At 44.3% G+C, this 72,089-nt stretch overlaps 1 long non-coding RNA gene across 1 annotated transcript; it reads left to right on the top strand.

Moving 5' to 3' along the window:
• The first annotated feature begins 18,728 nt into the window (after window positions 1-18,728).
• On the top strand, window positions 18,729-69,284 carry LOC135249536 (uncharacterized). Its single transcript, XR_010328724.1, has 4 exons — window positions 18,729-19,603; window positions 21,225-21,408; window positions 48,634-48,699; window positions 69,182-69,284. It is a non-coding gene; the product is annotated as an uncharacterized LOC135249536 (long non-coding RNA).
• Window positions 69,285-72,089: the final 2,805 nt, after the last annotated feature.

Below are 72,089 nucleotides of genomic sequence, written 5' to 3'. Positions count from 1 at the left end.
TTCTAACGGTTATATGACTCATTGTGTTCTCTACATGGGTAGTGTGTATTCTCCCAGAACCTCTTGGGAAGGATATAAAGTCTTGCAAAGTTAAAAAAAGGCCTTTAAATTGATGTGCAGCCAACACTTTGTTTATGTGTGCTTATTATTTATTATTAAAGCATACGAGATGGCATCCTGCTAACTGTCCTGCTGAATTATTCTCCAAATTGTTTCCCAACATGGGAAAAACATGTTTTCCCAGGTCCACAAAGTATTTATTTTTAATAATAAAAAAACATGTTTTCAGCTTGTAATGATATCTTACCCCTAAGGTCACATTTTTAGGCATTGCTTCCAGATGAATTTATTTGTTTTCCCTTTTGCTGACTTCAACCGGAATGTCTTACCTAAAGATAGATTTTTTTTTTCCTCCTATTTTCCCTCCTGCTGCCATGATTGTTATGTTTGAATGCATGTGTTTACTTGTCAGTTATGAAGCATCAGGGCTGTAGCGGCTCACTGGCAGGCCTGTATCTCCGTCTCTCGGGAGGGAAAAAGAGCCCTGTTTTCAAGCAATGAGTATTTCTGTTTTGCAATTCTTTCTTTTCTTCTTCTTCTTCTTCTTTTTTTTCCTGGAGTCCTTTGATCTGGCTTTGGTTTCTTTATCATTCCATTTGGATGAGTTCATACAGCCTTTATTCACTCCTCCCCCCACCCCCCACCCCCCCCCCTCCCCGCCAACAGAACAGAGTGTACGCAGATTTTCATATGTTTCTGTACTTTTTTTTTTTCAACACCCACGTATATTTACACCCACATACCCTACATATGCCAGGGTGAATCAGAAAGTTAGGGGCGTGTAGCAGAAGGTTCTCAGCTCCATCGATATTCCAGCTGCTCTGTGCTCACACTGATCTCCTGCAGCCCGAGCCAGGAGTTCAGGAACATTCCACCAAGCTCATACATTTACCTGTCAACCTGTAATACATGCTGAACAGAAATATAGCAATGTAAAATAAAAAAATAAATATCTGGACATTGTGTTGTTGTTGTTGTTGTTGTGAAATTCAAGGTCAGGGTTTGAGTGCAGCTCGACCCATGTGTAATAAAAGCACCGTTAAATGTCGTGGCACAGGGTGGAGGTGGGCATGCTGTAGTTACATATTAGACCCGGGTCAAATACATATTTGTTTTGTATTCAAATACTTTTCTACGCTTTACTGATCTTGTCTGGGGTATTGGAACCAATTAAATACACTCAAAAAGCACAAAACCCCGCCTTCTGGTCATATTGGCCGGCTAAATTACATCAGGCAAGATCAATCGAGCGCAGAAAAGTATTTGAATCCAAAACAAATACGTGTTTGACCGAGGTCTGCTACATATACATCGCAAACTCACGTCGCTCAAATGGCTTCTGAATTCTAAAGGGGGTTATGATGGACCCAGAAGTCCCAGTGCTTTCTCATCCCTGATTCACATTCAACAGATACGTGGAATTAATGAGTGGAAAGAAGAGAGGCCCGGAATTGTCACTAATTGCCATGTTAAATGTTTTGAATGTTTGTTGGTAATGATGCCCTTGATGGTAATTGTGTGAGGAACGCTTGCTTCACACCGTTCAACTTCACACCTCATTAAAGCCCCCTAAACATGGAGCACTTCCATTTAATCACTGAGTTTAAAAGTGAATACATTTGCATGTTTTTCCTCAACCTTTTTTGGGTCCAGCTGCAAAAAAGTAATTTGTAGTAGACGAGAAAGTGCAGTATATGCACGTTTTTGCATATAGTGTATGCTTCAGGTTGCTGTATTCTTTTGTGTGAACATTTCCCCCCACATATACTGTACTGTACATATAGTGCAATCAAACAATACCAACATGCTAGATATAGATTTTAAAATAAATTTCTGTTTTTTTGTAGGCTTTAGTGTGCTAACTTCGCAGAAGCCAAATAGACTTTGAGATAAGTGTCGCACCACCTATGAATTTGAATTTGATTACAAGCACAGTCTCCCACCCTGACCCAGTGTCTGAGCACATGAAATAACATCCATCCATCTATCCATCCGTCCATTATCTAACCCGCTTATTCCTGGTCAGCGTCATGGGGGGTGATGAAGCCAGTCCCAGCATGCATTGGGCCGGAGACAGGACTACTTCCTGGACACAGGGCACACACACCACTCATACTCATTATTATATAACAACACGTTCCTTTAAATCCCAAATATAATATTATTTTGTGTGAATTCCAGGCACTGTCACTCACATTTGCAAGTTTTTATTTTTTGGTACACCAAAAATTTTATTACCCTGATTGCCTCCCACTCACAGTACAGTCTGTTTCACGGTTTCCTTTCATGTTTGGGCTTTTGTTTTTGAATCGTCCTTGTGGGCCTCACGTAAAACTGCTTTTGCTTAATTAATAAATAGTGGCCACGTTTGTGAAACACTGTGAATAGCCCTTAACAGTAAGGCCGATGTAACTTTAAACTAATCTCACGGTCGTGCTGCGCCTGTTGTGGAATTCTAGAACAGCATTTTAAACTTGTCCCGTACACGCACATTAAAAAGGTGACCGAAGGGGGATGGTAAATGGTAAATGGACTGCATTTATATAGCGCTTTTATCCAAAGCGCTTTACAATTGATGCCTCTCATTCGCCAGAACAGTTAGAGGTTAGGGGTTAGGTGTCTTGCTGAAGGACACTTCGACACGCCCAGGGCGGGGTTTGAACCGGCAACCCTCCGACTGCCAGACAATCGGTCTTACCTCCTGAGCTATATCGCCCCTATATAGCTATAGGGATATGAGGGATACTTTGAAGGCTCTGACTCCGGAGCTGTCGTGTGGGTTTTTCGAGGCCGGGACGGATCCGCCACGGAGCGGGGCCCTCCTGTCTCCTGTCTGGGACGGGCGACGCCGTCCTCCCCCTCAGACGCTCCGGCGGTGCGTCTCACCGGCCCCGGCAACCGCAGCTCGAGGGACGAGGGGGGGTTTTTTTTTCGTCGATTCCGACGTGGCCGCGTCTTTAATTTGGGCCTCCCCTCCTCGCCGCTCGCCCCGCCAGAGACCGTTTTTTGGAGCCGTCGGCCGCAGGAGGAGCTGGCGTTCCCCTTCTCTCTCCCTCCCTCTGTTCCTCTTCCTCGTTCTCCCTCTCTCTCTCTCTCTCCGCTCTGTCTTCGCGCTGGCAGTGATCGACGGCCCGCTCCTTGCTCCCTGACACGCGCTGTCAATCTCGCGGGGCGCTTCCTGTCTTTCTGCCCGAGAGTAACATGCAGACGAGACAAACAGGGTGCCACTGGGGATTCGAGCGCGGTGCTTATTAAGATGCTCCCTCAAAAAAAAAAACGGAGAAAAAAAGAGAAAACATTCAGCCAAATAGTGCTGCATTTTTTTTTTGTTGTTGTTGAGAAAAACGAACGGCTGCATTTTAAAACAAGCCTGTCCCCAAGAGTCAATCAAAGTTATTCAATCTTCAGTTCAATTATAATTGATAAATAAATAAATAAATAAATGCATAAATAACTGTACTTCAGTAAAATGACCCCTGAATTCACTGAAAAGGGACCAAACTATCACATGAGAAAAGGCTGCTTTTTGGCAGTTAGACACATGGAAGTCATTTCTATAAATGTACAGGTGAGATGGTTTGCTTATGACAGCGCTGAATGGGGACAGTGCTAATGGGGTGGGGGGCAGTGGTTGGGGGGGGTGGGGGTTGGCTGAAGCAGGTATCAGGAGAGGTGAGAGGTAAGAAATAGGACTGCCCCACACTCTCAGGAGTCAATACACAGACTAATGCACCCTGATGTTTTTGGTCTGCTCAACGAGGAATGATTAGTCAAGAGCTAAGCAGAGCACATTAAGGATGAACATTTGTACTGTGACTTATGACTTGTATGTAAAATTGTAGCACGGTGGGAAGACCATGAACAGTTCAGCACAGCTTGTACCCAGAAACTCAACATACTGTACACCTTTATTCACCTTTATAACAACGATTCAATCATGCGTGGATCTTCATCAAGTATGGACCATGCAGGAATTTTAATCGATCATGTCCCCACCCATTCCAAGTGTGGTCAACTGACGAGTGAATGGTCACTAACACGGTCATGTGAGCTTATTGTGTAAGCCATGGTGTGGGACAGCTGCAAACAGAGGGCCGATAGCCCAAAGATTTTAGCGAATTTAGTTTCTATGGTACACTTGAGCGCCACACGTAGCTTAATTTTCTCATAGTGAATAACCATCTGTCTAAATAGGTAACATACAAGTGTGCACTGGATATGGCCAATCACAAAGCAGAAAAAGAATCATGTTGTCACTGATCCCTTTCTTATGATTTTACAACACCCCCCCTCCTCCCCCAAGCCCCACATACCCGGCCCCCATCTCAAAGTTTGAAGCTAAAAAAAAGTTCACACATCTATTTTGGAAGCAGATTTTTTTTCTTTTTTCCCTTTTTTTTTCTTTTTTCTTTTGCATTGCTCTACATCAGAGATGCAGAAAAAGGTCCTTTTGTGTCTGGGCTTTGCCCTGAAGGGAGTCGTGTTGTGAGGAAGATTAATAATTACAGAGTACACAACATCGGGGAAAACAATTTCTGGATCTTTGATGTCAAACATAAGAGAGACCAAAATTACAAAGAAAAATGGTATAAAGAGGAAAGGTCCTATAGTTTTTCTTTCTTTCCTTCTTTTCTGTGTGTTGGCTATATTTCCTGTTTTTGTTACTGTCTACTGTTTGGCAGTAGATTAAAAAAAATGTAAAAGGCATTTATAATGAAGGGACCTCTTTTCCTGAAGGTGGGGGGGAGGATACCCGTATCTGTGACTAAAATATCAGGAGAACAACAGAACAAAGGCACCAATCCATGCTCTTCTTTTAATTGTAGCCATAATGTTTGTAGGTTTTTGTCCATTTGATCTCTCTCTCTTTCCCTTCCTCCCTCCCTCTCTCTCTCTCTCTCTCTCTCTCTGTCTCTCTGCTGTAGTATTTAACTGGCCCGTCCGGTTTTGTGGGTCACAGAGATTGGTCGGTTTATTTAGAGCGGAGCAGGCTTCGTGGGGGTACTTCTCACTTCTTCTGGGCCGCCTTGTCTGGATCGTGAGGTGTTCCTCTCTTTAGGGACATGTCTGAGGGTGCAGTTCATGAGCTCATGATACCACCAATCCAGTAGCACAGTATCACTGGGGATAAAGGTTCTGTGCTAACCTGGAACTTCCTCAGGTGTGACAGTGCCCCCCCCCCCCCAAAAAAAAAATAAATAAATCAAATAATACAAAAAGCACTGTCACAACTGAGGAAGCTTTATGTTAGCATAGAAACTCCTACGCTAACATATGCTATGCCTATATTACAGGCATTTTTACAGGCTTTTTTTTTCAGAGCAACTTACGACACCACATTTTACATTGTATCCATTTATACGGCTCGATAAATACTGAAGCAATGCAGTTTAAGTACCTTGCTCAAGGGTACAACGCTAGTGGCGTACCAAGGAATCAAACCTATGACCTTTCGGTTACAGGTTGGGGTGACGCTATACTTAATAATCATTTAGCAAATTTACACTAAAGATGCATTTTGCAGTTCTGAAGCAACAGCGAAGAAAAAAAAAAACACATTTCAGAAAAATAAAACTCTTCAGTGGAGAAGAAGAAGATGAAATGGCTCCCTCTCTCCCGCTGACTCGCCGCCTCCCGCCGTCCTGTCATGTGGACGTGCGTCTACGTTCGCGGCCGCCGCACGCTGTCTGCTTTGCGGGCTTGTTTTTTTTGGGGGGGGGGGGCGGGAAGAAAAAGCGTCTATTTTGGGGAGAGAAGGTGCTGCGCGCTCTCGCACTGCGTGACGTTCCCCCCCCTCCCCCCCAGAGAGAACCCGCAGACGAAAGGGGGGGGGGCAACATGTCAGCTTCCCTGTAGGAGTCCCTCCTCCGCGCTGGGGACGCTTTTTCCGAAATGCGACGGCGCTCCTTTGACTGGTGTCAGTCAGCCAGCCGCGCAGTCGCTGGGACGGGGCGAGCCGTGAGACTTTGTTTCGCACTTCAGAAGCAACACGCCGGAGTCTGACGGCCCGTTTGAAATGCGCAACGCATCCCCCCAAAAAAAGAAAAAAAAAAAGTGTTTATTCTTTATTAGAATGGTGACAGTTTAATACACTTTCTGTTTTTGTTTTTTTTTGTTGTTTTTTTTTTTGGGTGTGAGTGGCAACGGAATTGTTTACTTTACAAATAAAATGCCGCATTCTCCACTGAATATTCTATTCTTATTCTGAGGACTGTGCAGTTTTTACATTTTACATCAATATTCAGTATTCAAGCTTTAATAACACTTTCATTTTCCATTGATTTGCTAGGATTTCAAATAAATCTCCGCTGATATACATTCTATGAAGCGCAATTTGACTTGATTTTCAGTCAAACAACATAACCCAGATTTGCACTTGATTTTCTTGCAACATCAAGCTACAAGGCTGGCATAGATGAACAACAGAAGTGCAGGCTTAAACCAGTATTTCAATTGCAGTGCAATATAACACCATATATCGATCCATCCATCTACTATCTAAACACTGCTTATCCTGGGCAGGGTCACAGGGGGTGCTGGAGCCTCTCCCAGCATGCACTGGCTGAAAGTCAGGAATACACATTACAGGCATTTAGCAGACGCTGAATTTTTTTAACATTTTGTATCCAATTATGCAGCAGGATGTATACTGAAGGAATGCAGGTGAAGTACCTTGCTCAAGGGTACTACGGCAGCGTCCTAGCGGGGAATCGAACCTGCAACATTCAGGTTACCAGACCAAGACTCCTTGCCCATTATATTACACTGTCGCCCAATACACCCTGGCAAGAGGCATGAATACAGACCTTCTTGCTGTGAAGTGGCAGTGCCACCCAAGGCACCAACGTGCCACCCTATCACCATATATACTACACAACATACAGATGCGGCATTATTTACATTTCTGTGTAAATTCACCATTCACTTATAAGACCATATTCAATGTGCATCCTGACTATTAAGACAACATAGAAAGAAAAAAGTATATAAATATTGTGTGTGTGTGTGTGTACGTGAGTGTGTGTGTTTGTACATGTACATGTGCATGTGTGTGTATATACATGCATATGCGTGTACTGTGTGTGTGTACATGCACGTGTGTGTGTGTGTAGGTGTGTGTGTGTGTGTGTTTGAACATGTACATGTGCGTGTGTGCGTATTTACATGCATATGCTTGTATTGTGTGTGTGTGCACATGTGTGTGATCAGTATAAGGGCTGGCACGGTGCTGTTGCTGCTCTGCAGGGAGAAAGAGCAGTGTCTGGGGAGATGAGCAGACTGTACAGTATCAGGCTAAGCACAAAGAGTGTGTGCTGGAGCAGAATTAGAAGCAGGTGGAGCTCTGTCTAGAATAGGTCAGCCCCCCCCCTTCCTGGTGCAGGAAGAAGATCCCCGTTTATAACAAACCCTAATCAAACACGGTGGAGTAGTGAGGGAAGATATTTATAAATAACCGAGTGGGAGATTTCAAGAAGAAGAGCAAGCTTGGGCTAAAGTTAAGTCTTGGTCACAAAGTAATCTTTTTGCCAAGCGAAAGAATTTATCACAAATTCATATTGACAAAACCTTTTAGATCTTACGATGATGGCAGATGGTCGTGATTATCAATGAGGACTCACGAGTTGTTTGGAAATGACTTGTCTGGCCTCCAAATGACTCCAAGTAAACATACTCAGAGAGCTGAACCCACAAGTCAACCAAAAGGGAATTTGTTTTGAGGTCAACGACGACAACGAAATAAGAAGACACTGATTAAATTGGGCAAGGATTGAAGTCTATTATAGTCATTACGTTCCTGATGCAATAACAATTTTTTTGTAATAACCGTGTCTGTTAAATCTCAATGCAAAATTGCATTCAGAAGTTGTAAAAATGGAAGTAGTATATACCGCGTCATCCAAAACTCCATCTACAAAGGAGGGAGCAGTGGGGGGGAGGAGGGGGGGGAGTTTTGGGACTTCAGAAAAAGCGTGCATCAGCACAGCCAGCCAAAAATCCCGAGGCAATATGGAAATGGGCAGGTCGGAAAATCGTTTTTTTTTTTATATCACGCAAGTACGAAAGTCTCCTACGATGGTGATTCGCAGCACCACATGCTGAGCGCCTGCGCTTCCTGTTTACCGAAAAGGATCACGGAAAACATCTATTTGAGAGAGGAATGGAGGAGCACGACAAAACAAAAATACATGTTTGCATACTGAAAGTTGGCATAAACAGCCCCCCCCTCCTCCTCCTCCCCCCTTCCCCCCCCCACACACACTAGCCGCGCTGTTTGTTCCTGCTGACACTTTTAGTATATGTGAAGCAATGTGGAAATGCTTTGAAGAGTTTTTTTTTTTTTTTTTGGGCCTCTTGAAATCATCTGACTTGACCCCCCCCCCCACCCCCACCCCCCACCTCAAATTACTTTCTCTCCTTTCCCGACTCATCTGGCTTCGCCACAAGAATTTAAATAGGGAGTCGCTTTTGATCAGGCCAAGATAACGCGGACGCCCGGGGGCCTGTTTGTCTCCGCGCCGAAGGGGGAACATCCCCGCTGCAGATGTGTGTGAAAGGCAGGGACGCCAGTCTGTCGAGCAGAAGGTCCGACCCCGCCCTCTTCCCACCCCTTTCTCCTGGCGACGACACCGCTAAAGGGGGCGTGGCCATTGCCTTGTTGGAACTTCCCTGATTTCCCGGCTGGACAGTCCCTACCAATAGCGTGTGTTTCTCAGTATTTATAAAAAAATTAAAACAGACAGGTCAAAACTAGTATATGCTGACAGCCAACCAATGGTTGACTCAAACGCGACCAATGTGAAACCTCACTCAGTACTACTCAGTAGCATTCGTGTTTTAGCTGGCCCGCTTTCGCAGCCAAATATTCTTTTGCAGAGCTGGATGATCACTGGTGACCATAAATAGGTTTCTCCACGAACATAGCTTTGAGAAAAGAGAACACAAGAACGTAAATTGGCAAAAAGAACTCGAGCGCAGAACAAACAACCAAACAGCTGTGTTTGATTTCTAGCCACAAGATCTTTCAGCCATTCATCCGCCTGTGCTGAAGGTTGAGGGATGAACTGCTAATGTTAACCCTGATTTTGTCTTGTGAGCTTTATCTGACATGCTGCACACGTAGTGGTTGCTGCTCTACCCTCGTGTTCATCCTGTGGGTTCCATAAAAGTATTTAAGGAATGCAGGAGGCAGTAACTGCGGACTAAAACAGTAAAGTGGACAGTGTGGATGGTGCAGATAATGGTTTTTTAAATCAATTATGTTTTTTAAAATCATTGGTTCGTGAATAAACGTATGTTAGCAAATACTGTTTTAAGTTCTGAAACTGAATCAGCACATTTACAGTGCATAACTTCTGTTGAACTTTCTTTTTGCCTCAAGTTGTTTTAAATGATCCTGTAAGTGCATCCTGCAAGGCCAGCCTGTCTCTTTAATTCACATGAATCTCTGAGTAAAAATCGAGTTTTTTTTTCATGTTTTCTCCATTAAGAACCTTTTTGAATTTATCAATTTCCTGCGTGCCATTGAATTAAAATTGAATGTAAATATAAATACGCCCTCTCAAATGCATTGTGCAATGAGTCATCACAAGTGTAATCAGCTTCCCTGTGTTACCGTGGGAATCCAGATAGCTTTGCAATTGCCATACTGGCATGATTTATCATATCAGCACAGAGCTCATGTAAGATCTTTGATCCACCTTACTTACAGTTATTTTTAGACCTTAAACATACCGGATATCTGTGTGATCTGAAGAGTTATACTTTGTGATGTTAACTGTTTACTCCCCACACAAGTGTCATAAGCTGTTGTCCCTACTGGAGTCAGAATCTTTTGGTTGGTTTTTAATCTGGTTTTCTAACAGCTAAGAGTATAAATGACCCAACAGAAGTGTGTGGACATAGAAAACTGAAATAAAACCAACTGCACACTATAAATAGTCTAGCTCGAGGCATCTAGAATAGAGTATCGGGTGGATTACTGAACTAACTCATCAGGGAATGTATTCGGTTTGAAACATCAAACTTACTGTATGCCTAAATCCTGTAAGGTCTATTGATCTGATATGTGTTCAGAATGTCCAGCTTATTCTGGGGTTCCTTTTCAAATACATGTCAAATATAGGGGACATATAAGAGCTTATAAGAGCCACATATTACAGTATGCTGAAACCTACACTACAAGAGACATTCAGTCAAAAATAACATTTGTAAAGAGTTTGAAAATGTTTTAAAGACAACATGTTTTGTCATTAAAGATTCTGTTGTTTTAAAAAAAAAAATTCTAACGTGAAAAAAAAAACCTGCTGGTTCTCAGGAGGATATGCCAGAATGTTTTGCAATAAAATCATTATCTATTGATAATAATAATAATAATAATAATAATAATAATAATAATAATAATAAAACTCTAATTTTGTCTGAGACATCTTATCAAAAATGCTAGCTTGCAGTAAAACTGAAATGCCACTCATTAAATATCAAATAAAAAACCTTTCAATTCGCTTCAAAATATGAAATTTTGTATGATAACAGAATAGAATAACAGCATAACGTACAGTACATAAAATGCTACTGTATGTAAAATACACTCTTTGTCTCTCACATATTGTGATGTATACAGTATATGTGTGTGTATATGCATCCTATGTACAATAGGTACTGCACAAATAAATAAATAAATAAATAAAAACAAGAACAAAAACAACAACCACAACAACAATAATAATAATAATAATAATAATAATAATAATATACAATACTACAACTAAAAATAAAATTTTCTAGCCAAGTGACCTTGTTGCTCATCCAAACCCGCTGAGACAAAATAACAACCCCGGTTTGTAGGCCAATTGGCCTAACCCAGTTTTGTTTTGAAATCATTCCAGTGATGACCAGCCTAAGACTCGAGGAAGGTCTATTCCAAATATTAGGTCTTATTTCTCCTGTGCAATGCCATATGATGAACACAAGCGAAAGAACAAAGCACATTTCCTGTTTTTCCCCTACGGCGTCTTTGTGATAGTGTCACTGCCAAAGGCGGCGTACAAATAAAATTCTATTGAATCGAATAAGGCCAATGCCTCCCCAAGGTGCCCATAAATGTTTTTAAAACAACTCCCCACACCCAAGCCCACCCCCCACCCCCCCCCAGTATAGAATTGCCCTCAAATGCAGACTTGTCAAATGTGCCTCTCAGGTTACTGTGCCACCCAGAACCCCCAGCAAGACTTCAACTGAAGCACACACACTCCTCTAATGCACTAGTCCACAAGCAAGAGGCTGTTTTTTTTTTTTTTTACACTACAAGGTACACAGCACTGACCAAGAGTGAGCTGGAGGAGGGACATATCTACAGCTAAACATACGTATCCATAACAAAATAACTCTGTTTACACAGCTTTACGCAGCCTGTGTACATCTGTCACATTGTTTGGAGGAGCTAATTCGGCAAAAAAACTGCGGAACCCTGACTAACTTAACCCGACCCTAGCCTAAGCAGGAGGAGGTCATCTTCTGTTCTTCTAGCTCTTCCCAATTTACAGCGACGCTAGACTTTGTTTGTTCATGAGACACATGTGCCCTGTGCCTTATCCTCATTATTAACCTGGGTCTGTCACTCAATTCAAGCAGCCATTTATTTGTTCAATTTGTATCTCTCCATCCATCTCCATCACTCAATTGTTTCATATCGGACTACCTAGTAATATGCCAATTTGACCATCTATTTGCTAATGGCTCCTATTTGCAAATCGATGGCAGATGTGTGACACAGAGCAAAGGTAGATTAATAGAACGTCAGACGGAGATGACTTTGATTTTTTAAAAATTCACATAACAGTTGATTTTATTCCTTATTCCTGCATGGTTACGCATAGCTTCTTAAATTATCCAGCTATTTAATCATCTTCAGGGTCATCTAATCTAATCCATTTATTGAAATGTGAAATTTATTTTTTTCGTTCAGGCTAACTTCATTATGAAGGGAAAGGCTGATCTGCTGAAGAGATTGAAGCCCATAAGAATGTTCACAAATAGCTTACCCAGAAATATGAGCTGCGATTGATCTGATGACACCATCGTTTTGTCTTCATTAAAAGTCTAAAAATGCTATTTTATACATTGATTAAAATGTAAGATGTTGATAAGTGTTTGTGCAAGGGGGGGGAAAAATTACATTTCTTTTGTGGTGCTGGAAGTCATCTTTGATTGCAAATAGTATTTTAATGAACATGCCAGAGTCTCTGTTATCTCAGCATCTCATCTGAGAGAGGGGAGAAAACTCTCTCACACCAATGCCACACCTTTTTCTTTTTTTTTTTTTTACCAGTGTTTCCTGGATTGCTAACTTCAGAATCACCCTAGAGGACTACATTTCCCTTGTCTCAGCAGAGCATCTCTGAGGCTTTAGCAAGACCGAAAGCATCATGCCAAACAAAAGATAATATGTTTCTCCTTTTCATGGGCCTGGACGATATAGTAGAACAGAATACAAAGAACACACACACAAAAAAATAAACAATACAAAAAACAAATTCGCAAGAGTCAAATTTCTGCACAAATTATGCACTTGGGAGTTAAAAGGGAGGGAAATAAATACAGGAAATAAAGAAAATAATTGATTTATAAAACAGCAAGCTAAAACACACAGACTTAAGTATAATGGATGCTAACAGGCAGACGGGGGTCCAGGGAATTTTGAAACCTGAAACTCCGTCAAACCCTTGTGCAAAATGCCCCGCATTATTTATTTGTTTCATAACACAAGCCTTTATTTATTTTTCGAGTTTTTATCTGATGCATTTTGAATCCTCTTCGAATTCTGTCTGCTGCATTGCCAGCTTTGTGACATCACTGCATTACAGTACACGGCAGACCCAGTTTCTTGAGGGAGGGGGCCTTCGAAAGAGCACTAAGGCTACCAACTGTTGAAATCTTGCAGTTAAAAGCAGATGCATTATTTGCCCGCGAGTGTGCTGTGTTCGTACAAATGATAGAATGTCCAAACCTGCTGACCAATAGCTAGAAATAATCACCGCGTTCTCTGTGGAATCACCACACTTAGGCATTGCTGTACAACATGACATCATTATAAAATAACTACACCACATAATAAATGTAACTTTGTCATCAGGCAAAGGATTGTACGTCGCCATTTTGTCAGGAGACTTCCAAAGTTGTTTTGCCATCAAACAAGAATGTGACTCAGAGTCAGTCCTGTATGCTCATTGGCACGTGGTCTAATGGCAAAATTGTCATCTGATCATCCATTGCCCTTGGGAAGTACAGACAGTCCTGTTTGCATAGCCCGGCTAACAGCAGGAAGTCAGTTAGCGCCCTGACTATTTCGGATCTCTTTGAAGTCTTATTTTACACAAGCCCGGGGGGGGGGAGCAGCAAAAGCAGGGGCACATACTGAAAGGCTGATAACCCAAACAGCAAATCTCACGTCGGTTTTCCAGAAAGAGGTGTCGGTGCAGGGTTTTGTGTTGGGGGCTTTCTCCGTCGCTGCTCACGTTTCAAAACTAGTTTCCTAGTAACTGCCATGTTGAGGATCCAGTTGCATTACAGATACACTGCAGTATATACTGTACTGGAGTCTGCACCGTCTTACTTACAATGCTAACATTTTCAGCTCACATTTTCCGAAGCATATTTTCTTTTACAAAAGTTCTGCTTCGCTCTTGCATTACAGACACATTACACACAGCAAAATGTCCAGCGTTAATTCAACTCTAAAAGAGCACAAATGAGTCCGAATGCCGGGACCATGTGTACTAGGACGGAGTGTAGCACAGTGGGTAAGGAACTGGGCTTGTAACCGAAAGGTCGCAGGTTTGATTCCCGGGTAAGGACACTGCCGTTGTACCCTTGAGCAAGGTTCTTAACCAAAATTGCTTCAGTATATATCCTGCTGTATAAATGGATACAATGTAAAATGCTATGTAAAAGTTGTGTAAGTCGCTCTGGATAAGAGCGTCTGCTAAATGCTTGTAATGTAATGTAATGTACTCCGTACGAGTTGTTTTAACGCTGAAGTACAGATACATACCATACCAGGGGTGGGAAATTCCGGTCCTGGAGGGGCCAGTGTGTGTATGCAGGCTTTTGTTTCCACCAATTACTCTGGCTAAGCGAGCTAATTTGCTGCATACACCAACACTAGGTTCACTTGTAGATTAGATCACAGTAATACATGTCATTTAGGGACACAAGAACAGTCTTTGGCTCTCATTCGTTCACTTATCATGTAGGCAACATGTCAGATGGCGTAAATATTAGGGCTAATTAAATATTTAAGGGGCAGAAGTTGGCATGGAGACCAGAAACAGATACGGCCCTCGTTGCCCACCTCTGTACCACACCGTACCACACTGCACAATTTTACATACAATTCAGACATTTTCTGCTTCTATTTTTCGAAGCCCATTTTTATTTTTTATTTTTTTCCAGGAGAGTTATAGAGCACTACACTCACCATCCCACCAGAATTTCAAACCTATGAACAGTTGAAAGTCCAGTGCGCTGTCCTCTTCCCTGTGCATGGAGACCCCTGCGGGGTTTCCATCAGAAGGCCTGGAATCAGTGCATGTGCAGTGTATTATTATTTTTATTTTTCACCTCAATCCCCTTTCCTTCCTGCCCAACCCATGAAAATATGTGTCATCACAGATATGACAGTATTATTTTTTTCTGTAGGAACTGTTTCATCTTTTTTTTTTTTTTGTTTTGCTGTGAATAAATACAGTATATGGTATGTGTTCTATCGCTGTTGAAAATACATACTGTAAAGTGGGATTACCCGACAATCGGCTCTGCGTGTGATAGTTTCAACATTCCAGGGATAGTAAAGAACAAATATTTGCATGCATCTATGCTTTTTCTTTTCTGATTTACTCAAAATTCTGGTTTAGCTCATTGCCTTCCATTTATTTTTCACAGTCGCCCACACTTCCAGCATCCAGGAAAACGGTGTGATTTTGTTTCGTCAGCCAATGCATCAAATCGAACATATTTAACAAAGCCCCTTTTACAGACGATGGGTCAATTACTAATTCATTACACACTAGTTGTTTCATTTGTAACAAAAGCAAGTGCACATTTGTGTTTGTCCTAATATTGTGACTTGTTCTTCTCCCTAGTTTGGCTTGGCATAAGTTAGGTCAGAATAATGTTCACTGCGTGAACTGAACTGTGTTCTTGGCTATAAGTAGCTGTACGAAATTAGTATCGTACCTAATTGAACCTGTGTTTTGTGGTTGTCCAATGACCATGATATGCACTTTTTGTACGTCGCTTTGGATAAAATGTAATGTAATGTAATGTAATGCACATTGGCGTCCCCTGAACTGTGGATGCCAGGAAGGCTTTCAAAAGAAAGTCTTCTGACAACAAAAGGAATGCTTTCGTTCATAGGGTAAATTCTAGCGATCAATGTAGTTATTCTACTACACAGTACACCAGGACGTCTGTGGGCATTCATCAAGAAACTCAGCCAAAGGCTGTTTCCCATCAAGGCCTGGAAAGCGCCATAATGCCGGCACTGCTTTGCGGACCAGTGTGGTGTCGGAGCAGGGATCAAAAAAGGCACATTTTGGGACCACACAACTTCCAGACAAAAGGATTAGCTCACTGTGCAGACGTCCCCCAATCACCGCAGTGGAAAATAGTCAAGTTCTTATCGCCAGCCCTGGGCCGTGGGTGGATGAGGTCACCGTCTGTAGGGGTCTGTAGGGGTCTGTAGGGGTCTGTAGGGGTCTCGCGCACACACCACTGAGGCGTTGATACTGAAGCAAAGCCTGCACCTGGGCATCAAAACAAACAAATAAAGGCTGTTGACTTGCAAACAGAAATTTTATATATTGATTTTTGTCTGCCTTATGCAACACATGTATATTTAAGAAGCTGGGGCTAAAAACCTGTCTTTATTTTAGCTTAATGTTACCAGTTTACAGTTCATAAAGAATCAGTTCCGAAGCACAACTTCAACGCAAACGTACATTCTTACATTAAACGTTTACGGCATTTTGAGATCAAACTGACTAGCCTGTCTGTTTGGAAGTTAATTAACACTGATTAAATCTTGACTCTCACAAACCCATCCACACATATGTTTGCCTGTCCATGTACTGCATGCTTATACACACAGGGCCAAGTGACTTGAAGCAACTGAGGAAACATTGGGCAGCACTGCTTTGAAATACAGTTTATTTAATTTCGGTGAGGCAAAATAACCTATATTGTTTGTAGTACAGTAACTTGGCATCATTTTGATATCAATACTTTTAATGGCAGGCCTAGATTTTGCCAGTTTGAATGAAGGAGTTTTAGACAGTATATGTCTTGTATGTGTGACTAACTTGGCATTTTTGTATGTTGAAAATGTGTTTTTTTATGAGATCTCATTTAAAATGAACAAGATTAATAAGCACAATTTTTCAATGTTTTTCTGCATTTTGGCAAGCTAGCAAAGTAGCCACTTTACATTAGGTAGCACGTTTCGTTTTTATTATGGGTTATTGACGTTAACTATAATGAAGAAATCTACAAATGAGAATAGATGCTAAATACAAGGCAGTCATAATGTAGCACAGTAATTCCAATCATTAAATGATGAAGTCAATGTTTCACTTAAAAGTTTCAAAATGATGAACACCTGTACATGTTATTTAGAGGGTTGTACTATACTATTTTTTTGTTTTTTGTTTATTTGTTTTGTTTATTCTGAATGCATGTGCACATTTGGATCTGAATTCAGGAGTGTGAGTACCGTGTACAGGACTATTAAATGTTGTAATGTCATGTTTTATATGGGGGCCCACAAAGGTACTTGGCTAACGTAGAATATAACATGCACATATCTGGAATTGGCAGAAGCTGATTAGTTTCTACAGTTTACTCTAGCCAGCTTCTCCACATGGGGCTGTTTTGCTTTGGGTCAGGGCAAACACAGCAGGGTCTGTGAAAGCTTTCCATGTGTTTACACATTTCAAAAAGTGTAGTAATATTGAATTTGCATAACTGTTTCTTATTCTAAGTAACAATCTTCACAAGTCCAGTATTTTATTTCACAACACTTATTTAATTCATGGGTGGTCAATTTTGTGTGCCTTGTATTGCTGTCTGAAAGTTGTGTTAACATAATCTTGCAAAATGGCTATCATTTCAATATTTTCTAAATTACCTTGTATAGTCAAATATCTAATTAACCGTTAAATACAAAAGCATACATTTTCTCTCTGTCTTTCTCTCTCTGTCTGTCTGTCACATGTGTGCATATTGTCTGTATATTCCCCCCCCCCCCCCCCAAAAAAAAAGATAACATGTTAATTTATAGGGAGTGTGCAACAGCTCACCAGATTTTGTTATATCCCCCAGGGGTGGGGTTGTCAAACACATCTGGTCCCCCAAAGCAGTGCTTCGTGCTGATCCCATCTTTTGCCCCATGTTGAAATCGCAGACCTGCCCCTAACCAATAGCAGGTGAGGACTTACATAAACCTTAGGTGTACAGCCAGAAGACCATATATTTCACTCATATGCACATTTATAAACTGTACTGAAACGATACCTTACAGATGATTTAAGTCCAGAAGTTGCGCAGCAGTGGTAGCAGTGGTAAATTATGTCAGTAATGGTGCCTGTAGCTAAAATACTCGACAGTTAAGTATCACAGTCAAAAAATGGTGTGAACTTTTCTCTTCCACCTACTTTAAATCAGGTTGCTCTCTTCCGTGTTACCATGCTTGAACTGTTCTATAAATGAAGGTTGCAAAGATTCAGTTTTGTCCGAATAAGTAGATCATATTTCAGGTCTATTTCAGTTAATTTAGCTTGAAAGTGTTGTATGTGTTGTTCATTTGTTAGCTCTGTACCTGTTAAGCGAGATAATTCAGTGCAGTTCTTTTGAAGCTAGAAGTTTGCTTCTCCAATATTATTTGTATCCATATTTCACAATGATTTTGAAAATATGAAGCACAAACAAGAAAAATATTATACACATATATTCACGGGAAGGATATATGTCAACTTTTTGCTTAGACTAATCAATGTTTTCCAGAAAATATTTGCATTTTCAGAGAAATTTTTTTTTTTTCTTTTTCTTTGAAGGTTCCCAAAATTAGCTTACAACAAGCTGCTCTTACTTTTTGGAGAGTGAGTGGAATGTTTGACATTCAATTGACTCTCATCCTGTTTGAGACCTGTATGTTTTTACAGGACAGGATGTCCTAAACCTATGGCCATTTTAATGTAATGTTTGAATGTTAGGCAACGATTCAGCCTTAAAAAGGTGATCAAAGAGCAGATGCCCTTAACTCCAGTAACCCCCCAACCGACGCCCCCGCCCCCCCCCCTCGCTTGCTCAGCACCATTCAGGCCCCATCCAGACAGAATCAGCATTATTCCTTGACATTGAACTGATGTAGTGGGGTTGTTGGGGGGTGGGGGGGGGGGGGGGGGGGTGGGAGAAGGGAACGTTCCGTACAAAGCCAGCTAATGACAAATTCGTCCCCCCTTCCCACCCCACCCCACCCCCCCGCCCCGCCCGCCCCGCCACTTTAGATCTTGAGGAACATCCACAGCAACAACAACAACACACAAAAAAAGTTGAGTCCATCCACCAAAGACTCTCTCTCTCTCTCTCTCTCTCTCTCTCTCTGACACCCCTCTGTGAGCGATTGATGCCTCCTGCTGTGGCCGGGGCGGCTGGCTATCTCTCTCTCTCTTTCTCTCTCTTTCCAGTCTGGGACGGGCGACGGGGGGCGGCCCGCGGTGCCGTTCGAATTCGCCTCTGCCGGCTCCAGACAGCTCCACTGTTCCCGCCCTAGCAGGGGGCGGTAATCACATCAGGCCCCCTGACGAGGCGCCATTGAATTCGGCTTCGGTCCCCTTAAGAACGCGGCACCCAGAAGCCCTTTCTTCCGCGCCGTGACGTTTACAATGAGGTATCTGTGCTCTCCTCGCTTCCTGGTCTTTTTTTTTTTTTTTTTTCGCAATTCGTTTTTCGATACGGATAGACGATTTTACGTCGGGGCACACACAAAAATTTTTTGACGTTCTTACGATGCAGAAACGTTACCTCTGGTCCGTTGATGATATAGTGTATAAAACAGTCTCTTTTGAATGAGATTTTGAAACACTAGAGATTTTTTTTTTACACTAGAGATATTAGCTTAGCAGATAAAGAAAACCTGTTGTGGAAAAACACAGTTGCAGGAGTTTTACTCTGAACCATACAGAATGTGATGTATTTTACATTTTGTAGTTTTTTTTTTAGTGCTTAAATTGCAATACCCGAGTTACGCAGGGGAACACACGCAGAACCGAACACATTCAGAAGCAGTCAAGGAATCGGGGGCATTTGATAAAACACAATTATTTAAATAAGTTACCTGCTGTGCAGTTCATTGTCAGGCCCTTTTCCTCTTTTTCTAGCGAAAAACAGAAGGGCGGTGGTCTCGAAAATGGGATGCTACCACTTTAAGGCAAGAAGTCCAAGCGATATCCTTTCGAATACTCTCAATCGATTCATGCAGACTCCTACGGTTAGCAGCTTTATACTTCCCTAGTTTTTTTTTTTTGTGCGTGTTTGCTTGCATGCGCGTGTATACATTTTTTGCGTGTCTGCGCCTGTGTTTTGCGTGCACGTGTATATATTTTGCGCATGTGTTTTTTCCAGTAACATTTTTTTATTTTTTTCGCGCATTATATTCCATTCAAGTTCATATGCATATATTTTGCAAATCAGAAAGAAAGAAAGAAAGAAAGAAAGAAAAAAAAGCATCCATTTTCTTTTCTCGAAATCCACCAAATCTGAAGAAATAAATGCAAGTGGCTGTTTTTTTTTTAAGCGGCTTTGTGGCCTGCGGTTTCGCCGGGGGGGGGGGGGGGGGACTCCGGCTTCCTGCTGGAGCCCCTCCATTCATCACCTGCTTTCAATGGCCGCCGCGCCGCGCCGCCGCTAGCGCGCGGGCCAGGTAGGGTGCCGGGCCCGGGACAATGTGGGAGGATTAGCATCAAAAGCGGCGAGGGACCAGGGCCCTCGGCGTGGGGCTGCCTTTCACCATCGCCGGCGGGGCGCGGAGGGGAGGGGAGGGGAGGGGAGGGGAGGCCGGACCGGGCCAAGGTCACCGTCTCCAGCGTGGAGGGGACTTGGGAAAAGGACCCTGGGAATCGGCGTCTCTCCCCGCTTCGTCCACGGCGCCGGGCTCGCCGCACAGCAGGTGCCCTCCCCTGTTAAACGTACATCTGTTTGTGCCGGGGGTACCGTGGCTGACAACGAGATAATGCCGCCGCTTTCTTCCTCTTTTCTTGTTTTGTTTTCCCCGTCTTTCTTTGCTTCATTTTCTTTTCTTTTCTTTTTTTTTTGACATTTTTTTTATTTTTCTTTTCTCGTTTTTCTCGCTTTTTTTTCTTTTTTTTCTTCAAATGACAACTGTATGTTAGCTGTCGCTCACGGATTTACGCATTGTGCTCGGAACTGTGAGCTGCGAAAACAATAGCGTACTAATGATAATGGGTCGATATGGAGAAAAATGAAAAGGATTTCGCGATCGGACGGGGGGTGGACAGGGGGGGGGCGGGGCAATTGAATGGAAGAGATGGGGCAAAAGCAACTTTTTGAAGTGCGATTAAAATGAGGAAAATGCATGAACTGTAATGGCATTAGGGATAGATTAGACATTATGTCCCGTGTGCAGTCTGTCGAGAAGAATTGAATTACAGGTAAAAAATAGTCTGCAGGAGCACATCTCACTTTTGTCTATCTTTCTACTTTTTTCCTTCTACTGCCTTCAATTGTATGAATAAAGCGTATAATGATGATCACAGGCATCGTTTTAAGCCAGTTTGCCAGTTTAGCTATGTGCCGTATTGGACGAGGCTAGCTAGAAATAGCATATGGCTGCAGCTCGAAAGCAGCTACCAACAGTGGCCTACTCCGGAAGATTGTCGAATGTAGAGATTAGCGATGGGGGCGGGGGAAAATATAAATAATGAGGTAACGATGATGTAAAAGCGAGTGTCGCCGTTTCAGATTTTGAGGCAAAAACCGAACACGTTTTTTTTTTTTTTTTTTTTTTTTTTTTTTAGCGGGGATATGGGCAAGTTGTCATGACGACAGGGATGTTCTGCTGATGAAGTCTTGCTCCTCCATTGTCCAATCAGATCGCGGAACTGAAACTGCAGCACGAACAGGGGAGGACGCACCTATTCCAGTAGCACAATGCCGAGAAGGACAGCCGGGGTCCTGGACCACCAACGGAAAATTGGCAGTTTGGGGCAACGGTCGTGGGCCACGATGTCTCCCCGGGAGACACAAAGCCAGGATTGGAGGATGCGGGACAGCCAGGTAGGGGGTCGTTGTCATGTCCGGCGCCGCTAGTATCAATTTGGAGCTGTTATATCATGACTGTTCAAACATTGTAAATATTGCTAGTGTGTCACGAAACACAGCCTTATGGGACATTTTCGAGAGGGCGACGTTACATACAACGTGATTTTCGGGGGTGGGGGTGGGACGTTCAGGGTTGAGTTTAAGGAGAACGGGAAATTAAAAACAGTTATGTGTTTTGTTTTGCTCGATGTAATTTACTCACACATTCTGGCAGGTGGTTTTGGTCATGTGGACGGTGGTGGGGGGGTGGGGGGGGGGAAAAAACCGGGCGAAATAACATGAAAATGAAAAAAACCCGCTCACTTTCAGAATTCTGTATTTTCTCTCTACTTGGCGGGGTTTAAGCCAGGAAAGAAAAGATTAATATTCAGAAACCACAGGTTGCCAGACGGAGAGAAAAAAAAACTCTCTCAGGACAATGTATTTCGGGCCTTTCATTCCAAACCCTGGGTTGCCTTTCCCCTTTCTTCTTCCGCCGTTTGGCTGGATTTGCACCAGCCATGTTTCAGCATGGACGGCCGTAGCCCCGCTGAACTACGGTGCGCTCGGTGGGGGCGCCCTCTGTTTATCTGTCAGCGCTGCGAGTAGCCGTTACGTTTCACCCTTCAAAAACCGCCATTTCTCCTATTTCCGTTCACCGCTACTTCACTGTTTCAGACCTTGGGGGTCGGACGATGCGATGCGATGCTTAGAATTTCCGATTTTTCGTCAGCAGGTTTACTGCGCCCCATGCTGCCCTCCCTTTCCCCCTTCTCCTTCTCCTCCTCCTCCTCCTGCTCCTCATTCCTCCCAAAATCTGTTGTCATTGGGTCTCTGTGGGACTCCATTTGACTGACTGACCCCCAGCTGTGGATGTGTTTGACTCTTCAAACTTGAAGATGAAATGTATATTGTCAGCATGGAAAAACCATCTTTATTGGCTCCTAGCTGGAAATCAGCAGGATTGATTCTGTGTGTGGGGGGGGGGGCAGCGAGGTAATGGCGGCATCCACATAGAGCTCGGTCACTGTGAGGGAGGGCTGCATTGGACCTCACAGTTTTTACCCAGCAATACACGAAATATAAACCCACAGGCCATTTCATAGTGGCCATTTTGTTTGTATATTGTATGTTTTTTTGTTTTTGTTTTTATTTTGCAGCTAGCAAGTTCCATCCAATTCAAAAGAAAATGAAGGATGATCATTTGATAGATTTAACTAGAATTGTTTTGGTTCAGACATTCTTCGGTCATCTTTATTTAAAACCAGAATTGTCAACAAAAAAAAAAACACAAGAGAATAATAAACCAGAACATATCTCAGAATAGTTAAAATGATCTTTGTGCATGACAATGTAAAGCGTTTCTTCCTGAAAAATGAATCACAATTAACTGGTTCCTATCTTCAGGGATGTTTTCCCAGTTAGCATTTTATAACTGGGAGTGCTATTATTGCAGGGGTTCATCAAGCTGGGGTGTGTGTACTTACTGTAGGCATTTCCCCATGTGGTTTACTTTGCTAATTTACATATGATATTTCTAGAGATCTGCATAATCATGAGCAAAACCAATTCAAACAAACAAAACTCGGAAACACAGTGATTAACTTCCACTGCTCTGTGTTGCCATGTTCTAGCCTAGCATGCATGTAATTGTGGACACGTGGTAACACACGGTATTTTTGGGGGTACACACATTAGCTACAACCTTATACATGGAACATTAGATTCCCATTCAGTTGTTGTTTGGCAAGCAGCGGTTTGTAAATTGAACCAGAAGGATTTTTATAAAATGTTTGGTCAATGAAAGCGCAAGTATTGCTATTCTTTTTTGGTCTACAATAGCTCACATTGACATTTCATTCGCAGTCAATTCAAATTTGGTGATATGGAAATGTGGTTACTGGAGATAGGAGCATACTGCTGAAACAGATTGGCAAGGAGATAGACCAGGTGAGAAGCACTCCTCTGGAAAAGTCCATCAGTGTCAGGAAAATCAAGCCAGGAGGACTCACTGGTTGGGCTGACACCACCACGTATTTACTCAACAATCACGTGTGGACTATGATAAAAATGTACTTAGTGGATCCATCCATGGCCCAGTCTTGGATGTAGGCTTCAGAATGATCTATTTTATCTTTCCCTGAAGTCTCAAATAGTTTCACTCGACAGTTTATTAAACTTAGTACTTTTCAGGATCAACCCACGGAACGTCTTTTTTAGCCAAGGATTATGATGAGGTGATGGCTGGTTGCTTTAAGAAATGTGTGTGCGTGTGTGTGTGTGTGTGTGTGTGTGCAGTTTCCTGAAATTCTGAAATCTTCTGAGTCATATTTTTTAGCCTGAAGCATAAAGAAAGATGTTTACTGGCAGGAACTTTAAGCAGTCTTTGAGACTTGACTGATCTATTTGGGGATCTTAGTTTTATGATTGGATTGAGGTCAGTAGTGCATTAAACTTCCTCGCCCCCACAATCTCCTTCTGAGAAAGAAGCATTTGGCTGCATGCAAACATATTTTCTTTGTGTTTTGATGTGCTATCACTAATACATGGGAATAACGTAATGTGAAGATTTGTGTTCGATTTTTGATTTTTGTTCGTCAATAAAATGTTGTTTGAAGGCATATGATTCATTCAGGAATGCTGAGCATCACCACAGGCATGTTGTACAGTACTCCATACTGTATCTTATAGTTTCCGCATGCGTCAGAAAACAGACGTCAATAAAACGAAGTGTCCTGCAGCATTAGTCCCCAGGATCTTTCAGAATACCGAGGTGATATAGAAAATAAAACTCACATATATTTCCATAATGATGGCATATTCGGGCCATTTTTGCAGGAAAGGTATGAAACTTATTAAAGCTCAGATTGTTTATCTTTTGCCACTGTGCTTAAGTAACAAACTGGCTAAGCATCTCAATCTTATAAACCCATTTGAGGCTCTGTGAGCAACAATGGGTTTGTAAATTGAAAAGGTAGAAGAGGAAAGGTGAATAGATTTAGCTGAACGATCCTGGAGTTGAAAACCATCACTTCGAAAAAAGCTGAACTATGACCAGACTGGACCAATCCGGAGTGTATGGAATTACTGACAGCATGAGGAACTGTTTTTGTCACAATTCAAGCTTAGGGACATTGCAATCAGTGAGCGTTAAAGATTGATAGAGAGGGTACTAACAGAAGGAATGAACTTTAAATTAATCTTATAAATCATGTGTGTGTGTATGTGTTTGTGTGCGTGTGTGTGTGTGCGTGCATGTGTTTGTTTGTGTGTGAGTTTCTGTGTTAGTATACATCATGCCACATCTCCCTTTGTACACACACTGGCTGCGCACAGGCTATGTCTATGAATTTATTCATATAAACAAATGCACCTTCAGGCTGGCAGCAGTCCCAGGTTCTTTATTCGGAAATAGCATCTGAAAAAGCAAAGTGAAGTAACCGATAATAACGTCATCGCTGGATCGAGGGCAGAAAATATAAAAATGTATTGCATGATTCTTCTTGTCAGTGCCATTGGTATTTCATCACAACATTTCTTCTCCGGTTTTATTATTTTTTTAAGCTAGCCGAATCTATTCTCCTTTTGAAGTTATCTGGAAACGTTCAGGAAAATCCAGCTATTGTATACTTACAGTCGCAGCCTAGCCCTGATAACATTTAATGCTATTTTGTCTGTTTATTCTCGCATTTAGTGAAAATATGAAATGTCTTGTCAGAAATGACATCTTCCAGTTAATATGTTGAGAGTTGAAGGTCAAGGTTAGTTGTCTCCGCTTTACAAAGGACAACAAAATGGTGGCTTATGTGGAGCAAATCCACTGGAGAAATGGTTTGTTGTGGAAAAGTGTTTGAGGGAGCGGCCTTTCCCCTGAAAATGAGTAAGTCTCCACTTCCCCCAGATGGAATTCAGACTAATCTTTTGATGTGGTGAGTTGTCTTTTAAAAGGGGGATTGTCTGGCCATGAGTTTGGGCGAAGGAAAGAATGAGTCTTGCCCCTGTGAGATCTTTCCTGGGAAGCACAGGGGCTCTTGTCTAATAGGAAGTTGTGGGCAGTGGCATTCCTGTCCCAGGACAGTGCTGGGAATGTCCCTTTTATTGTTTTATTGTTGAACTGGAGTTCAAAGGGAGCTGAATCAAGACATTTCGGGGCGTGGGGGTGGTTGGTTGCAGTATGACATCGTACTGGACAGGGGGAGTTAGAAGGGCGGGGGGTATGACCTAACCCCCCTATTTACTTGTGATTGATGGAAATGTTTTCGGCCTAATATTTTCCGTGATTCGAGAGTACAGTATTTTTTGTTGTTGTGTGGCCCACCTGTAGCCCTGAATGCTTACTTCACTGCTCAGCCGTTCTGTCGTTGCTGTAAGACCACCTGGCCGTGACGTCACTTCTCCTAAGCGGGCTTCTTCACCTTGTTCTGACTTTTGGCCGGCGTCTGCACTTGAGGTGACCCAGATGTTACAAACTGTGTATTCCAGGGACCTTCCCAGGGGGCCGTAACCAGCGCGTTTTGTAGGTAGGAGGGACCCTTTCATTTTAGAATCTAAAAGTGGAAGCTTCACGCCCTTAGGCCCAGCTTTTCTTTTTCTTTTTTTTCCCCCCCTTTTTTTTTTTAAAAAAGATGAAAGGACGAACAAACAAAATCAAACGTTACGGTAGTCTCTGGGGATGGAGGTTTCACTGTTGGCAAGCACTACAGGATAGCAGTTTTTTTTTCTTCTTCTTCTTTTTTTTTTTAAATAATAAAAAAAAAAATGGTCGCCTGGAGCCAGTTCTCAATCCACACTGTCTGACCCAAGAGACCGTGTGAGCTCCCTCCGTACGAACGCTTTCAGAACTTTTTCTAAATCTGGCGCTTTTTCATGTACAGTGGGTTACACTTTTTCCCCCGTGCCTTTGGTTTTCTGCATATAAATGTCTCACTTTGTGAAGGGGGAAAAAAAAGTATAGATTTTATGACAGGGTTGTAATTCCCCAAAAAAAAATCAGAAAAGAGCGTTAAACAATTTCAGCTGCGGCTGTTGAAAAATTGAAAAAGGAGGGCGTGCGGGAGTGACGGGTGTAGCGTAGAGAACCGTTTCGACCGCTGTTATCAATCTCCTTGGATGCGTGTGTTAGTACGCGACGAATCAGGTCGAGCGGCCCACCCAAGAGGGTCACGCTAACAGCCGCTGAGCTAACGTCAGGGCCTCACGGGTCTGTTGCTGCTTCGCTGCTGTGGGCCTCTAATCAAGGCCTGGGGGTCCCTCGAAACCTCCATCGCCATCACAAAGCCACGGAACCATCCCGTTCATAATGATCTGTCTTTCAAGATGGCGGCCATTACTGCAATGCTGAAGTGCTGTTCTAATAAGGTCGGTGCCTCTGTTTTTGGGGGTTTGACCCAGAATGACGAAGGCTGGCTGACTTTCACTCCCGAACGTGGGCGGGCTGCATTCCTCATTACATTACATTACATTACAGGCATTTAGCAGACGCTCTTATCCAGATCGACTTACACAACTTTTACACAGCATTTTACATTGCATCCATTTATACAGCTGGATATATACTGAAGCAATGCAGGTTAAGTACCTTGCTCAAGGGTACAACGGCAGTGTCCTACCCGGGAATCGAACCTGCGACCTTTCGGTTACAAGCCCAGTTCCGTACCCACTGTGCTACACTCCGTCCTTGACGGCGCGTTGAAACCGCCGTTGCCTTTTCCGATAAATTCGGTAAAATTTCGTCGGCGTCGACCGTAGAGTTTTTATCGCGCCGTTGCAATTTTTCGGAGACTTGAGCAACAGGGACGGGTAACGGACAGCTCTTCGACTGCCAGCGGACAGATCGCGCGGCGAACGTTCGGTGAAGGAAAGGCGCAGTCGCAAACGGGGTTTGATCTTCGCAGAGCCCCCCCCTCCCTCTGACGGAACGCAAAGAGATAAATCAGTTTTTTGAATCTTTAATCCTGTTTTTCTACCAGACTTTCCTTCGGCTTTTTTTTTTTTTTTTTTTCTCGCCGACAGCGCCGGCTGGATTCTTCTCTGTCGTTTACTGTGTCCGGTTAGATTCTAGAATTTAAGCTTGAAAGGGGAGAAAATCGACCAGGAAGACATAATTCCCTCCAGGCGGCTGTGAAGCTGTTTTTTTTCCCCATAAACAGCATTGCAGAAGTTTGTAGCATTACCTTTTAGCATCTACCTTTTAATTTCCCACTGGACAACCGGCAGATTTCTGTACCCTTTTGTCTACCACAGCTATTCACTTAGTAATCCTGTGCTGCTTCAAGAGATTTTTAACACGATGTTGTTATCTGGAGAAACTGCTCCTCCTTGCCCTATAGATCACACACTATGTTCAGAGGGAAATCCGTCAAAATTTCTATTTCTCTGGGAATAGTAGTATTTTTAATTTTTATGAAGGGTCTGAACTAGTCCTTTTTAAACTCAGATATGCTTGGTATGGATAATCAGGCCCTTGGTGTGCGGCTCACAAATGAAGCCCATCGTGTGCCTTTCTGGAATTCTCCGCCATAGCATTTCTTCACGTCAATGCGAAGCGTTAAAATATCTGGAGCATTAACATGTGAATGCACTTGTTTCTGTATCTTGTCGCCGAATGTCAGCGAGTGCTAAAACCTTTTAATGTGGCCCTTTTTTAATTGCAGGGAAAACGTGCCTTCATTAAGCCTTGTTACGGGCCAATATTAACATTCTCTTTGATACCAAACGGATTTGGATTAGTGAGCTTCTGTGTTGCGCAGAAATAAACGGACTAACAATATAAATTCTTTGGAGCTGTTGTATTTAGTAACATGTTTAATTGGGTCATTCCAAATCATTGTCTAATTCCTTGTACTTCAGGCACGTTTCAGTGATATTTTTCTTATTCTGTGCCGCTATTTCCCCCCCCCCCACACACACAAATTATTCCTGTTCTCAGCGCTATTAACATGGTATGGACTTCAAACAGTTCTGAAAAGGAAGAGATCACAGGCCGATAAAGAAACTGCCTTTTTTTTTCGAACGCTAAGATTGGAAAAATGATGACTCTGTCAGACTTCCAGAGCTTTCTTCCCAAGTACCTAATTAAGACAAGAAAAAAAAAACGAGAAACTGCGCCACAGAGGAAATCCTGTCTTTTCTTCTGAAGATTTCGGAATTTAAAAAGAAAAAAAAAATAAAGAAAACTGCCAATGACAAAATGGCAGCCGTCACCCCTAATAGACTCAATCTACCTCTTTTTCACATGGACGACATGTGCCAAGATAGCGGAGTGGTCTGTCTGGCTCGCGTTGCTAATTCTGCCTGAAGAGACTGATCTGGTTGATGTCTCTTTTTCTATTCAATTGCATTTTTTCCCCGACTACATCGACACAGATGCTTAACTATTATACACCTTCCCGCCACTTGATTTCAGTTTTTTCCCCACATTTTTTTCTTCTAATCTTCTAATTTTGTAGTTTTCACTGTTTTTACGCAGTTTTTATTTTTTAGATGTTTTCAGCTGAAATGTGTTTATGCCGTGGTAACGAACCGCTCTGCTCGAGCCTTTCCACGTCTCGTAAGTTCACTTCGATCCCCGTGTCCTCACTGCGCACAGTCGCAGTTGAACTTGGCGAAGGCGCGACACATGGTGCGCATTACGTTCATGCACTGTGGAGGCATTCCTCACTTCGCGATGACATCACGGGTCAAAGGGTAAACTAAAGGAACACATTCCTGCTTGCTTTTGGAAGCCGTGCTTTTCCCCCTCCCGAGATGCATGTTGCGGTGAATCGCGTAAATGCTCCTGGAAAAGTCTGCCTGGATCCTCTTGTCCGCACCGTGTGTAATTGCCACTGCAGTAAAGCCCTCAAAGAATGATCTCCGGCATAGATGAATAGCCTTCGTAGCTGCACATACGGTTTTATGTATCGAACCGTGTTTCTTTGGTTGGTCAAAAACTCCTCGGATATATCTCTCCCAAAAACATTTTTTTAAACAGACTCAAATATCTCCGTCTTTTGAAGTCAGAAAGCCGTGCAAAAAAATCACAGTGGTCTCTATGTCACAATGCCTTCCCAGAAGTCTATTTTAATGACACTGTTTTCGTTCTTTTTTTTTTTTTTTTTTTGCTTCAGCTCACTAACATCTTAAAAAGTTGTAACATCTGTTGGACCGAAGGGAGGGAGTGGGGGTTGGCATCCATTTATCATTCTTTCTTGTCCATTGTTTTTAATTTTAGCGCCCCCCCCCCCACCCCGCCCTTTCGGGCTGGAAATATGCACCGTTCAAATCAGTGCCGTCCTGTTGTGTTGCATGCGCTTGTGTGGTTTTTTTTTTTTTGCATGTGTTTGAGGTCGTGCTTGCAAATGCGTGTGCGTCTGTGTGTGTGCATGCATGCATTTGGGTCTGCATGCCTGTGTGCGTGTGCGTATTTCTGCGTGTGCGTGTGCGTATGTGTGCGTTTTTTTTTTTTTTTTGCACAGCTGTGATAGGAATAAATTGATGTGGATTCCAAGCCGGGACTATAAAGGCAAAGGCTCTGACAGACGTGGTCTTGGTACCAGATGGGGCTTCATGATGAAAAGAGTTTAATCCCTGCCTGGGCATCACTTCCATCAGTCCAGCAGTACAAAGTGATTCATATAGGGGTTTCGCAAGAAATTATCTCTTTTTTCCTCCCAAACAGCACAGCAAGTTTTTTTCTTTTTTTTTTTTTTCCTCTTGAAGACTTGCAAATGTGGCATTAGCTAATATTCAGAGAACGGCTTTCCCTTTATCCACCAGGGACCTCTGATTGCGCTACAGTTCTCGAATTAGAAATGAGAGCTGCACCGTGGATATGAAGCGCCGGCTTCTGATTTGTATTCAGCGTACATGTCACTGCAGGACGTGCCAGTATGGAGGCCGTAGCTTTTCTCTCCTCTTCCCAGAAGCGAAACCGGTTTCTTCGCCATACCGTGCCTTCCTTTCTCATACAGAAAGAGACTACAAATTCAGCGCACGAGCGATAGATAACTGAGATGCTTTCGCGTGTGAAGAGCCGTTTTCTCGAACGTCTTTTCGCATGCGCGTGCGTATTAATTATGAATGGCGTTTAAGCATAATGATGGAGTTCCCCCCATCCACTCTCTGGCCTACTGCGGGTTTTCGACATTGCACATCTCTATTTCAAAGGCCAAGGAGAGGAGTTCCTTTATTCTAGAAACCATGCCTGTCGTGCGTTGAGCAGTCTTTTTTACATTTTTACATCTTTTGCTGCATCATTTTGCGGTGCGAGCCAGATGACTTCCGTATGAGCTGATGGGGTATGATGGTGGGGCCGAGGCGATGGCAGGCTAACTCACAGAGACCATCCCACTGACGGCCTCGTGGGCTGAGAATAGATAGATAGATAGATAGATAGATAGAAACTTTATTGATCCCGTAGGGAAGTTCCCTTAGGGAAATTCAGGTTTCCAGTGAGTACAGCACCATAAGTTAAAAAGTTAACAAGTTAAACATCACACATCAAACATAGAGATAGTAACGATATACATAAAATAAATAAAGAAAATAAATAAAGAATAAAGTAGCAGCAGTTATATAAAATAGCAGCGGTTGTGTCAGTTTAATTAATTAACTAGTAGTATAGTAGCAGTGGTTGTTCCAGTTTAATGTGCCCCACTGGGCCTTCCGTGGAACGGGAAACCGCTCTAGGTCAGTGTCAGGTCCAAAGTGGACGGGTTGGACCCGGTGAGGACCCGCGGGGGGAAGAAAAAGGGACGAAAATGCTTGAAGATGTTCACCTGGCCTCATCAAAACTTTCTGCCCATCCCCCTGTTTTAATCACAGAGAAGAAAACTTGAGCCGCTGCTGCAATCCAGCCAGCGTGCCGGGGGAAGTCCCGCCCTCCACTATCTGTAGAGCCTCGGGTTTTGGGTTGGCCCACTTCCGGACGGGGAACCGAGGTGTAAACAGCTTGCGAATCCGGCCGGTGAAGGCCCAGCTTGCCCGCTGGAGCGTAACTCGAGCCGCCCGACTTCACAGGGAGGCTAGAAACGGTCGTTCGAAGCGTGGCGTCAGGATGGCAGGAAACGGCACGCTGTTCCAGGAGGACCCCACGTAGATCTGACGCGGTCGGATCTTGTGTTTCTTTGGGAGCGGCAGGGGGGTGAGTGGGGGTGGGAGGGTTGGTTAGGGTGAGTGAGCTGGCTCATGGATTTATTGCTCAGGCCTCAGGTCAGGGGTTATTCAGTTTGAACAGACGTTCCCTGATTCACGCCCGCCTTAAATCACGTGAATCACGTGACCCGTTTCCCCCCCCCGCTGCGTGTCCCTAAACGTGTCTCCGTTCCCCCGACCAATTAACTAGGACCAACAAAAAAGAGCGTTCCCCAAAATAGATACGGAGTCACTGTAAGGCTGAAAAGGGTATGAAAGGATGCTGAACGCAAAGGACAAAAAGGTATTATGCTAAAAAAAAAAACAAAGAAAGAAAGAAAGAGAAAAGCTAGGAAACCTGCCAGTGTGTTCACTCTGGGTTTCACCGCCTTGAATGCTGAAGTTCGAGTTGGGGGGGCTGGAGGAGGAGGAGGTCCCCTGAGAACGGGGGGGGGGGGGGGGGGGCGAAATGACGTCCCCTGTCCTGACGAAGGCTAACTGAAGCTGCACTGAAGTTCTGAGATAATACAAAGTGACGCAAATCTCTCTTCATTATCGGCTTTGAAGATATTTTTCTTTTTTATAAATAAGTTTAACTGCTTTAATCTAATGCTCAGAGGCCCGCTGTGGTGCAGATCGACAATGGAGATATCTCTGCGTCTTCCCCAGCTGCGGTTCTGTTTTGTATATGTCATGGGCTTGTTTTCTCCTCTCTTTAAGGCTGAATTCCGGATTGCGTTGCGGTTTGAATCTTGCTTCATATCCCGGCTTAATTATGGTTTGATTGTTCTCAGTAAGGCATTTAATTAAAGCATTTTACATTTGTATGGCATCATTTTTTTTTTTTTTTAGTTAACTTTTTTTAAGTCCTTGCTAGTTTTTTTTCTTTTCTTCTGCCTTCCATTTTATTTAGTTGTGGAACTGATTAAAGGAAAAGAAAAAGCAGAGCGGGGGGGGGGGACGAGGGGGACGAGGGGGATCTGAGACGCGTCGGAGAGAGCGGCCTTCGTAACCCGAGCGTGCGGACGAGCTCGACCGCAGGTCCCGGCGCAACATGGCCGCCCGGAGCCGGGGCACCGTGCGGCGTGGCTGCTCGAAGCCGCCGGGGGCACAAAATGGCCGCCGCGCCCACTGCTCGAGGCCAGGCCTTCGTGAGCGTAGGCCGCGCGATTCCCTCACAAGTCAACCCGTTTTATTTGCTGTCTACTACTTTACACCAGGCTGGCGGGTGAAGGATGAGCTCCCCCTCTATAGCCGGGTTCCTCTCGAGATTTCTTCCCAATGGCGGAGTTTCTTCTTGCCACCGTTTGAGGGTTTTCTCCTCACGGGGAGTTTTTTTTTTACCTTTTGTACCTGCTATTTGGGGGTTCAGGCCTGGTGTTTGCTCTGTTTGCTCTCTTTGCTCTGTCTCTTGCCTTGCTACTCTGTAAAGTGTCTTTGAGACGGTTCTCAGTAAATAGCGCTATGCAAATAAAATTGAATCGAACTGAAGTCTCCCGTTCAAGATCAGACAGGAAGTAACGGGCGTCCGCCAGCAGTCGGGGGCATCGCCGGGGGGCGACGGGAGCCACCGCGAGGGTCCGCCCGTACCCAGGTGCCCAGACCACGTTTTCGCCGAGCCCCCCCCTCCCCCCTCCCACCCCCGCTCGCCCACGCGAGGGACAGCACGGCCCGTGCTTCTACGCCCACATGAGGCGCTAATCGGCGCCACGTTTTCCCGTTCGCTTTTCGTTATTTTTATGGAAATGAGGCTCGCCGTTTATCCGCGCGTGTGTGTGTGTGTGTAATCACAGGCGGCTCAAGCGATGCGTTTTTTGTTTTTTTTTTAAACGCGGGCCTCCTCTGCTCTCGAGCAAACAATTTCCGCAGCGATCCGATTTTTTTTATGATTTCTCCCTCAATCTACGCACCAAATGACTGGTTAGGCTTTGAAGGGGGAAATCGCACGCATTCCTCCATAATCTCGCGAGTTATTTACATACGCTCCCCCAAATCATTATGTGGCGCGTCGGGGCATCAATGGACTGTTCACAAAAGCGTTTTTCTATTATTTACATTCCTAAAAATGTAATGCGGTTTACTTATGCGGCTGAGCGCGGAATCAAAGCATCTCGTTCTGGTGAAGCCGACGCTGAACAAAAAAAAAAAAAAAAAAAAAATTCAAAGCTTGCGAGGTCAACCGCGAGGTCGCTCTATCAGAGCCGCTGTAGCAGACACGAATGCATAACTACCGATTGACATTCTAATGGAGGTCCTCATAAAATATGCAGTTTAATAATGGTTATCGTTCTTCGTTTCTTTCTCTTTTTTTTCCCCCATCCATCAGCATTTAAGAGAGCGGTGAAATGAATAATGGAGAATTGCGCGCAGGCTGTGTTTTTGGCCCGTGTTTTGTTCTTTGTTCTGAAATATGACGCCGCGGCGGCGTCCGTTCCTTACGGATAACCGACGTTAATTACGTTCGCTGATCGCTTTCGTCAAATCAAACACCTGGCCAGTAACGTTCCCTCTAATCCTGGACTCTGTGACTGTGGTTTGCAGTCCCTTCTGTTGTCTAACAGGACTACATTTGGGGAAAAAAAATAAAAACTCCCTACTCCCATACTTCTGCTGCCGTCGCTAACAAGGACTTGTCTGGGATTCTTCCTTGCCTACATGACGGGGTCTCAACAGGTGTGTTGAGACCCCATAGTGGAGTCACCCCAAGTTGGGTCTCAACAGGTGTGTGCCTCTGCTGCTGATGGCATAACCACCATTAGCTGTACTCTGTGCCCATAACCACCATTAGCTGTACTCTGTGCCCATAACCACCATTAGCTGTACTCTGTGCCCATGGAGACCATAGCGACCCAGGGCCACGCCCGGCGGCTCCAGCTGCAGGTGCCGGAGGTCGGGGGGCGCCACTGGGCCTCCCTGGAGTGGGAAGCCGCCCTGGGTCGGCTTCAGCTTCCCGAAGTGGACGGGTCGTACCCGCGGAGAACCCGCCCCACGGACAAGCACATGCACTGTAGCATTTGATGTAGCTGGTCTATGAACGTAAGGATCATAGGTTCGATTCCTGGATAGGACGCTGCACGTTGTACCTTGAGCTAAAGGTACTTCACCTGCATGTTCGACAAATCCATTTAAAATGGATACAATGTAAAATGCTATGTAAAACTTGTGTAAGTCTCTCTGGATAAGAGCGTCTGCTAAATGCCTGTAATGTAATGTAAAGAGCCAGACTCTTTCCTTTACGCCACAGTTGATATTCTGGTTCATAAAATCCACCGCAGAATCCTTTTATTTGACAGTCATTCTGCAGTATCGTATTGTGGTGGATTCAAATCTTGTTTTGCTTTGCACTTCGTGTTGTGTCAGTTACTGTACAGAAATATCAAACTCCCACCCGTCAACAAAAATGAACGCCTTTTTTTTTGGTATAGGCATTTTGATTATACACTATTTTCTCATGAGTACAGTGGACATAAGCTGATCGAATTTACTGTGCACATCACATGCACTGTGAATGAACGTACTAAGAATGCTAAAAAATACAACAGAAGTTACACAAATCATATTAGAAATAGTCACAACAGCTATTTAAAATTCACAATAGTGCTGACAGGCATGTTGTCCCTTCCAAAAGTGTGTGCCAGCAGTCACAGTTTTTTTGTTTTTCTTTCCCCCCGCTCTGCAGTCTACTAGCAGAGCTGTGCAGTCGTTGTTTTTGGAGGTGTAAACCTCACTCACAGCTGGTGCCGTACTGTAGTGCAGTGAGTCAGGAGTAGCCCTTGCCAACTGAAATCATCCCTCCTTTAGTGACGCTACAGTTAGCTATGCACTGGCCTCAGGGGCTGCCGACCACAGTGGCTGATGGCTAGGCCTTGATTCACTACTAGGTCATGGGGCATGCCTCTGCACAGACCAATGCGTTACCAAAACAAGACACCCTAGAGACCGGGTGTTCGTTTTTTTTTTTATTGGCGGGTTATATTAAATGGTCCAGTCAAACTGATGGAGATGTGAGTTACGATGCAGAACTTTACCGTGGCTGAATTTGATTAACGGACTCATCCCATTGGTCCAGCTATTCCAGCCGTTTCTCTGTAAATACTGAAAGTGCCAGTGTTAGGAGCTTAATGGAGGTTGGTCTTCATCAAACGCTTCTTCTTTTTCGCAAGCTGTGACGGCGCAAGCGAGGACTGAGGATTTGGCGGGGCTGAGTACAGACGTGGAACTGGGGCTGGTTTGGATTAGCCTGGCAACGATCGAGACCATTTGGAAAGAAGGTTCACTGTAACTTTAGCCCTTGTCATTGTTTACTTCGCCACCCAACTAAATATACGAAGACTGTTAGTCACAGAAATGGGAGACAACTCGTGAATTTGCTTCCTGTAGATAGCTTCTGTACAATGACGTGCTTTGTAACAGGGTAGCAGAAGGTAATGTTAGTGTAGAAATAGCTGCATATTGTCAGTATTAAATAGGCTTACATTAAGTGGGGGGAAGGAATAATCTATCACGTTCTTGAATCGGTTTAAATTCCTTAGTTTACCCGCTATTCTATTTTATTTACAAAGTACGTTATGCTGGTAACAGGAAACAGAGCTGGAATGCCGATAATTCCGTGCAGATCCGACAACGAAACTGGATGAAGGTGGCATCGATTGTGTCTCACGGGCCAGATCGGGCCCATCTAGGCGATCATCTTTTTTTATTGAAAGCACAGCCAGAGCTGGCCGGGCCCCAGAAGACATCTGGTGCGCGTTACGTCGGCATGTGAGCGTCTGTAAATCCTGACTGCGTTGTGGGTTCTATGTGGATCTAGCGCCACGCTTCCAAACGAATCTTGATAAGACGATTATTCACCCGAATTTTTCGGTGGGGAACGCAAACGGGCCGGTTACTTCCTGCCTCTTTAGAAGCACCGTGCTCACTGACTTCGGTACCTGTTGTGTATCAGGACGGATTACGTAGTACCGGCAGACCGAACGGCAAAAGTAATCACAACGCGGAAAGGCAGGCCTGAAATAAAACTGTCTGGACTGGACTGGACGCGGCCAGAATTTTCGTTCCGTCCGCTCGTTTTCCCTGCTCTTGCCGGCTGGCTGAAAGAAGCCAAACGGCAATTAAATGAGACGAGAGGTGGACTGAGGAAGACGTTTATCACGGGCTGAGGTGATGATGGCTCTTTCCCGCCATCGGGAATGATACGATCACAGAAGGGCTGGTGGGACGGAGAGCTGAATGAATCGCGGCTATTATCGTGGCTTTAAAAGAAAGCCATTGTGGTGGTCACTACCGCAATTTTTAATGGATCAAGGGAGTAATAGAGACTGCTGCAGTCTAGAGAAATGGGAATCGCCCAGGCCTCTGCAAGAGAGGGTTCAACCAATCCTTTACCCCAAAAAAAACAGGACATCAAACAGACTGACTCCAACGTGGGCTTTTTCTAGTTTGCTTCCCGTGAAAGTGAAAGCATCAACTTTCCAGTTTAGTCCTGGATGATATGGCCCATGATGGTGTACCCTTTGCTTCGCCATTTTCTGTTGTGCTTCCATTTACTGTAACAGTGGGAGGTGATTCACTAATTGCACTAGGAAATAGCACTGATTAGCCAAACGGGTCAACAGTGATAATAGTTGTGGTGTTTTGTACTTTTATGGAAAAAAATACGTATCATATCTAATCTGTCCTCTCTTTTAATCAATCAATAAATAAATAAATAAATATAACAACTATACAAATTATCAAATTTCCTGCATCCATGTTAAGTTCATCCCAGTTTATTTGAATGGGAAAAGATTTTGTCAATATGTCAGTTTTGCCCAACTGACACATTCTGTAGATTTTAATTGCTTTTTTTAAAAGAAGCGACTTGGTCAAATTCTGGAAGTTGAAATCTCTCATTCCTTTTAACGCTGACAGAAATACTCTCTCTTCTGGAGTCAGCAGTTCTTGAAATGGACTGCGAGAGCTCCAGCACATTCTACAAATCCAGGAAGAAGAGAGAGGAAGAAAATCCATTAAATCCATGAAACTCAGGAATGTATTTTCATTAAATGAGCTTGTTTGAAGGGATTTTGCGGAGAATAATACCTAGAAACAGAGTATCATAAGCGATCAGATCGTTCGCTTGATTGCTCCAGTGTCTGAGCGCTTTTGAAAAGGAGAGAGAGAAAGAAAAGATAAATTACTAAATAAAAAGGAGAACGGAAAGAAGGGAATTTATTTTTTCCGGCTGTCTGCTAACGAGGTTTATCGCCCTGTGTGAAAAGCCCCAGGTTTCCAATCCTCGCCGGTCGCTGTGCAGGCGGTCGAACAGAGAACCCTGGACTGCCTGATAAAACCCGCCTTTCCCCCGGAACAGACGTTACCGAGTTCCCGCACGTTCTCCTATTTATTTATTTCCCTTTTTTCTCTTTCCTTGAGTAGTAATTACACACCAAGGAGAGTCAGGACTTCCTTGAAGGAGCTCAGCTTATCGGAATATGCTCCCACCCTAGAGTGTGTTTAGGGCGGCTGTGACTGAGAAGACTCGCGCCCACCCGCAAAACGCATGCACACACACACACGCTCTCACACACACACACACACACACACACGCACACATGCACGCGCACACACACACATACACACGCATGCACGTACACACACACACTCACACACATGCACACATACACACACACACACGCTCTCACACACACACACACGCACACATACGCACACATACGCACACACACACGCTCTCACACACACACACACACAGACACACACACACACGCACACACACGCTCAGACATACACATGCACACATAGACACACACGCACACATACACACACACACACACATACACTAATGCTCATACATACACTCACATACGCACATGTGCACGCACACACACATGTACTCACACACTCACACACACACGCACACACACACATACACACACACGCATGTACACACACATGCTCACACACACATGAAAACACACGCACACACACACACGCACGCACACACACATATACACACACATGCTCACACACACATGAAAACACACGCACACACACACACACACGTGCACATGCACACACTCTCTTTTTCTTTCTTTTTCCCTCTCTTCCTTAGCTCATTTCTGTAACGCTCCTGCTCTGTCTCTCTCTTCTTCTCCATTTCTTTTATTATAAGGGAACAGTTGGTCAGGACAGTTGGGGAAAGACACCTTTTTCAAGATCAAGGTTGCCTCATAGTTTTCTTTGTTCAGAACCCAAAATCCACAGGTCCATAGTTCCTTTTTTATGACTGATCAACAAGCTCTTAGTCAGTAAAATTTTATTACTTGCTGTGGATCAACAATTTCTTGTAGAAGAAAAATACATTTAGTAAGGACTAGATGTTCCCACCCATACTGATATTTTCCGGACAACAAATAAGGAAATGTTTTGTTTTGTTTTATTTTCAGAAGTGAAATATTTGCAACGCCGTTTGTTTTCTCCTGCAGTTCAGCAAAGTCAGTTGACTTAGAACAGCCTGCTGGAGGAGAACATGTCATGAATATTTCAGTTTTAGTCGGCTATAAAAGTTTGCCTGGTTCAGTTTGTTTGTGATAGTTACCATTTTTCTATTGTGTGCCGAAACAGAATGGCATGACCCAGGCATTTTCATGACCGGTCTTCGGGTTAGTCCATGAAAATGGCTTCCTGATCGACCTCTTAAAGCTCGCACTGTAGAAATCACAGAGATGCAGCAGAAACCAAGCGGCACTGGCTCAACTCTGGTGCAACGGGGAAAGTGGGAGGGATGCGGGGAACTAAATGGACTATAATGGAATGGAGTTCTTCTTATCCCAGCTTAAATAAATTGGGTGTTGGTGTGGAAGCGCATCCAATTTGATTGTCTTATATGGCAGAACTCAGAAACACAGAAACCCCTCCATAATTTTCTAAATGTGGTAGTAGGGTGACTTCCATAAGCCCCTAAACAGCTTCAACGTGGGGCAGTCTGCAGCGGAGAGCGGAGGCTGCTGGGAATGTTTCCGTTCAGCGCTGCACTCACATCTGCCTCTGCTTTGGCCATCAGCTCTACTGAGTGCTCTGCTGCTTCTCCATTACTGTTTGCATTGCTTTTACACCCACATGCTCCCGCACACACGCGTGCACGCACTCACACACACACACACACACACACACACACACCCACATGCGCGTACGTACCCACACACACACACACATACACACACACGCACACACACACGTACATGCACACGCATACATAGACACACACACGCGTGCACGCACACACCCACATGCACACACGCACACCCCACACACACACACACACACCCATGGACTCTCTGCTCTGGAACACTACAAGAAAAAAAAAGCAAAACATTGAGCAAGGAGAAACTTCAGATGCCATAAATCCTGCACACCACATTCGCCCGCGTCTTGGGAGTGTTTCTCTTTGAACTGATACAATTAAGTGCTGTTTTCTTTTTTTTTCATTCTAGTGCATTTTCAGAGTGCCTGTGAAGGGTATTTGCAATGCGGAATTGCACAAGAATAAAATGAGAAACCGAAGCCGATATTTGATCCCGTTCCTTGACCTGAATTCTCCAACGTGGTTGCGCGCAACAGGAAAGCGAGCGCTAGCATACAGTTACAGGCGCACAGCTGGCTCGCTGATCAACAGAGCAGATGAAACTGCGTGCAAAATGGCCGCCATTTCAGCCGTGGATAAGTGTCACAGCATGCGTTATGGCTGAAGTGGAAGTGTGGGCATTTCCCTTTCCCTACCTCCCCCACCTTTTTTGCCCCAATGAGCCGAGGGGTCTATAGGACCACCCTTGAATGAAAGGCCTTCTTGCCACCCCCCCCCCCCCCCCCCTTCCCACCGCAAAGGCCCCGCAAGAGTATTTAATAAAGCCCGGTTGCGCCAGGTCTATATGATCAGAGGAGACGTAAGCTGACACGCTGATGTTCTTTCTTAAACGTTTCAATCTGCGGGCCATATGAGCTTCACCTCGAGACCTACGCAGCCTGCCTGTCGGTCCTCTCCGTGGCTGCCATCAATCTGGAGTGTGTGGAAGGAACAAACCGGGACGAAGAGCGGGACCCCGAACTACCAGGCAAAGGCTCTTTTTCGTATATGACTCTTCCCCTTGTATATTTTCGGTCTCTCTCTCTCTCTCTTTCTCTGTCTCTCTCTCTGCTTTAGCCGATAAAAAAAAAAAAAAAAAAAAAGGCAGATTCCCTGCTCTGTCTCAACATCGAAATCTCCATGGTAACCGGGTGTACAGTACACAATCTGCGCCGATATTTTTACGTTTCAAAGGGGATGGAAACAACGAGGACGACGAAAGGGAAGAGAGAGGAGAGAGAAGGGGAAGCGGGCCCAGGCAGCGCGGATAAGTGCGAGCAGATGCAGGCTTCTCTGGACTCGCGGCCGTCGGCGAGCGTCCCTCTCTCTCTCCCTGGCGGAGGGGAGGCGGGGCGCTCGACGGCCGTGACCCCCGCGAGCGCATCGGAGAAGGAGGAGGACTCTCCGGAAACAACGCTTTGCGGAAGCGACCTTGGGAACGCGCTTCGAAAAAAAACCGCCTTTCAGAAACCGCCGCATCTCCTTCTAAAGCGCCCTTCGCCAGTATTTATATTAAAGAGAGAGAGAGAGAGGAGAGAGAGAGTGAGAAAGGGAGAGAGAGAGAGAGAGAATAAGAAAGGACGGAATGCTGCACGAGCGTTCCAAGGCCCCGGCGCTCCTTTTCAGAGTGCAGTCCTCGCCTGCCTGCTTCCTCTGCTTGCATCGGTGCCCATTATCTCCTTTCCTGCCCCACGCCCCGTGCCAAGTTCACCGTGTGGGGGCCGAGGGGGGGCGACACGGGGGCCTGGGACCCCGCGCACCCCCCCCCCAGCCGAGGCGGCTGGGAACAGCGCAGGTTTCTCTGACACGGACCGCCAACCACCCAACCGCCAGCCGTCACAGCTGACAAATGATTAACGCCGTCGCGGGCATCTCTGTGAGCCCGATACGTCCAACGTGCCCTGCACCTAATAAATAAATAAATTATAAATCCATCCCACCTACCTTTCTCCTGAACCTTTATGGGTCATGCACAGCTTCACGTCTTTAATGGTCTTCCTCGTGGGCGATTCTCAGCCAGGTCGCACCCCTTAGCGCTGATCTTGAACGTGATACACGCCAGCACAGTGTAATTATTATTACGCTTTTGTCTTTTCATAGCTTCTCAAGTCGGACTGTCTGTTTATTAATCTGTCTTGTGTAAATTAAACGGGCCCTGTTAAACAAAGGGGATACAAAGCAAACCCCTGCCTGTCGGGCTCGAACCGAGAGTAAATACCCACTCCTAATAAACGTTCTTCAGGCGACATCTGTGGATGGACCACAACAGAAGGAGCTGACGTGCAGAGTTCAAAGTTGGAAGAAGAGGAAGGCCTTCATGCGTGGCTACTATTTAGTTTGGAAGCAAACTAAAAAGAGACAAGGTGTCCACAATGAATATGGCCACTGCAGGCTGTGCTCATTCTCTAAATGCCTATTTTTTTATTTTAAAGAAAGCTGGAACAGAAAGCTGCCCCACAGAGAGGGTGCCAGCCTTGAGTCAAGACTGAGAGGAGAGGTTGGGTTCATTCAGCGTCTGTGTGTTACTGGATACCGGGCACTGAAGAGTCTGAATGGTGATCTGTGTATTTTGCTGCCAGTTTTCCTGCCTTCCTTCTGCTAAGTTATTAATTTCCGTCAGCTGCTTCTCTGCCATGTGGAGATACCCTAAATCACATTATTTTTTTGGTCATGGATTATGTAGAGCAATAAATTTTGAAAAAAAAAAAAAAAAAGATCAAGGAAGTTTCACAATCACCTCCTAGTGGCAGAAAGGAGGAAGGGGAAGGGGGCTCTCACTTAAAGAAAGTCAGATTTAAACGATTGTTTTGTAGATGCGTCCCCCGATTTCGTGTGGAGAATGTTTTTGTGGTTGTGGTTGTTGGCGTTGAGGAACTGACTCTCAGTGTTGAATTGCTACGTATTTATTTATATTCAGCCAGCCTCAGACTCAGTTTCCATGCTAATTCTGCATAATGCTATTAACTGACAGGCGGCTGTGTAGAATAATGGGTAAGGAGCCTAAAGGTCACTGGTTTGATTCCCAGGTGGGACACTGCTGTTGTACCCTTGAGCAAAGTACTTAACCTGCACTGCTCCAGTATATGTCCAGATGTATAATTGGATGCAATGTAAATGCTGTGTAAAACGTTGTGTAAGTCGCTCTGGATAAGGGCGTCTGCTAAATGCCTGTTATATATATGCAAATAGTATTCTGAAATGTATTTTATATTCCAAAATTTTGATAAACGTGCATCAACTCAAACTGGCCAGTAAACCCCCTGTGGTTATGTTAATAATTATTACCAGTTTGGAAATCCTGTGATAGTTTACTTTAGTACTGACATGACTTACTCTATTGGGCTTCCATCCAGTATAAAATACAGTGTGGTCAAGTAAGCCAACGTGTGACTGAGCTCTGCGAGACAGCTCAGTGGACATCAAGTCTTGAACCTGTCACTCTCTAGCCTCTCAAATCACACATTTTCTGGAGATCACTGGACCGCTATTACTGTCAGCGAATTTCAGCCCACCAGTCTGTGTAAAAAAGAAGTGAAGTGTTCCCTCTTTCTTGTCTGTGACGAGCATAAAATCTGGCAGCTCGGACTTGTTTTGTCGAGTCATTGCCAGTGCGCGAGAGGGAGAAGAATCATGGCCGAATTGCTAATGCTCAGAAGAGGGAGATATGGTAAATGGTAAATGGACTGCATTTATATAGCACTTTTATCCAAAGCGCTTTACAATTGATGCCTCTCATTGACCCATTCGCCCATTCACTCACACACCAACGGTGAAAGGCTGCCATGCGAGGTACCAATCAGCTCGTTGGGAGAAATTGGTGGGTTAGGTGTCTTGCTCAGGGACACTTCGACACTCCCAAGGTGGGGGATCGAACCGGCAACCCTCCGACCGCCAGACAACCGCTCTTACCCCCTGAGCTATGTCAAGAGAGAGAGAGGCCATAGAAGGGCCAATGTGAGGCCAACCTGCCCCACCGACGAAGCCTAACGAGGCCACAGGAAGGGGCTGCAGAGGTGCAGGGCCCTCCTTCCACCTCTCAGCTTCACCGTTGATCCTCTTTCTTTAACTTCAAAAGGCCCTATAATGGATTCCATCAGCGGTGCTGCGTCTTCTGAAACCAGTCCCGTCTGCAAATGATTCTGAGGGTCATCAAATGCGATGACCTCCAGACAATTTCCGCGCTGTTAATATGTCATAATGCACATTTCCACATCTCAAAACCGAGTAGTCCTGTAGTCGTCAAAAATCCCATTTTGCTGCTTGTCCAGGGCTTAACCCCACCCCCGCCCCCACCAGGAAGCAGGAAGCTTTCCTGGCCCGAGAGAATCATATGCTAAAAAAACGAGCGTACTGCCCATGTTTCTAAAATGCGGTTTGGTTTTAATAAGAGCTGTTTGGTGGATTGAAGATGTCACTTTGTAATTACTGCTACAAATAAAATCTGGGGGGAATGGGGGGGGGGCGGGGGGAGCGGGGGCAATAAACAAGGAGAGGCTGAAAGGGGAACTCAAGTAGAAAATCTGAACTGACAGACCAAATAACACGATGATGTGTGATGCAAATAAATAAAGTTAAAAAAAGGAGTGTCATCTTACTTAAAGGCTGGATCAGGGAGCTGAGCTGTTCTCAAAAATAAAAAATACATGTATATATTTTCTACATTTTTCTGGAAGTGTAACAAAAATCCATCTCCCTGTCATGTCAGTGTGTACATAGACTTTATTTTATACAACACAAAGGTATTCTGTAATGTGAGAATGGTTCTTACAAAGCCATATGAATTCTTTACTCAGCTATGGCACTGTCCACTCAGATTGAGAGTATGAAGAATGAAGAATTAAGCCAACAATTTGTAGGAGCATTTACAGGGCACAGTTCTGAGGTGAAAGTCTGTCCTGTAAATATAATTTCAATTAATTGAGTTATGAATTAGACATACTTTTGGCAGATTTTTATTCACTATTTTTCTTTTTATATAAGTTTATAAAATTTTATGAAGAGAATAAATCAGAAAGGAATTAGCAGCCTGCTTGCTATCTCTGAGATCTTGCTCGTGCTGTTATTCATTATTTCTGAGAAAAGGCCAGTGCAACAACCTTCTTTACAGGAAAAGAAGGAAAAAAATTGTCTACAGAAATACTTCTTCCCTTTTCCCCAGTGATGTTGCTCAGTCTGGTTTCTGTGAGATAAAGACCTTGGAATCTAAGGGTTCATAGAACCTTTACCTTTCAAATCAACCAAAGCAGTTTCCCTCTGCTTTGTATGAAACATTGAGAGGGAAAAAGAGAGATCTCTTGCCCAGGCTTGTGTGTCATTGATTTTGCGCGTGTGCATACACGTGCGTGCGTGCGTTGCATGCGTGTGTGTGCGTTTGTTTGTATGTCTATTCCTCTGAAACCAGCAACTGTGTTTACAACACCGAAGAGTTTTCTTTTCTCTTTTTCTTGGACTGTAGTTGTGACTATTCAGTGTCTGGCCAGGTTCCAGCTATAGATTGTTAATTAAGTTTTTGTAAGCGGCGCACGGTCCTGCTTCCAAATACTACGCCAGTGTTCTTTCACAGACTTCAAAGCGTCAGCGTTCCATTCCAGCAGGATTAGCGATGGTAGCATCTGATAGAGCCTCCGACTGCCTTCAGCCTCAGATGCCTGTGGCCGGGTGCAGGTACCCATTACATTACATTACATTACAGGCATTTAGCAGACGCTCTTATCCAGAGCGACTTACACAACTTTTACATAGCATTTTACATTGTATCCGTTTATAAAGCTGGATATATACTGAAGCAATTTCGGTTAAGTGCCTTGCTCAAGGGTACAACGGCAGTGTCCTACCCGGGAATCGAACCTGCGACCTTTCGGTTACAAGCCCAGTTCCTTACCCACTGTGCTACACTCCGTACCCTGCTGTAACACACACACACCCACATATGCCATTCAGCTTTTAATACAAGCTCCAGAGTGTGCATCCGCGCCTCCGTGTTCCTCTTGTCTGAACATGGCTCTGAACGGTTCTGCGCGTGTGATAGCGAACCCCCAGCAAAACGCCATTATTTTTGACCTTGCGGAAAATTACATTTCTGCGTTGAGTCTATGTTTTGCCTTTAAAATCTCAATTCCGTGCGTGTCCTTCACCCAGTATCACATTTAGATCCTCCCAAAATAAATTGGATTTGTAAACTGGTTCTTTTTTTTTTTTGATCATGCTTCTCTCCATAATTGATTGAAGTTTTTTTTTTTTTTTTTTCTCGCCAGAAAACCTAATGATACAGGAATCAGTGCGGACGGTCTCTATAGCAACAATGGCAGCGATTGTACAAAGATGGAATGGCAAGTGTTTAAAGGGCCGGAGGGGTTTTAATGCTCTGTTTTGTTTTCCCTCTCATCAGCTGAAAGGCCCTCTAGAGACGGATGAACAACAAATAAAAGACGTTCAGAACCATATTCAGAGAGAGAGAGAGAGAATCTTGTCCTTGGCGATCAATGTCTCCTTTATTCTGGCTATTTTTTTCAGCCGCAGGACAGAAGAACACACGAATGTTGTAACCGTTAGTCCATATGTACTCATATATGCATTTAACGGTATATTGAATGCAAGAAAGAAAAAAAAAAAATATATATATATATATGCAAGTACCTTCAATGCCAATGCATGTGTGTTTCACTCTTTTGCTATATTCCTTTTAAGGCTCATGAAGGTCTGTTTGTGTTTGTGTCTCTCTCCAACACCATCCTCAGTTTCATTTCATTTTTTTTTTCTCTCAAGAGATTGCTTTTAAAACTACTTTCATGATGAGCTGCCTGACGTTAGCCTGATACATTTAGGGGAAAGAAAAACTGGTTTCAAATTGGTTCAGGCCATCTGAGAAATTACACGTATTCATATACGTGTATGGGAGAATTAAGAAGAGGTCAAACCCAAATAGCATCCAGTAATGGTTATGATAGATAAATTTTGTATAATAAAATAAACTGTTTAGATCACCAGCATTTTGGCTACACGGTGAAACGTTCAGTGTTTATTTAACTATAATACACATTATATGAGTTCACATGGAATAAAGTGTACTCTACCAGAGTAAAATGTATTCTCTATTAGTTCATTCAACACCATACAGTTTACTGTGTGTCTTCTTCATGATGCATTAATGAACATAGAGGAGGAAGAGAGTGAATCTCAACGATATCCTATGTCAGTATATCAAACATTGACGCTACGGCAATAAATATGTACCATTCAGTTATTAGGTTTGCCTGTCAAGGTCAAGCAGTCGGACGTGCACCTTGTTCCCTCGTCTAATTAATTCCATTTAGGTAATGTTATAGCCCTTTGATGCCTGAATGAATGCTTTCATGATTGCTGTGTGGCTCCACGGTGGTCCTGGGTTCGAATCTCAGCCTGTGGAGTTTGCATGTTCTCCCTGTGTCCGCGTGGGTTTCCTTTAGGTACTCCGGTTTCCTCCCACAGTCCAAAGACATGCAGGTAAGGCTAATTGGAGACTCTAAATTGCCCCTTGGTATGAGTGTGTGAGTGAATGGTGTGTGTGCACTGCGATAGATTGGCGGCCTGTCCCGGGTGTATTCCTGCCTCTCAGCCCAATGCTCGCTGGGATAGGCTCCAGCACCCCCTGCGACCCTGCCCAGGATAAGCGGGTATAGATAATGGATGGATGGATGGATGTTGTTTCTGTAAAATTATTACTGCATCAGAGCTCAGGAGCTGCATACCTTTTCAGAGATGTGTTTGTTTGAGGGTGACAGGTTTCCGTCTCTAGTCCAAAATGGCCATCTTGCTAACCTGTGTGGCTGTTTCCTGCAGGTTATTAAGTAAAGATTCCTACTCATAACAGAATTAGGACGCAGTGATTTTATGACACGCTGCCTGCAACGCAGAATTCTGAAAGCCAACATTTATTAACAGCTTTATTTTTTAGAAGTCAACTTGCAAAAAGTATGTAATAATATTGTACCATAATTATGTATACTGATCATTATCTGGAATGTTCTCTTATCATAACCATGTGATTTCTCACAATATCTATTTTCTGTTTCTATGAAGAAATGTCCCGAGGAAAACATTATAATCTCCTATTATTTATTGTAAGCTTATTATGCATAACGTTTCAGCATTCATAAAGGAATGATGACCATTTCCATGTTTAGTTTCAACCCGTTAATGGTGAATGCAGTAATATTTATGCAATGAATATTCTTATTTTATGAACATTTGTTTATGCACGATGGCACACATACACACACGCTCACACACACACACGCACATACACACACACTCACACGCACACGCACACACACGCATGCGCACACGTCATTACCACAGGGCAGGTCACAGCCCTTACAGCTCCTATCAGAGCTCTCATTGGCTAAGGTGGAGCCGTCCTTTATAAACCCGTGTCTTGTCTTTTTTTCTTCAAAACTCCTCCTCTTTCTCCTTCCACAGAGGCCTTGATGTTTTTCTAATAATTGGCAGCAGAGGTTGATTTCCCCCCCCCTTCTTCTTCTTCTTCTCCTTCTTCTCCTTCTTCTTCTTCTTCCTTTTAAGTGATGAATAGTTGGCTGCAGATCAAAGGCGGACCCCTGTGTGGTTCTGGCCGCAGAGGGGCGTCGGGGCTGGCGCGGTGCCTGGGTCTTCAGCGACAGGCACGCAGATGAGCCGCCAGGCGCAGGGGTCAACAGCAAAGTGTCTGTGCGTGCGCTTCCTGCCGGCCAATCCGGTTTCATGTTTCTCTCTCTCTCTCTCTCTCTCTCTCTCTCTCTCTCCCTCAACCCTCTCTATCTCTCTCTTTCTCGCTCTCTCTCTCCCTCAACCCTCTCTATCTCGCTCTCTTCTCGCTCTCTCTCTCTCCCTCAATCCTCTCTATCTCTCTATATTTCTTACTCTCTCTCTCACACTTTCTCTCTCTCTATCTCTATCTCGATCTCTCTCCTGCTTTCTTTTTGTTCTTTTAGAACAACAGCGGGCTGAAGCAGATTGACAACGATTACAGACTGGAGGTGCTTGCAAAATCTTCCCAGGTAAACTTTTATTATTATTATTATTTTTTTGGTGGGGTCATTGTTTAAAAGAAAGAAGCAACAATCTGTGGAAAGATGAAAAAGCCCCCCCCCCACCACCTCCCATCCCCACCTCTGTTTAAATACACATATATACACCACATCCCTGTCGAAATGTATATATTATGCTAGGACAAATAAATTGAGGCAGATAAAACAAATGTGTAAGCCTGTCTTGCACAAATATATGCTCAAGGCTGTTCGTTCTTCTCCTCCCTTCTGGGAGACTCCCTCCGCCAGCCCCCGTGTGTTTAAGAGAAGGATTTCGGAGAAGCGGTGGGGTTCCACTGAACAACATCTCTGATTGTGGGTAGGGTGATGTACCTTATAGTATTACTGACCATCGTCCTGCACACGCCCACCATGGTGTCCATTACATCACAGGCATTTAGCAGACGCTCTTATCCAGAGTGACTTACACAGCTTTTTACACAGCATTTTACATTGTATCCATTTATACAGCTGGATATATACTGGAGCAATGCAGGTTAAGTACCTTTGCTCAAGGCCACAACGGCAGTGTCCTAGCGGGGAATCGAACCTGCGACCTTTTTAGGTTACAAGACCGACTTACTTACCCATTACACCACACCGACTGACACCTCTTGTGAAATGCAGCATGGACTTGGGATATGCAGGCGTTTAAAAAAAAATAACGGTTCATGTGTTAAAAAATCAACACGTGGTGCAAGTGAAAACAGTGTCACTGCCAACCTGGTCAGTTGGTGTGATTGTCATGGCGCTTTGTGTGGGGTCAGTTTGGCTTGCTTCCTCCAACCTGTGATTTCTCCCTCGGGAAAATTTTTTCGGGCGGACTGATTGTTTGCTAACCGTTCTCTCAGGCCTCCTTTTCCTGTGTTGGATGAACGTGTTTGAGCAAAGACAAAATAAAAAAAAATTAAAAACCAACTAGATAATCGCACAGACCTCATTTAGCATGCCCGCAGATGCAAAGCGATGTCCCGCACTCACCAGAGGTGGCGCTCTTTTCCAGAAAGTGGTAAATGGACTGCATTTATATAGCGCTTTTATCCAAAGCACTTTTACAATTGATGCCTCTCATTCACCAATTCACACGCACACAGGCTGCCATGCAAGGTACCAATCAGCTCATTGGGAGCAGTTAGGGATTAGGCGTCTTGCTCAGGGACACTTCGACAAGCCCAGGGCGGGGGATCGAACCGGCAGCCCTCCGACTGCCAGACAACCCAACCGCTCTTACCTCCTGAGCTGTGTCGCCCCTACGGGGCTGGGTGCAGGTGCTCCCACAGAGGTGCGCTACGTGTCCGCAGGTGTGTGGAGGCTGGAGCGCTCCCAGGTCTGTCAGGTGGCTTCGCTTAATGCAGTGGGGCCCAGCTTCAGCTCCAGGAATTCGGACATCTGCGTTCGGTTCCACGATAACGTGGCACATTTCCACACGTTTAATGCTTCAGAACCTTTTTTTGACCATGAATCTTCAACAAAAGGTTTGCAGGGTTTGTGTGTGTGTGTGTGTGTGTGTGTGCGTGTGGCTGTTTGTCCAGTCAAAGGTTTATTCCTCTCATTGCGTACGAAGCTGCAGAGGTATCGGGAACCCTGGTATTTTTCCATACGCAGCATGCCGTCATGAGCAGATTTTTGTTTTTGAAGAAACTCCTCAACTCTCCAACCATATGTTTAGCATTACATTTAATCTGCTAGGACTGAACGCAGTTAACCCGGGTTCGGTTCTGCACATTCTGCTCATGAATCAAACAACAGTTGCTCCTTACTCTCTTTTGCCTAGCGTGTGTATGTGTACATGCAATTTCAGAGGATCCTGTGGCACTGTTGTGAAGCTCGATAAACATTTCACTTCCTAAGTCCCGCCTGGTGAAAGACGCATCCAGGCTAGCGTAACTGCATCTCGCGACCTCAGGTCTCATCTCATATTGTAAAGTTTTTGTCTCCCCCCCCCCCCGCGCCATCGCTAACATCATGACATTTGCAACGTAGCTTATCAGGTTACACTATGTCCAACATCAAAAGGGTTAGATTTTAGTGTGAAAATGTCTGGCTAAACTTTTCTGTGTAACTAAGTCGTTTTGACAAAAACCCAAATGATTAAGCCATTTTTTTTCTTTTTTTTTTTTTTTTGGAGGAGAAAGTTGGCACCGGATTATAAGGAACATGTGTTTTGTTGCTAAAAACATTGGAACTATAGCCATTTTGTGAAATATTGTGTCATATTACAGGATATTATATTATTGTCTTTTTACTTAATCTGATTGTGCCTTATCCTGTGGAGTTATCTTATGAAATACTAGAAGACAGTTTTGGCTATGTAATAATAATAATAATAATAATAATAATAATAATAATTGTTACTATTATTATTATTATTACCATGAATACACATTTCAGAAAGTGGAAAATGGGAGATGTGCACATGTCTATACATAATTAATCTGCTGTTTGCTCTTGATAGCAGTATTCAGCAGTGTTTTGTGATGCATTTACAGCCTGGTGTGATTAAATACAAGCAAACACTGTGTCCTATACTCAAATAGTTTATTTACTGCAAGGCTTTGTGGGATGTGTAATCCCGTGTACTTGAGTGAAGCCTCAAGTGACAGTTTTTTCTCTGCAAATATTCCCCATTTAAAATCAACATAAATCAACTTCCAGTTGGGGAGAATAAGAGCTGTGGCATATTTGTTTGGTAACATATTGGCTGAATGATATTCCTTGATATGTCTACTGCTGTCAAGATACATTACAAAGCACACTACATGGCCAAAAGTATGTGGACATCCAACATCTCATCAAAAAACTATGGGCATGAATTTGGAGTTGGTTCACCCTTTGCTGCTATAGCTACCTACACCCTTCTGGGGAGGCTTTATTCTCGATGTTGGAGCATTGCTGCAGGGATTTACTTTCGTTCAGCCACAAGAGCATTAGTGCGGCTGGGCGATTGGGCCTGGCTCGCAGTTAGCTCAAAGGTGCTGGATGGGGTTGAGGTCAGGGCTCTGTGCAGGTCAGTCAGGTTCTTCCACACCGTTCTCGATAAAAGCATTTATGGACCACGGGGGCATTGTCATGCTGAAACAGGAAAAGACAAACTGTTAGGGAAGTATAGAGTCGTCTTGAATGTAATTGTATGATGCAGCAAGTAGCAAGATATGCCTTCACTGGAACTAAGAGGCCTAGCACAAACCATGAAAAAACAGCCTCAGACCACAGGGGGTCCACATACTTTTGGTCATTTAGTGTGTCTGTATTGAACTTTAGTTTCAAAATGTAAATCAATAACAGAATCATGTCTAAGTGCCAAGTACGTATATTATTGGAAAATGTGTTCTGATACAAAGAAAATAGCATGTTTTTTTTATTTGTGTGCCAGCATGATTCTGTTGATACGGCATCAATCCCATTGTCATACCTCCTAGTTTATTCGCTTATAGTTTTTTCATATTTGTTGACTAAGACACTTTGATTTAGCCCTGTAGAGGGAAGGCCATTTGACATTTGACCAAAAAGGTTTCCAATAACCCTTAAAATGAGCCAGATACACAAATAAAACATTATCAGAACCTATTTTCACCAAAAGGGCATAGAGGCAGCCAGTGCTACTATCATATGGTCCCAACTGTAGCAAAACCAAGGTTGGGTATTTCTAAAGGGTGAAAGAGTGGTTCCAAATACCAGTCCTGGGTTCTGTGAGTGGCTACCCACTGGACTAAAGTGAGCTTTTCCTTCCAGGTTTCGTTATCCTCTCTGTATGATGCAGAAACTGACTTTTTTAGTGAAGGTGATATCTGGGCAGTGTCCTAAATCCATGGATCTGCATTAACAATGTGCCAAATAAATATGTTGCTGTGGAATGGGAATAATATGAATACTAGTCTTCTCAGCTCTTGGGCATTTTAGGAAATGTTTTTTCAAAAAAGCCGGCTAATCTATCTTTTTTAAACCATACCAAATTGGTGCTGAACTTTTTCAGTGTCCTTTTTCATACAGTTTATCAGGCTTTTGTGTGAAGATGTACTGGCACTATAACACTAGAAGAAAAGCTCTGTTGTGTGTTTTAACTCCTCACATGTTTGGTTGATTAATGGACATTGCCTAAAGAAATCTGGTGTTTCGAGGAAAGCAAATTCCTCAAATCGTGTTATTATTTTGCAGAACATATTTCAAAAGATTTCTTGTAGTTGTTTCTCTGCTCTTCTTGTCATATACTGTTGGTTAAATGGTTCAAGGATGTTTATTAATTTACATGTTTATTCTCTTTATTTGTTCAGAGTCACCGCTGAAACTTGTGTGTTTCATAATTATGCTGAATGAATGATTATCGCTGCTTGCCACATAGATTCCGAGAAGTAAATAAAGCTGAAAATGCTGTCGCAAAGATTAACCAAAGTGAAGGTGTTAGAGTACAATAAATTAACCAATTACAGTCAAATTACTCTATAAATAAGTGTAAATTACAACTATAGGATATGAAAAATGAATAACAAAAAAACTGAATGTAATCCCTCAAGCTAAAAGACTTGATACAAGGAAAATCTATATTTTCGCTTGCAAAATAGTTACAAAGAAAACTGATGTTACCATAATAATGGGCCAGTTTTTTCCCACTTTAATGTGGTTTTCCTTCTGAGAAATTAAGCCTAATCTCCCCCTTTGTGGTTACTCTGACTGCTCACTCCCACTTCCCACACAATGAATGTATTCTAGTACGATTGCTTCTCCAAAGTTTGCACACAATAAACAATTATGTGACTCGCCCGAAGCCTGCAGAAGTGCCTCTGCTCTCCCTCCCTTTGGCTGAAGTTGAAATGAAATGTTAATTTTGACTGGAGGAGGAGGATTTCAAAAAGCGATGGCCCCCCTACTTTTCATCTTAGCGTATACCGCAAGTTCGCCCAACGCAGATCTGCTCTGCTCTTTCAAAGGAGGTGGGATTTTTGTTTCCTTTTGAGTGAATCCCCCCCCCCCCCCCCCCCGTCATCTCTCAAAAAGGGAAACAAAAAACCCTAAGACCAGGTAGTCACGTCCAGGTGTTTCTCTCCTAATGGCTGGGATTTGTTATGAGCTTCCCTTTCCCTCTGAGCCATTTCTGTTTGACAGATGCGTTGTCGCTCAGAGCTCTCGCCAGTTTAGTCGTTCGCCGTCTCAGATCCTCCGAGACAATGCGCTGGTTTTTCAGGGGAAAGTTCCATCAGTTGCGTCAGAAAAAGCTGGCCGTCCGGTTAACTTGTACGTCTCTCTGCTGTGTCACAACTGACAGCTCTAATTTTAGAGCTCCAAGTGATGAATTCCTGAATTTCAAGTTCATGAATGAATCGAGTTGCAAGCCATCTCTTGGGAACGCAGTGATTTGAGCAAATTTCCAAGAGAAGCAGCATTCTTATTGCACTATACACTTTCAAAGCATTGATTTTTTTTTTTTTGCTTATTGAGTTAATTATTCTTACAATTTGTTCTGCTAGCAAAATGCATTCTGCACATCTCCACCACTGAGCCAGTCAGACACTTGAATTCACCCGCTGGATTTGATTAGTTGGTGAATCTGGCTTGCATGTCCCCTGCTTGAATGATCAAGTTTTTCAGTCACCATAACCACGCGGCACAAAATAGTCCACAGTGATATGACAACAAGACCAGGTCAAAACCTAGTATATGGCTGGCCCGGCTGACCAATGGTGTTACTTCATCACTCAGTCAGTCAGTCACAGACATTTGCGTTTATAGGGCTGGCCCCGCTGTTGCGGTCCAGCCAAAAATATGTTGAAATACACAATGAACTAAAATATGCATATAAATTTCAGTCTTTTTAAAAATTATTATTATTATTTTATTTTATTTTTTTTTTGCTTGTTTCGAGATTCATCGCGAAAAAGCATTTTTTATTTTAAAAACAAAATCAGCCATTTGACATGAATTTGATGATGGTGAGCCCAGTATACTTACGGTCAGTTGTGCTTCCGTGTCTGATTCACATATTGACCTGAGTATGTCAAAGATTAATAAGGCTAGAGCCTGACTTAAACCCAAGACTTGGTCTTCAGGATTACATCACTGCTTTGAAGGATTACTTTTTGCCAGTTTTCCCCCTTGCATGTAGCACTTGTGAATATGAAGTGGAGGCTAAAATATTGACTGCCATGTAAAGTATGAACCGTAAATACAGTATTTACGGTCTATTTTAACGCGTTGGATCAAGTCGTGTGGAAAAGAAGCCTTCTGTTGTGGCGTTCTGTCCTCGTGCACGGGAGCGCGCGGGCGGGTGTGGGGGGGGGGGAGCGGCTAGGCTACAGGATCGTTAGCCTAGCGGCGCTCGGGGTGGCAGAGGCCTGAGCGGAGCAGGGCGAGCTGGCTCCCTCCTCATCTGTCAGGGGTTAATTAGAGACGGCGTTCAGACATGGCTAATTCTCCGCTCCGTCACATCCTGAGCTCAGCCCCGCTGGCACTCGGCCAGCCGACCAGCAGGGCACGGCAGAATCCCCCCCCCCCCATTGGTCCGGGGCTCCAGGGTGGGGGGCGGGGCTCCCTGATCCAGCATAATGATTGCAATCATGCCTTGTTTTGGATCGGCCAAGGGATAACTGCATGGGAAGTGGCAAAACAGAGGCAACTTCACTGTAGTTTGTTTGCCCGTTCACTGTATTTGTTTGCTCTCTCTCTCTCTCTCTCTCTCTCTATTCTTCCTATTTGCTGGTCTATCCCTGTGTTTTGTTTTCCTTTTCTTATAATATTTCAATACAGCATACTTGTTGTGTCCATCTCTGACTGTCTGCCTACATGTGTGTCTATGAACGCAGCTTTAAAAAAACTTGCTTTATCTTTATGAGTCGGTACCGAAGGTCAAAGTACAGTTTGACATTCAGTGAAGTAATTGAGAGCTCGGTTAGGACAAAGGATCCCCAGGGGTAGCCTCGGGACAGTTTTCTAAGAACTGTTGTTATTGCGTTTGCGGTGTACCTCCGCGGCGCCATTATCTGTTCCCCCGCGCCGTTGGCCGCCGACCAAAACAAAGAGACGACACATAGATGCGCATCATCTAACGCTATCGCATCGCGGCGCTGTCATTGAAATGGTAATGCGTCGCCTGACGCCTTCGGCATTCATGTGCTAATGTGCCGTTCATCCGGGGCCCACGTTCCCCCTTGCCGGTGATGACACGGAGGTATGCGTCTTCTTCTTCTGGGGTGTCTTCAGATCCGCCGCAGGCCGGGCATCTGCGTTGCCATGGAGAGGAGAGCCTCGCCGCTCCGGCGGAGGAAGGGAGGGGCCGGTGCCTCGGCCCGCGGCTCCCTCGCCGGGAGCAGGGAAGGACGGGCCACGCCCGTGACGCAGGCGACAAGGTGCGTGCAGGACTGCAGTGGTGGGATGCCTGTACTGATGGTGCAAGTCACACTTACATTTAAATTGCTGTCACATACTATGTTGGTTGCAGTGTCCTATTAACTCCAAAAAGCATAAAAAATAATTTTTCAGCACTTTTTGTTCCGGTCAGGGAACTTTGCAAATGCACCAATCCAATGTGTGTGTGTGCGTGCGTGCGCGTGCATGTGTGTGCGTGCATGTGTGTGCATGTGCATGTACGTGTCTGTGCATCGTGTGCACGTGTTTGTGCGTGTACATGTGCATGCATCGCAGCATGCATGCATGTGTGCGCGTGTGTATCTGTATGTGTGTGTGTGTGCGTGCGTATCTGTGTGTGTGTGTGCGTGTGCGTGCATGTGCGTGTGTATGTGTGTGTGCATGCGAGTGTGTGTGCGCGTACTTGTTTTCAAACAAAGACTCCGTTTGATGGGATCTCATGCAGATAGGTTCTCCCGCCTGTCGCTGCACTCGTCAGCTCGCGCCTCTCAGAACTGCCGCTCTCTGCACACAAGGCGCCCCTGCCCCTCATTACCGTGTGCATTCCACAGAGGGTGGCTGCTGTGTGGGTTTAATTAAGCAATCCACTCCGCGAACTCTGCACCCGGAGTTTCGGGATCTACACCACTCGCGCTCCATGCTAACACGCTTCTGACTGACACTCGCAGATTAATAATGCTCTTCTTCCGTTCCCCCAGTCCCACCCCCCACCCCCCCACCCCCCCATCTGGGATATTATAACATTCCCCCGGTCATCCTATCACATTCCAGTCATAATACACAGTGCGCACGAGCGCCTGTATGACAAAGCCACGGCTGTGTGCGTGTGTGCGTGCGTGTGTGTGTGCGTGTGTGTGTGTGTGCATGTGTGCGTGTGCGTGTGCGTGTGTGTGAAAGGAGAGCATTCTTGGGTGTCTTCGCCACTGCGAGCGCAGAGAGAGTTACATGTCAAGTTATCACGGCCAAATTAATTTCTGGCTTGTGGATTAAAGTCCAGATGCGGTGGAGGAAAGTACAGGGGCTCATTAAAGGGGAGGGTGTTGCTCAGTAACAAAAAAAAAAGCGCTGACTCGTTTCTGGACTTCGAGAATAACCCCACTGTCCTATAGGAACGCTTCCATCCCGCCCCCCTCAAAGGCAGCTTGGGAATGCTAAAGGGTAAAAGTTTAACAAAATAATAATAACATCAAAGTATGGTGAATTGAAATGTTACATTACAGGCATTTAGCAGACGCTCTTATCCAGAGCGACTTATACAACATTTTTACATTGTATCCATTTTTACAGCTGGATATATACTGGAGCAGTGCAGGTTAAGTACCTTGCTCAAGGGTACAACGGCAGTGTCCTACCCGGGAATCGAACCTGCAACCTTTCGGTTACAAGTCCAGTTCCTTACCCACTGTGCCACACTGCCGCCCAATGTAAGAATGTAAGAATTTTAATACAGTTGTCCCGATTGCGCATCCTCGTGTTACCAGATCCCTTTTGCTCCGTGAAGATTGAACCGCCATTTGTTTATTTTTTTTTGAGTTGGTTTGAAGTCCTGGCTTACTCCTCTCTAAATCTCCAGAAAAAAAAAAAAAGACTGGGGACTGGCTTATACGCTCCTCTTCCCGGCTTTCTCGTTTTTTCAGTATTTCGAAAGGAGCTTAAAGCCCAAAACAGCTCCTCCTTCCACCGCGTCGCAGTCCCCTTGTTTGTTTCCTGTCGCAGCTGTGTGGTTCAACCTCCCAGGGACCCTGGTGTAGAGCAGGATCACTGCAGAATTATGTGCCCCCTCTTGTTTTTTTTGTTTTTTTTTTCCCTCTGCAGTAATCTCCACAGCAAAGGTGGTTTTTTGGCTGGAGGTGTAACCTTCGCCGATTTTTGCATACCCGAGTCGCGCTTTGTTTAAATTCCCGAAGATCAAAGGCCCAATGCAAATTCCTGCAGACGTTACCGCATTTGATGTTTTTTGTGACACAAATTGCCGTGGCGATTACGGCAGCCGGGCCCCCGCGCTCTCGAGCAGGGGGGCCAAACTGGCTCCTCGTCGCGGCCGTCGATTTCGCAGGATGAATCCTCGACGAAAAAAAAAACAAACAAACAAACGAACGGACGGCCGTCTGAAGCCCTTCCACAATAAGAGAGCTGTTCGTGTCGATAAAGCGATTTGGCTTCTCGTTCCCTTTCATCCGGCCCGACGTTGGGACATTTTCAGGCTTGGCTCCCACACTCCAAATTCCCAACGTGTGAAGGCCTCTCCTTTCATGACAGTTTGTCGCTGTGTTGCATTTTAACGGCTGAGGCCAACCAACCAACCAAGCTCCCGGTTACCAAGTGAGGTCTTTTTTTTATTTTATTTTCACCAGTTATCCACAGCGGTCTCAGTCTATGTTAATGCGCACCAAGTGTACGTCTGTAATTCAAGTGTTTACAGTGTAGTATTCTTAAAATAGAATATCTCCTGTATATACTTATCTTGCTTTGCAGGTACTGTATTCCCTTGGCTCCACTGTTGAATACTGAAAAACTGTGATTGTTTAGTAGTATGTACAGTAAAAAAAAATTCTGCATGTGAATTTTTATGTTTTTTCGTCATGAGCATGCGTTATGATGCTTTCAGTTCATAGTTCCGCTTTTAAAAAAAAAAAAATATATATGTTAGAATTTAATTATTTTTAAGACTCTCAATCTCAAATGAAAGTGTATATGTTTTATTCTATACTTTATGTTTTGTTTATCCACGTCTTGTTACTGAAGTAATGTTTAAACTTATTACCTAGTTGAGATTTCTCAGTGAAATAACCAAAAGACTAAACAGTAAGAGAGAAAGACGATGGCTGTTTTTTTTTTTTTTGACAGGCTTGTGGTGGCGTGTAGTTTTTTGGTCATGTGATACATTTCCCACGCCACAGCGAGTGCGGGAGGCTGTGAACTGAGCAGGGCTTGCTTAATCTCCTGTTATCACAGGGGTTCCTGTGGCCTACGCCGTTGCAACGGACTCCTCCTCTGTGGTTCTCCTCTAAGTTTCTCCTCAGAGTCAGGGAGAGCTGGAACTAAGCTTGACTCCCCCCCCACGCTGGAGGACTCAGTGGCCAAATAAGCTGTCTCCTCCTCTGTGGTTCTCCTATATAGCCACTTTTCCACCGCATGGTACCGGCTCGGCTCGGCTCGACTCTCCTGGACTCTACTCGCTTTTGGTACCAGGTACTTTGTTTTCCACTGCAGATAGTACCCCCGTCGATGTAGCTGGTCGTCATTAGCGACGCCCAATGAAACGCGTTGCTCTGACCAATCAGTGTTCTCACGTCACCTTTTGGTATCGCCTCAGCTCACTTGGAACCTCGACAGAGGTGATACCAAAAAGGTACCAGGTACCAGGTACTATCCACAACTTCTCGCCGGATGGAAAACCAAAAAAGTTGAGTAGAGTCGAGTCGAGTTGAGCCGGTACCGTGCGGTGGAAAAGTGGCTAGAGTTTCTCCTCAGAGTCGGAGAGCTGGGGCTGAGCTTGACCTCCCCCCCCCCCCCCGCCGGAGGACTCAGTGGCCAATAAGCTGTGAGCTCCTGTACCTAATGAAGCAGAGGAAACTCTCTGCAGACTCCCCTTTGATCAGATCTCTCATCCTTGTTATAGTTTAACTTTCTGCAGCACAAGTCTTTGATTTGTGGCTCAGCGTGTTTAACTCACGACACAAATTAGAACAAATTGTGCTTTTTTTTCCTAGAGCATTGTTGCTTGGAATTTGTCACTATAAAAAAAAAATGATATCAATGCATCAAGTTTTTATTGTATACTACCCGGAAACAGGAACGATGTGAGAAAACATTTAGGGCCTGCTTTACTAAGACACTTTAGTAAGTAGAAAACTTCTTTTTGCTCATGCCAAACCAATAACATGACCAGTGACTGATCACGGTACTTGTTTTGCACCAATCATTGGTTGTGTTATTAGTTTTTTGCGTGTGCTGAAAGGTTTCGCACGTACTAAAAGTCGTAGTAAATCAGGCCCTTAGTTTTAATGTCGCTCGCCAGGCAGACTGTGCGAATCCCTCCTCCGTTACAAGTGGGATACATAAATAACGTCTCTAATAAACACACAACAGTCCTTCTCACTGTGAATCCATGTGCGGGTATCAGTGCATCCATATTTCTCTTTGTGTGTGGGACGGTATAACAAGTAGTCCCACAGAGGTCTTTTTATGTTAGTGATAGTGAGTGGGAATGTTTCTATGTGTGTCCTAGTATGTGTATAGTCATGTTTATGCATAAAAATGGGCAAGTCTTTGGATTTCGAACGTGACACACAGTGGTGTGAAAAGTCACCTCTTCTTGTTCACAAGCATATGCTTAGCCGTCGTTTGATTTGAATACATTATGCCTGCCGGCAAGACGGTTAGGACCTCGCTCGAAAACAGCACAGTGCGTTGCACACAAAACGATTCAGGGCGAGCGCTTCGGAATTCGTACGGACGCCCCAGAAATCCATCTTTACTCTCCGTTCTGCCGATTCCACGTGTCCACTCGGCCGAGGCTGGATGTCTGAATGCAGTGTGGCACAGAATTCCGATTCCAAGCGGTCGTTCCATCTGAATTCCAGATGCATACATGAACAGATTCAGCCTGTCCTGGAATAGTTGGGTTTTTTTATTTCTCCAATGATTTCTCATGACATTTTTTTTTACTGTGTCTGCGTGGGTTTTGGGTGCGTTGCATGTGCACTTGAGAGAGTGAATGTGCAGGTGTGTGTGTGTGTGTGCCTGACTGTGTGTATGTGTGAGTGTGTGTGTGTTTGTGTGCCTGACTGTGTGTATGTGTGTTTGTGTGCCTGAGTGTGTGTTTGTGAGCGTGTGTGTGCGTGTGCCTGACTGTGTGTTTGTGTGCCTGACTGTGTGTGTTGGGGCCTGAGTTGTTGCTATGTGTGTTGTGTGCTGGTGTGTGTTGTGCCTGATGTGTTTGTGCTGACTGTGTGTGTGTGTGTGTGTTGATGTGATGTGTGTTGTGTGTGTGCTATGTGTGTGTGTTTGTGTTGTTCGTGTGGTGCCTGACTGTGTGTTTGTGTGCCTTGACTAGTGTGTGTAGTGTGATGTGTGTGTGTGTGTGTTTGTCGGTCTACGTGTGTGCATTTCTGTGTGCATTCTCGTCAGCAGGTATCTTGGCAGAGGTTTAACCTGTAGTTATTTTTATTTGTCAGTTATTGAAGGCAGCAGACAGCGGCGGCACTTAAAAAGATAACTTTGCCTGTGGGAAGGACTAGCTGCGAAGGATCAAGCTCAGCTTTTTTTTTTTTTTTTGTAATACTTTGCATTCCAGAAGCACAATCCCTGTTCTGTTGCTTTGATTATCTCTTTAATGCTGCGCCCTCTACCCCCACCCCCCACCCCCCCCAACCGCCCCACCCCCTTGGTATAAGTTCATTTGGAGATGGAGGTGATTGGGTGACCGAGGGGAAATGTTTGTGGTGCGGTGGAGGCGCTGACACGTTTGAGACATTTTTAAAACGTGTTCATGACAGACGCTAGACCTCTGACAGGCAGCGCTGTGCCTGAGGGGTGTGAAAGAGGCTCGGCGGGCGGGCGGCGGGCTGCGGGAAGGTTTCGGGGTGCCATGTGCCAGTCCTCCTTCACTCCGGCGGTAGACAGGTAGAGCTCTGCCTAAAAAAAAAACTGTGCTTCTTCACTTCTACTGGGCGACGTGTTGCCTTGGATACCGGCGTGACCCAGCCGTGCGGCAGGCTCATTTGTAGATCAAAACGATAAAAATTTAGGACTGAGATTAAAAAAAAAAAACAAAGGAGACGCACTTGGTCACAGAGTGTCGTGCGTGAGATTCAGTCATCGAGGGGGGGGAAATAAAAGCTCAGCGGTGACAGTAACACGCACAGACCACGTAGAAAACTTTTCGCACGTTTCTGCCGTACCTTCTACGGTACGGTGTCAGACTCCCAGGTGCTCCTGGCGCTTGTCGAGCGAGCCGAGCGGCCGTGTAAAATCGCACTGCGGAACAACACCGCGGCGCGGCGCGTCTTAATTAACAGTAATTAGCGCCTTTCCCAGTCCGGTGTGGTGCAGTGGGACGGAGGGGTGGGGGTAGGGAGGGGGGAGGGGGGAGGGGGGGGGGCGGTGGAGAATGGCTGTAGGCGCTGCAGCGAGGGAATAAATAATTCCGTAAGAAAAAAAGCCGAGGAAGCTCGCGCTGGCGGAGACACACACCGCCGGCAAGTTGAGCAGCGCTAAGTAACAGACCCGCCATCAAAGCGAGGCTGCTCTCCCCGTCCCGCGAAATCGCCCCAACGCAAACGTTCGGGGGTCATGGTGCGTGTCACTATCTGATGTTGAGAAGAATTAAGAAATAAAACGGCATTAAGGACAGCTGAGATTGGAATGTAAGCAACCTTGATCTATTCAACACTTTCAGTGATATATACTGTACATATATCATAATATAAAATAAGAAATATAATAATATGAAAAGTAGTAGCATTATTGTATGCTTTGAAGTATTATTACCCCATTACCTACTATATTTCTTCGTGTAAAAAGGTCAAATCGCATGTTTGCTTGGTGTTTTTTTTGGGTTAAATATTGATGATGTGACACCACCAAAACATTGGCTGGTGGGATGTTTGGTGTGATAGACCAGGGTACATAATATATGACGATATGATAATATATCATGTATTGTTAGTATTTTGAGAGTATACCACCTGTATCATTGCATATACCCTTCCTTCCCCAGTGCAGTGACATATCCATTAGTCCTCAGTACCCCTGGGTATATCACTGTATCTTTAACTCCAGGACATAAAAAAAATAGTTTGGTGTCACAACTTTGTGTATAGAGAGGCATATAAATACAGTGACTACTTTTGTAAGCAAAAATATCATTTTGTGTGAAATATTGAGGCCGAAGCAGGTAAATGGTAGTGTTGCTAGGAAAGGGGCTCACTGGTGACCAGAGTTCTGCAGGGACTTCACTGCCAAGGGCTGCGTCGAACTGATCTTTGGCGCACCAGTTGTGTAGAATAGCAACTGTTTGGACATAGAATATACTGCATGTGCACGCAAAACAACAACAGAAATCAGGAGCAAGGAGGCTGGCAGTTTACTGAGGAGCTGGGCTCACAGAACAGAGACCGTAGTCTCAAATCCCAGGTGGCATACTACTATTGCACCACTGAACAAGACAGCTGAGTTGCATCGGTTAATATCCAGCTGTGTACAGTGTTACAGTAGGCGAGAGTGACGCAGGAGTCTACGAAACAAATAAACGGTGATAATAATTGCTTTTGCCGTCAGTTCATGAAAGAAGTCCACTCAGCTGTGCCACGGTGTTGATAAAACATTCCAATGTGGCTCTGGAATCATTCTTTCAAAGTGCAGGACCTGAGATTGAAAGAGCGAGAGCTGGAGAGAGAGAGAGAGAGAGAGAGAGAGAGAGACAGAGGGAGATTGAAAGAGCGAGAGCTGGAGAGAGAAAGAGAGAGAGAGAGAGAGAGCAAGAGAGACAGAGGGAGATTGAAAGAGCGAGAGCTGGAGAGAGAGAGAGAGAGAGAGAGACAGAGACAGAGGGAGATTGAAAGAGCGAGAGCTGGATAGAGAGAGAGAGAGAGAGAGAGAGAGAGAGTGTTGGCTGATTTAAGTGCGCAGGATGCGCTGATTCCCAGGAATGTTTGAACTTCACAGAGTCAGAGCGGAAGTCAAGTGAGATTGTGCAGAATTGCAAAAAAAGACAGAATCCAGAGAGTGCACGTTGCATTTGGATCAGGGCAATTCACCAAGGCCATTTACCACTGCTGAAAGTGCACCTGCGTTTTAACACTGAAATGAGTGTCCATTACCGGTTTTATGCGTAGTGGCGATTTGGTTTCCCTGTAATTTGTGCGACGGCATTCACAAACCCAGGGTACCTCTAATGATACAACGGAGGAGGAGCGCAAATAATTTCCGTTGTACCACTGTCACACGAAAATATATAACCGTTTTAGATTTACTTTAATTACACTGTTGGGTGGACGGGCTCTTTCTTTGTTCCAGTTATGAACGCTTTGCGTTTGTAGTCGGTTCGAGGGGATTCATAAAGGACGCGCTGGCGCGATCGAGCCTTTGGCGGGGGGGCAGCGGCGGGGCTGCGGTGAACCGTCATTGTTCGAAAAGCGCGCGAGCGGCCTTCGCAACGGCACAGCCATCGCCGAGAACGGAAAAAAAACAAAAACCCTTTGCGCGGCTCGACTGACGCTTTAACAGCCGAAACAGAATTTCGTCTTTGCGTCGAGACGTCAGATGCCTTGCCAGGAGAGAGAGACAAACCACAAAATCTCTTCCCCCCCCCATCCCCATCCCTATCCTCATCCCCATCCCTCTCCCTCTCCCCCTCGCCCTCTTTCTCTCTCTCTCCCTCTCCTCTCCTTTGCTTTAAATCTGGAACTGAATGAGAACATCAAAGGATTTGTCCTCAGAATATACATTGTTGTTGCAGCACCCAGAAAAAAAATACAGGGATTTTTTTTTTTTTTTTTTTTTTTTTTACAAAAATAGAAAGCTACAGAGGATTGGGTTCAAAATGGGTGGATTACCGCTTTTGTCTCCTCCTTTCGAATATCTGATTCTTCATCACCGCCTTCATCGTCCTCACGTCGGTCCAACTCTCCCACAAAGTGAGAACAACATCCATTCAGGCTTGCAGACATAATCCTGCCCAAACAAGGTGGATAAGGTTAGCAGGACCCCAGGGCCAGTAGGTTGGCGTTTTATATAGTTTGAAGTAGTCGTGCTCCCTTCTTGTTGTCATTAGAAGATCTCTTTAATCTGACTCTCAGGAAAAGTTCATACAGCAAACCACATGTAGAAATTCCACTTGAAGAGAAGTCTTGATGCTGACAAAACAAGTCCTGGAATTTGAAAGGATCCCCAAACTTGTGCTTTTGCTTACCTGAGGGTTTAACATACTTGCCTTATCTTTACACAAAGACCACCCAGAAGGTGACTACTCACGTCTCACCTTTCCTGTGTGTGTGTGTGTGCGTGTGTGTGTGCTCGTCTGTGTATGTGTGTGTGTGTGTCCAACAGCTGGCCCCTTTTTGTAGATATTCTACATACTTTTCTCTACATATTAACACAGAGGGCTGACTACAGCTGTGTGAACAGAGCCCAGAAGAACCTCTGAGACTCTGGATGAAATTGGTACTGACATGGGTTTGAATTTTTTTTCCCAAAACCCACTATAAAAAGAAGCACGGATATGTGGAGGGGGCATTCTTACTGGAATATGTGGGGTCTTTTTTTAGCCACTTCATTTTTCCCCAGTGCAGAATAGTTTGTACATAATTATTCAGCCATTACATCGACTATGTCAATCTGTGTTAAGTGTTTCCTTGATGGGGCCTCCAGTGGCGTAGCCCGTAGAGGGCTTTCCATGTGCTCATTGCGAGCCGCAACGTCGGCGGTTCGAGTCTGACCGCTGACCTTTGTCGCACGTCTCTCTCTCTCCTTCTCTCTCCTCCTAGTTCTTCCTGTCTCTCTACACTATCCTGTCTAATAAAGCTTAAAAAAAGCCCCAAAAAAAGTGTTTCCTTGATATCCAAAGCCAGGCTACACTCTTGATTTGGAGTGTGGACATGAACAAACATTTCAGGGAGACAGGACAGCTCTGCTGTGTGGCGGGTGCTATTTATTTAGCTGGTGATAAAATGTCACTTTGATGGTTCTAAGGTCATATGTCAAGCAATATCCGCTACATGCTTATAGATATCCAATATACTGCACCAGTTTATAATCACCATTATGCTGCTTGCCTAGTCTTGATTTTGGAAGTTCAAACTCTGATGGAACAACTCAAATACTTAACTCTTCTGGCAAAGGCTTCCAGCAATCCCATTTGTGGAAACAAGTTTCTCCAGATTTGGATGGTTGTGGTATTTTTTTCATTTAAAGTGTCGACTGTGACAGAAGTAAGTCTCTTTAGCTAAATGGCTAGCTGGCATTCTTAATTCTCAGCTTGCTTACTAACTTTTCAGGAAAAATATTGTTATGGTGGCTGGATATTTATGAGCCTGACTTGAGTGTATCTTTAAAATAAATATATATAATACAGCAACTGTGACTGGTTGAATCACCACTGGCAATTGGAATCCTACCAAGACTAGAATGTTATTTTTGTCAGAGATGGTTACTCACCATTGGTTTATAGCAAAGCACATCCATGAAGTTGTTGGCATTGGACAGAGAAAAGTGTCAGGCTCACATTATGAGCCTAGCAAGTGAGGCTATTAGCTTTCTAAGAGTTCCTTGCCTCGTGAATTTTTTATAACGCGTTTCACATTTTAAAGCATTTTGGAGCATCCGTTTATTGACAGATAATTCTGGCTTTGAGAAAACAGCCCGGATGATTTTATTAATGGAAGATCATTTTCGTTTGGGTTCTCCACTGTACTCTTCATTTTGTTGCTACTGCTCAGAACTTTTTTAGCGTCTGAGAAAAAAACTAGATCTACTAAAACTTGAAAAGCATCATCCCACATTCACAACAAATTTTTTTCGTTGTCTGCGTGATCACACTTTGTTATCACAACCTCATTTGCATACAGTATATAATACATTTTATAAATGTAATACATTATTTTTTAAAATACCTAGTTTTTCATTAAAAGTGATGCCTTTATACTTGACCCTATTGCATGTCTAGATTCAGGTTCACATTGCTGGAGTCATGGTTAGATCAGTTATAAATAACCTGTGAGAAATACTGGAGATTAACTGTTTTCTATGTTGGACTTCCCTATGGTAAGTATTCATCATTTTATGACCTGTAATGGAGTGAAATTTAAGTAACAAAAGAACAGATAGCATGAAACCCTTCAAAAACAGCAGAGTAAATCAAATCAGTGAGCCAGGTCACTCATAGTAAAACAGAAATCGTACATGAAAAACCGGCAGAAATGTTTTTCTCCTTCTTTATAAGGTAATCCCCTGCTCCTGAAGCCGCTTGCCTCTTAGTGATTGATCAGTGGCTGAAATGGAGGACGGTGTTCATGTGATATTACCGTACGGGGAACATTATGATCTACGTGGAGCAGAAAAGAAAACTTTTTTTTTCAAAACTTTTTTCTACTCCATGTAGATCAAAACCCCTACAAAACGACTCATTAACAACCTTGAAACCTACCTTAAGCCTTTACCAGAACAACCCAGCTCCCCCATTTACATTTGTTACAGCCAGCGTGCCCGGTCCAATATGGCGCGAGTCCTTCGCAGCAACAGGCAAGCAGCCAATGCAGTGTCTCGTATATGATGTGAAGGCATGCGGGCTTGGGCATGCTCCTGGTGTAGTGCGTGTGTGCGTGCTGAGGCATGGGGGGCGGGTGCCGGGTGGGGCAGCGTGGCGCCGCTGCTCGGGCGCTTCCCCAGGCGAGTGACCGGCACGGCCTGGCGTTCGCCGCCAGAGGTTAGCTATCGGCGCTCCTGACTCGCTCGCCCACACGGCGGCTTATCAGAAGCCGCGCCCGTGACTGCCTCAAGGGAGGGCGCTGGCCAGCCTGCTGTATCCCCGCTTCAGACTGGCCTACCGGTCGCGCTATGGAAAACACTTGACTCATGTGTCATCCTTCCAATACTGCCAATCACTCCCAAAAGTCATACTGACAGACGTACTCTACTGTTAATTCGGACATCAAATCTTTACCAATCTGCCCATATCCTACTATAGCTATATTAACACATGGAAAATGTGAAATTGTTTTAATTTATTTTAATTTATTGACAAATAAAATCACTTTAAATCAGTATTTTGTGTCAGATTATTGACCGATTTCTTTCACAAAGCAATTAGCTATGTAAAAAGTGTCTGACGCGGCCCTAAATAATTTCAAAAGCGCTCACCGTAACTACTACCGCACCTGTCGCATACTGTGCCTACTCCCATCACCGCTGGTTGTGTCTTCCAGCCTCCTGCATTCTGCGTTTTTTTTTAGGGTTAACGTTAAGTTGTCTCATCGGTGGGTAACGTTAGTTTCACAATAAACCATTATGACCTTTCTACAGTTCAAACGCTATTTTTCACTTGTCACTCACTTCTTTTGTGATGCATAGTTTTTGTATTTGTTTTTGTTTGTTTTTGTATTTTATTGTGTTGTATTGCATTATAATGTGTCGCATTGTAAATGTGTTTCAGTGTTTTGTTCCGTGATTCTTTCATTACCTTTTACTGTGTTATTCTTCTTCTTTTTTTTTTTTTTTTTTTCGGTTGGACGAACTGAAAACACCCGATGAAAACACCTGTTCCACCTCGCCCTTTGAATGCAAAATGAGTTATGCATGGGGCACAACACGCTCCAGCTAATGCTGGTGTGTGTGTGTGTGTGTGTGTGTTGTGTGTGTGTTGTGTGTGTGTGTGTGTTGTTGCTCTCTGGCACTCCTCTGTCAGAATGAGAACAGGAGAGCAGAGATGTGTGCTGGAGAGATCTGTTTCATATTTCTCAACAGGCACTGCGCCTTTCTTTCCGTCAGAAATGAAGGGAAACAAATTATGCCTGCTCCTCATCTGCACACAAAGACCCAAACAGATGTCACCCCGACCTCGCCCCCACCCCCCCTTCCCCCCCCCTGCCACCCTCCACCCCCACATACACACTTTTATAGGGGCGACATAGCTTGGGAGGTAAGAGCGGTTGTCTGGCAGTCGGAGGGTTGCCGGTTCGATCCCCCGCCCTGGGCATGTCGAAGTGTCCCTGAGCAAGACAACGAACCCCTAACTGCTCCGGTGAATGAGAGGCATCAATTGTAAAGCGCTTTGGATAAAAGCGTCACCTAAATGCAGTCCATTTACAATTAACTTTTTATAAATGCCATACATTAAGTTACTTGGCTGAGTGAGGTGTCACTGCCTTGACTGTGCGTACCTTCTTTATGTAATAGCGAGTACAGCCTCAAACAGACTGGAAGTCTTTCTCCTGCAGAAGTATGTGAAATCGCCATCGAATGTGACCTTCAAATCAAACGAGCGACATCCCTGTTCCGCCATTCATCAGCTCACCGAACGCTTTGTTAATGTGCTTGACCGCTCGGCGCTCTCTCTCTCCTTCTCTCTCTCTCTCCTGATCCTCTGGATCTTCAGGAGGAGGCGCGGAGGAGTCCACACAACACAGGGTGTGCCGTGCTCCACGGAGGTCAGACCTGGAGAGCATGGAGGAGGAGGAGGAGGAGGAGGACCAGGAGGAACAGGTACAGGAAGTGCTTTATTACAGGCTCCCCAGTCACATGCCCCCGGACGGAGGAAAATGACAGTCTTTCTCACTGAACTTGATACGCCACTTCCCCCTCCCCCCCCCGGACTGAAAAGGCAGAGATACCGCCTCGCGCAAATTTCCCGAATTCCTGGCGATTTTGAATTCAACAGCTAGCGCCGGGGGGGTGGGTGGGGGTGGGAGGGGGGTGCCGAGAGGCACACAAAAGTTCAGAGGGATCTGCCGTTTCCTGCGTTAGGGTGGTTTTTAAAGGTTTATCACTTCGGAAAGGAATGAGTGGGCATGCGGGCAATATATCCAGCGCCCCATAAGCCCCCCCCTTCCCTGACCCTCATGTATATCACACTTTGAAACTGTCGCTGTCCTTCGTGTCACGAAAACCAATATGTTTTCACTGACAACACAGCCCTGGCGCCGAGAAGCAGCCACAGCGTAGGAATTGAAATTGGCATGTGATAAGTAGGTTAATGTACGTTTTAGCTTTGTTCAGTGTAAAGCCTGTATGCATGTTGAGCCCCTGCTCCAGTCAAGAGGAAATCTACTTCCGTTAAGACCTGGTTTGACTCTATCTAATGTAACCAGCCTGCAGTGCCTTTTGTCTCAGTAGTGCTCTGCACCCTTGGTCTCAGAACTCTTCTGAGCAAGGTACCATTCTGTGATGTTGTCAGCACTGAGGTCAAAGTTCCATGGATGACTCCATTGATTTTTGAAGAGGGGGGGGGGGGTCCCGCAAGACCTTGGATGAGGTCGGGGAGGTCACCCGCCGACCAGCATCGGGTGGGCCTCAGGCAATCATATGGAACCCCAGTGCAAGGGCCTCCATCACAGGGTACCTGTGCCCTCAGGTATTTCCTTTCATACGGCAGTGCAGAAGTCCCCGTGGTTACCTGACTCTTCACTGTCGTCCTCTGAGTGTTTCTGCCATCTGGAAGGTTAGGCCATAGTTTTGTCCGAAGACCAATAAAGCCTTCTAGAGGCTTGATGCATTACATTACATTACATTACAGGCATTTAGCAGACGCTCTTATCCAGAGCGACTTACACAACTTTTACATGGCATTTTACATTGAATCCATTTATACAGCTGGATATATACTGCAGCAATGCAGGTTAAGTACCTTGCTCAAGGGTACAGCGGCAGTGTCCTTACCCGGGAATCTAACCTGCGACCTTTCGGTTACAAGCCCAGTTCCTTACCCACTGTGCTACACTCCACTCCACTGCATGAAGCAGTTCACTTCTTGTGTGTGTGTGTGCGTGGGGGGTAAGCAATTTAGATTGCAAACCTTCTTCACTTATTCAATTTAAATTCAGTTTTAAAAACTGGTGTATGAATTAAGGGTACACCCTATTAAATAAGTGAAAATATAATATTGGCACATCTATGTAAATACAAAATGTAATATTGAATAACTATGATACAGTATTTCATCTATGAGCAGCAGATATGCTCTTGGCTAAAGCATAGTTTCAAACACAGGGTTGCTCTTCTGTTCATGGCAGGGGTTTGTAGATGTTGCAGGACTTTCATTTAGCAATCAGCTCATTTCACACAATCTCCTTCACAGAAAAGGATGTTTTTACATAAACACCTTCACAGGAAGGATTATAGACAGGAAAAAACAAAGTTAAAATGTTTCTGTGAACAAAACTTGAAGCGTCCTCGTTATACCCATATATAAACACAAATATAACTACTCACTAGATTTAAGTGTGGCTGAAGATCTGTGTTGAATGCCTGCATGTCCGCCATAAAGTTTCTTATTTATTTTTATTTATTTTTTTACAATGTGATATCTTCCAAGGCATGTTTGCGTAATATAATCCCTCACATGCAAAAAGAAATCTTCAAATAGACGCTCTCACACACGCACTCCGAGAGTTCCAGGTGTGTCAGATCTTAACGATGGTTCTAAGGTACAACATGGCTCAGTGTTAACAAGCACAGAGTAAATATGTTACACGTGAATTTGGAGGAACAAAATAATGGGACCCCTGTTGCCTCTCAAGCAAATGTGCTGAGTAAACAGGTATTCCAGTCTATTATGCTATAAACTTATTCTGGCAAGAAAAGAAAATGCTTTGGAGAATATGGACGAAACAGGAAAAAAAATTGTTTATGTATAATCATATATACACTTAGTGTATAATGTATTGACAGTTCAATGATTCTTTCTTTAATCAGTCATTTCTTAGTTATTTTTAATAGTATTGTGAAATACGGTACAATCAGTTATCCTGTGGATGGGTGGTGCGGTATAGATAGAGTACTTTTCTGGAATGCTAAAAGAGTGTCACATCTGGAATTGATTTGATGTTCTTAAAGACCAGCTACAAGAACTCTTGTCCACATCAGTGTGCTTCTGGTGAAGGTACTGTGGGTGCTCCAGAGGTATGTGTGACCCGCAACCACACGTTTAATCTCATTATACTTTAAATTGTACAAGTTTATGGGAAGTTTTCCACTTGGCCGACGTGTTGCAGCTAACTCCTCGAGAAAAAAAAAAAAGAAAAAAAAAGATTATATAATTTGCTGCAACTGCAGTCATTCTTTTTTTCTCATTGGCAGTGCCATTTGCATACAAAAGCAACAGTCTGATGTCACGTGGTCCCCTTGATTCATGCTGCTTAGAAAGTGTTATTTGAATACTGAAATTATTGTTCAAACACACACACACACACACAGAGACACGAGACTACGGGACATGAAACCTGATCTTTGCTAATAGCTCTGCACAGACCGAGATGGAAACCCAGATTAAGATGAGAGGAGGCACG

The sequence above is a fragment of the Anguilla rostrata genome, chromosome 2 (assembly GCF_018555375.3).
Source record: "Anguilla rostrata isolate EN2019 chromosome 2, ASM1855537v3, whole genome shotgun sequence".
Taxonomy (NCBI): domain Eukaryota; kingdom Metazoa; phylum Chordata; class Actinopteri; order Anguilliformes; family Anguillidae; genus Anguilla; species Anguilla rostrata.
The sequence above is the reverse complement of the archived record's forward strand: the minus strand, read 5'-3'. Positions and strand labels throughout refer to the sequence as shown.